Raw genomic sequence first — 72,089 nt, forward strand, 5'->3', positions numbered from 1 at the left:
GGTTGTGGTCACCAAGGTGGTTAAAAAGCTCCTCGGTGCCATGGCTCCAGGGGTGGATGAGATCCGCCCTGAGTTCCTAAAGGCTCTGGATGTTGTGGGGCTGTCCTGGTTGATACACTTCTGCAACATCGGATCGACATTGGGGACAGTGCCTCTGGATTGGCAACTGGGGTGGTGGTCCACCTTTTTAAGAAGGGGGACTGGACGGTGTGTTCCAACTATAGGGGTACACACTCCTCAGCCTCCCTGGTAAGGTCTATTCATGGGTTCTAGAGAGGAGGGTCTGTCAGGAAGTTGAATCTCACATTTAGGAGGAGCAATGTGGTTCTCACCATGGCCCAACCAGTCTACATGTGTTTTGTGGATTTGAAGAAGGCGTTCCACTGTGTCCCTCAGGGAGTCCTATCGGGGGGTGTTCCGGGAGTATGGGGTACCGGACTCCCTGATACGGGCTGTTCGGTCCCTGTACTACTGGTGTCAGAGTTTGGTCTGCATTGCTGCCAGTAAGTCAGATTCATTTCCAGTGAGAGTTGGATTCAGCCAAGGCTGCCCTTTGTCACTGATTCTGTTCATTACCTTTATGGACAGAATTTCTGGGCATAGCCAGGGTATTGAGGGGGTCCGGTTTGATGACATCAGTATCATGTTGCTGCTTTTTGCAGGTGACGTGGCTCTGCTTACTTCAACAAGGCGTGATCTCCAACTCTCGCAAGAACGGTTTGCAGCCGAATGTGAAGCGGCTGGATTAAAATCAGAACCTCAGAATATAAGGCCATAGTCCTCAGGTGGAAAAGGGTGGCGTGCCCTCTCCGGGTCAGGGAGCCTGCTCCAAATGGAGGAGTTCAAGTATCTTTGGGTCTTGTTCACGAGTGAGGGAAGAATGGAGCGGGATATTGACACGTAGATTGGTGCAGTGTTTGCAGTGATGCAGACTTTGTATTGGTCTGTCGTGGTGAAGAAGGAGCTGAGCCGAAAGGCAAAGCTCTCGATTTAACGGTCGATCTACGTTCCTACCCTCACTAAGAAAGTCCACGATGCACTGAACCTGCAATAAGTGCACCACAATATAGCGAGGGACGTCTGTAATAAAATTTCATATAAGTTGTAAATGTAGGTCAGTGTTTCTTATCGTGGTTCAGCCAGCAGAGAAGGCCTGACCTTTACACCACTTGGAAAACTCCATGCTGCGTGATTTCCAGCCAGCCTCAGTCTTTTATGAATCACGCATCTTTGTGCGCGGGGGTTGCACACAAAGTTCCAGGTCACGCATCGCGGGTGTGTCAGAAGTCTAGATGTGAGAAACTGGAAGGTGGCCAAGCCAGGCGCGTTTAAAAAATTAAAAAAAAAAAAAAACTTACCAGCCCATACAAATGGGAGAATATGGTCCCGAAAGCTAAATTGCATATAGTCCCCTTTCTGGCAGAGCTAGTGACATTTATAGAATAACAATACACCCTCATAAGTAAATGTCATCGTGTTGTACAAATCAGAGAATGTGGTACTCAATGTGTGTCGGCTGTGTCTGTGAACCTCAGCAGAGGCCTGACCACAATTGAACATTGTCCCCCCCAATTTTTTTTTTTTTTAAATGTACCGGCATTACCAGATAACTAGCAACCCTTAATTGGTCAGTGACTGTTTTTTTTTTTTTATTGTCAATGTCTTTATGTCTCCAAAGTGTTCTCTGTCAAGTGACTGTCTGTTGTCGTACTAGAGCGGCTCCAATTACCGGAGACAAATTCCTTGTGTGTTTTTTGGACATACTGGGCAAATAAAGATGATTCTGATTCTGACCAGCAGCAGTTGTCATTATGTGGCAGTGATGGCACAGTTTCACAATGTGAGTAATTCTGCAGGAAAGTTTGGTCTGAGTAGAACATTACAGTACGTTAGGTGACATGATTCACTGTCACTTTGTGCTGTTTATCAATCGTTATCAATGACTTGTCTGACGAGAGAACATTTTCATTACTGTGGTAGGTACCCCAACAGAACAGTACCCAAAATACTGTACTGTATATCGTAGCCAAGGTGGCATTTTATTTGAGCCCCGGAGGTATGAGTAAGGAAAATGTTTTGTATTAATATGTATCTTTCAAAAAGAAAGTTGATTTTTAATACATTTGAAGTTAAGTATGAAAAAGAAAACAGTTGATTGAGGGCGAGGTCACCCGTCCGGCGTCATTTCCTTTTAAGGCCACAATACTTTGCATATAATGCAAACATTTGTTGGGCCGTTCACATACACGTGACCTAAACACGTTTTTCCATTTATACACAGAAGTAATGTAAATATTTGTTTGTCCATTCACATCTACAACTGATGTAAACATTTTTCTGTTCATTCGTACACACAAGTAATGGAAACATTAGGGCTCTGATTCTCCCTCGAAATCCCCATTCGCTATTCGTATTGACAGTAAAGAATGACTTCCAAATTAAAATGAAATTGATACTCCTTGAACTATTCGGAAATAGAAGTCCAACAAATGTAAAATCCAATTTGAATATTTGAAAACTACCTATTGAACAGGAAAGAGAGCATGCCGGCACGTTTTTGCTGCCGCGTCTCACTATGGAAAAGTTTTTCTTTTTAGTTTAAAATGGCTTTCTTTGACCAGGATCCTTTGCTGTCCCGTGGCCGAAGGTAGGTTGGACTTGTGCCTGTCGGTTTCATAAATCCAAGGCTGCGGCCTTTCTAGCTACCAAGCCTAACTGGCTCTCGTCATCTTTCGCGACGTGTGTGATCAACATTCTCCCATTCATTCTGCCGACGTCAACCTCGGCGATGGCTCCTTTTCGGCTTCGGTTGCGGTGCTGCCATGAATATCTGAGCAGCTCCTTGGTGCTAGGCTAGTTAGTGGAGCGTCCTTCTGTGGAGATTTTGGTGTAAGGCTCCAAGCTACAACTGCGTACATGCACAGAAACTGCACAGTAAGTCCATTTTGAACCAAGGCTAACAATTGTGCAATATTTTGTATTTTTTTACAACCCCAATTCCAATAAAGTTTGCATTTATTCACATCCACATGTAAGGTATACGTCAGTATGTCCATTCAATTGCACACATAATGCAACCATCAGATAGAGAGTACAAAAGCTGACAGATGGGGACCTCATTGTGGACTTCAGCCTGGATTCAGGTATCCAAAATCAGTTATTTTGGTGCTATTTGACAATGAAAATGCAACCAATTTAGTTCAATTCTGAAGTGTACCATAACTATGCAATAGATCTTGTGTATTGGTGGTTGCTAGGTTGACGAGAAGCTGGTCTTTTCACCCAATGTTGTTGCTCCCAATGCCCTTTGGCGCATAAGAACTGGACATGTGCCTATCCTAATTGCAATTTGCAGTATTTGTTGCTGCACCTAAATGAAAACTATTGAATACAATTTTGGACGGACAATAACAAAGCTGTCAAAAGGATTATTAATATACTCTACACAGACTTCTGTCACATTCTCGATAACACAGTCTGCATGTGCATTCCTGTCTTGTAAAACCGTAGGAGAGGTGAGTATTGTCCTCAGGGCTTTGCTGGGATTAGGTGTGTTCCCACAATATTTGCATGACTTTGACAGTTCAGTCAAATACATGGAGAGACAGGGATAAATAGAGACAGGGCTGAGAGCTAATCATATGTTAGCCGAGCCTTCCTTTTACAAATAAACTGTTATAGTGGAACAGTGTGGTTAAGTACTGCATTAAGTAGTTTATTGGCTCTAGTTTACAGGGTCTACTGCGATGTTGGTGTACTGTACAGTGAATAAACTGTAATATTAAAAGTGACCAGCAGAGGGACGTGTTTGGACATTCATTCATTCATTTAATGTGCCGTTTATCCTCACTAGGGTCGCGGGCGTGCTGGAGGCTATCCTAGCTATCTTTGGGCGAGAGTCGGGGTACACTCTGAACCGGTTGCCAGCAAATCGCAGGGCACATATAAACACACAACCATTCACACTCATATTCACACCTACGGGCAATTTAGAGTCTCCATTTAACTACCATGCATGTTTTTGTAATGCGAGAGGAAACCGGAGTACCTGGAGAAAACCCACGCAGGCATGGGGAGAACATGCAAACTCCACACAGGCGGGGGCGGGGATTGAACCCTGGTCCTCAGAACTGTGAGGCAAACGCTCTAACCAGTCGACCACCGTGCCGCCCGCTGGCTGACTATAGTAACAAAATATTTTATCTAATTCCCAATTCCAATGAAGTTGGGATATTGTGTTAAACATAAATAAAAACAGAATACAATGATTTGCAAATCATGTTCGACCTATATTTAATTGAATACACTACAAAGACAAGACATTTAATGTTCAAACTAATAAAACTGATTGTTTTTAGCAAATAATCATTAACTTAGAATTTTATGGCTGCAACACGTTCCAAAAAAGACTGCAAAAAAGACTGAGAAAGTTGAGGAACGCTCATCAAGCACCTGTTTGGAACATCCCACAGGTGAACAGGCTAATTGGGAACAGGTGGGTGCCATGATTGGGTAAAAAAGGAGCTTCCCTGAATCGCTCAGTCATTCACAAGCAAAGATGGGGCGAGGTTCACCTCTTTGTGAACAAGTGCGTGAGAAAATAGTCCAACAGTTTAAGGACAATCTTCCTCAACGTACAATTGCAAGGAGTTTAGGGTTTTCATCATCTACGGTCCATAATATCATCAAAAGGTTCAGAGAATCTGGAGAAATCACTGCATGTAAGCGGCAAGGCCGAAAACCAACATTGAATGCCCGTGACCTTCGATCCCTCAGGCAGCACTGCATCTAAAACCGACATGTGTAAAGGATATCACTGCATGGGCTCAGGAACACGTCAGAAAACCAATGTCAGTAAATACAGTTCGGCGCTACATCCGTAAGTGCAACTTGAAACTCTACTAGGCAAAGCAAAAGCCATTTATCAACAACACCCAGAAACGCCGCCGGCTTCTCTGGGCCCAAGCTCATCTAAGATGGACCGACGCAAAGTGGAAAAGTGTTCTGTGGTCCGACGAGTCCACATTTCAAATAGTCTTTGGAAATTGTGGATGTCGTGTCCTCTGGGCCAAAGAGGTCAAGAACCATCCGGACTGTTATGGATGCAAAGTTCAAACGCCAGCATCTGTGATGGTATGGGGCTGTGTTAGTGCCAATGGCATGGGTAACTTACACATCTGTGAAGGCACCATTCATGCTGAAAGGTACATACAGGTTTTGGAGAAACATATGCGGCCATCCAAGCAACGTCTTTTTCATGGACGCCACTTCTTATTTCAGCAAGACAATGCCAAACTACATTCTGCACGTGTTACAACAGCGTGGCTTTGTAGTAAAAGAGTACTAGACTGACCTGCCTGCAGTCCAGACCTGTCTCCCATTGAAAATGTGTGGCACATTATGAAGCGTAAAATACGCTTTTGTTGCTTTTGTTGCGTCTTAACTATTTTTGTTTTATTATCTTGCACCAGGAGTGAACGTGTTATCCAGGCACATGACCTCTTGAGCTTTCAGTTTGTTGTGCAAGCCAGTTGATGTGCCAATGGTCACATGGGAGGTGGAAAATCCCTCTGTAAACCCATAGTGTCAAAACTAAACACTAGGGTCCATCACAGCCTCAATACTTACACGCAATATCAGACTTGATGAATTCAAGCATTTTAAATGTGAACCTAAGTATAATGTAAACTTAGAAATCACAAGATTTAAAACTAATTGATAGGCTTTCTAAAACATATCTACTTATATACCTCATTTAATTGTGAAGGAATTTTCTAACTTTCACTATACTTACAGTATGTGTAATACACACTATTGAATGGGGGGGAATTGCACATAATACACGAGAAATTACGGTATTATTACTTTCCGCGACTAGTCCTTTGTCAATAGCATGCCCCGAAAGCATTGGATTGGGAATGCGTCCATAAACGCAGAATAAATTGTGCAAAAGAAAAAGTGAGGAGTGAGAAAGGACTAAATGATTAATTGTAATTGTAACCTAACAGTCCTCACACAGCCTAAAATGACTGAAACCAAAAGTGACAGGGCCCCATATTGAATGCACGACAAACTGCAAAGCCTCTGCTTTTTGCTAATGTGTCCTGTGGGTCTCGGGCTTCCCCCAATTCCTCACCAGGCTCTGATGTATGATGTTGGCATGGCAGGAAGACAAGGCAACTGAATGGCTACCCAGGCAGACTTGTCAAGGGTGGGAGGTCAGGAACAAAGGAGGAGACTCATAGGAGGGAGGGGATAGAAAAACAGGGAGTGTGATAACAGTGCAGGGAACACCGCTGGAACTCCGACAGTGTGTTTCTGTGCAGCCGGCTGCACGTTACGTTGGAACAACACCTGGATTATGACGTGCTGTACATCGTGTTGACATGGTAATGTAATTTGACGACAAGAATCTGTACCGAATGTAACTTGTGATGTAAGGTGCCAAGAAAGGACTTATGTCCTTCCTTTCTTCTGTCCTTGTTCTCTTTTTGGAAATAGTTCCACTTCTGTCAGGCAATAGCAGTGTGCGGTCACTTTTGCTGTTTGTTCAGCTGCTTGAGTCTTGAGTATCGGTGTTTGACAGAGACAATACTCCTATGGAATGGTATTTACTTGTTGGGTTGAGGCATACGCATTGAAAAACCATGTGCCTGTTAGTGTGGACTCTACCCCTCCCATTAAGTCTGTCAGCTTCCCTGTTCTGTTTACCTGGGAGTGAACTTGAATGTGTGTGTGACCATGACACAGAGATAATTAGATTTATGATAAAAGGATGGACTTTTGGTAGAAGAGGCTGATTTCTCCTGAAGGTTTTCCATCCTCTTCTGATGGATTCTGTACTTTTGTCATTTTTCTTCCCGTTGTGCTGTCGCTTTGTTATCTGTAAACACAGGTATCTGAGGCATGCCCAGGCACTGCCCAGGTGTTGGTATGCATCAGCTATTGCGCTGTCAAGTGCAAAGTCCGATTGTCTTTTTCTGCTTTATATTGTGTGCAGAACATTGTCTAGAAAAATGCAACAAAATCATTTCCCCAGACCCATTTCTATACCATGTGGATGTTTTAAGATCAATAATAGTGAGATGGCGTGCGGTCAGCCTTTCACCATAGATTGATTTCTAGGACAGATAAAGTCAAATATACTGTTTGATCATAATTCAATGACTACAAGACTCGACCTGTCTAATATAGCTAATAACTATTTAGAGCAAATTGAAGTTCTACGAATGATATTTGGCGAGCCCCTCAGCAGTAGCGGTAGTTTTTACGGAACAGTTTATTGGCAAGTAATACTAATGGCATATTTTAACAACTTTGAGGCGGATGTGCCAACCAGTCATCCAGCGTGCTGCTACGTAGCCAAACCTGTCAAACAATATCAAAATGACATATTTCACATACACAGAGCTGCTTTTTAAACGCACACCTACACTATTAAAACAGTTCCCAAGGAAAAACAAACAACACCAATCATATAAATATCTAGTAAAGAGGCACAAACAATTTGAAAACAACACTGGCATCTCAGCTCCTATATTTCAAGTAACACTGAACAGGCAAATGAAATGACTTTGTTTACCTTTGCATAACTTCTTGGCAGCTGCATTGAAGTGTTACGAGGAGTTTCAGTCGTGTTCGAGGAAGAACACGCCCCGCTCCAGGACAGAGCACTGCAATGTGATTGGCTTATCAGTACTGCGTTAAGACGTGAAAAGATGTATGTGACAAAAAAACTCCACCCCGTAGCGACCCCCCCGACTTGGAGGTGAACTGCAGTACATTTTCAAAACTGCACGCGTGGACGCATGGCACACATAATTATTATTTTTTTAACAGCAATTGATTGTGGGTCCGCATGAGACCTTGAATCGGTCCGGACCCGAACCACGGACCTCCATTTGAAGATATTCAGTATAGGATTTGATCAAATTTGAATCTTTGCATTAATTCCTTGTTCATTTCAGGATTCAGGACAATATTTAATTGTTCTAATAGTGGAGGTAAAGCATCAGTCAATGCTCGGTGCAGTGGACGGATTTCGTGTGCGTGCGCTCACAACAATAACAAAATCTTCTTTTATTATCAAATCCGAAATACGGTACTATACTGTTAAAATTTAGTTTGTCTGTACAGCTCAGAAGTCTACCTTAAACTTGAACTTGAGATAAGCAGTGTCGCTAGTTTTACATGTTCCTTATGTCACAGAAACACCATGTGCATGACACCGCACACACACACACACACACACACACACACACACACACACACACATGCTGGAAGTTAGTTTAACAAGTCATTCAATTAAAAAAAAAAAAAAAAAAAAGTCCATGGCGCAAACAAAACAAACATCCATCCGTCCTTCCATCTCGAAGAGGAAAAATCCGCAAACAGAAAAACTGAGGAAAAACATGCTGGAATGCAAGGTTTCAGCTGCAAAACGTAATCCTGTTATACATGAAGGTTTTTTAATGTCTTAAAAATATGATAGACACCTCACATAACAATAATTCCCCAAAAAACTGTCATGCTCTTGTAATGTGTGGTATCAGGGGTAAAACCTGTCAATTTGGGGTCCTGTTCCGAAGACCGAAGTGTCAATAAATATCACTTTCTGTTTGTGATCCGTGTGTGCCGCAGGCCGCAGGTGGGAACCTCTTAGTAGGCAGTGTGCTGCAGATGCCCGCCGGCTCTGATGTGCAGGACGCAATGAAGCGCAGGGTCTCCAACTCGGAGGATCGGTCACGCCTCCCTGCTGCCCTCTCCTGTCTAAAGAGTTCAACAGAAACAGGTGAACCCGGAAACTGATCGCTTACACCGTATGGGGCAATGGCCCTCAATAGCCGAGCCCTGGGCTGCATTCGGCCCACTGGCCAGCTATTGATGGCCCCTGGATTGTTAAAGCTCAGAGGACAAAAGATGTAAAAAAATGGAGCCAGCGGCCGCTCTCTTTTTCTGTTCCGCAGCTGCTCCTTGGCCGCTCGTCGTCGTCACCGTCAGGTTCCGACCTCCTGATCGGCAAAACCAAACAAACGATGCAAATATCAACTTTAAGATCACTTTGCCAGCTGTAGGAGTTTATATTACAAGAAAATGACGTGTTCCAAGTTCACTGCTGAAAGAAAATTTGGCAATTCATGTAACTTTTGTGTAGGCACAATATGTACAGTACTAACTTGTTGATGTCTTTGACTCTGACTGATTAGGTGGAGACATGAGGCCTAATTCCCAACAGCACACTGATGGCCTCCCTGCTGTCACTCATTCCAGCAACCAGCAGCCCACAGTCAGCCAAGGCCGTTCCATCTCCATATCCGCGATTCCGTGTTGGAGTGACAACCAACCTTACGTACCGACTGAGGAAATGCTCGACGCCTTTTCGCCGGACCCGAGCACTCCCTACAGAATCCGAGCTTCTAAGATACAAACAGCCAAAACGGCCCGTACGCCTCCGCCGCATTCCCGTAAGCTGCTGCAGCTCCTGCCCATCTCCATCGGACCGGCACGCAGCAAGAGTCACGAGTCACAAGTGGTGAACCGCACTGAGGAGCCTGCTAACCACAAGTGGGTTAGAACGTTGCTCTCGGAACAATACTGCCAACATTCTTGTGTAATTTCTGTCACAAAAAGGCACAGTTCAAATTTCAATTCGATATTTGAAACATAAATGACATCCAGCTTAGTATTGACACACCCATCTAAAAAAATTAAGATTCAAGAAGCAAAGTTAACAAAAGACAAAATTGGCGTCACTGCCAAAGTATACGTACTTGGTTTATCCGCGGGAAAAAAGTATATTTGGGATAGTTCTAGTTTCATATAGATTGATTAGTAAACTGTTTATTTGAGTAGCCTATTAACTTTAACACCAAATCATCTTTGAGGTGCAATAGTGCACAAGTTGTTTGCATACACGTTCTGGTTTGTACAACCCCAATTCCATTGAAGTTGGGACGTTGCGTTAAACATAAATAAAAACCGGATTCAATGATTTGCAAATCATGTTCAACCTTTATTTAATTGAATACACTACAAAGACAAGATATTTCATGTTCAAACTGATAAACTTGATTGTTTTTAGCAAATAATCATGAACTTTAACTTTAACAAAATTTTATGGCTGCAACACATTCCAAAAAAGCTGGGACAGTGTTTTATTAATATGACTGATGACTGAACAACAACCATCATTAATTTGTTCATGGGTATGTTTTGTTTAATGATAATGATTTTCTGAAATGCTTGACCGTTTAATTTGAACCCGAATAAAATAAAATGTGTTTTGCCTGGTCCATCATGTTTTCTTTCAAGAATAATACCCATCTTACAAATTCTGCCTGGGTAATGAAACACAACTGTGTGTTTTCTAATTTACAAAATAAAAGTAGGGCTGTGAATTTCAAAATAAGAGCAAGTAAATTAAAAAAAAAAGTATTACATGTTCAAATAAAGTGCTTAACTTCAGAATAATTGTTTGAAAAAAAATACACATAATTCTTCATGTTTTGATCATATGGGTAGAAGCAAAATCGTGCATTGTAAAAATGCATTATACATAGGTAGAGTTTTCCAGAATTTTGAGGTCAACTGTGTGGGTGCGCATTATACACGGGAAATTATGGTATGTATGCAGTGATCCTCTTCCTTAACTTCCTAATAAAATTAGCTCAGACTTGAAAGACCATAAAATTCAAAACAACCCTACTTTTCATTATTAGATTTCTGTTGACGTAAGTAGTTTGTGAGCTCTTTTGACAGCTACACTGTGTCTTTGAAGGGCCAACAAGAAGAACAAGGCTGTGGCTGCTATTCATCTCAATGGGAACAGTCTTGAGGATTCCAACTTGCGTTCACCCCTGCTGTCTGCTCGCACACACGGCCCTGTGCCTGCATCAGCCCCATACACAATGACTGCTGCCCCAACATCCCTGGACAGTGAGTCCCACAGTTATGACATAAAGCATCCACTCGTATGGCATGTCTCATTTCAATGTGTAATTCACACAGTGCATGTTGGTGTGTTTCACAGACCTTAGCGTACACAGGAGTTCACCTCAGACACTGAGGCGAGATATTGGCTTGGCTGTTACACACAGGTTAGTACATGCCACCAGGGCGTAGCCTGGAATACCACACTGCATTGAAGGCATTGAGAGGAGACTTTGTGTATTACTTCATTTTAGTCAGTTGATATAATAATATAATTTGGAGAGAGGCCAGATGCTTCCTGAGTACCTGTGTGGGCAACACCATTTGTGCTACCCATAACCCATCACTTACAGTGCCGTGAAAAAGTATGCGCCCCCTTCTCAAATTTGTTTTGCATCGTTTCCCTTCATCAAACAAATGTAAATATCAGACAAAGATAACCCAATTAAACATAAAATGCCATTTTTCAATGGTTATTTTATTTATTAAGAAAAAAAAACACTCAAAGCTGAATTCATTTTCACTAACCACACCCTAGCCAGATTAACTCCAGACCTGTTCAGACAAGAAATCACTTAAATAGAACCTGTCTGACAAAATCATTTCAACCAAAAGATCCCAATAAGCTGCAACAAAATGCCACGACCCAAAGAAATTCAAGAACAGATGGGAAATAAAGTAATTTACAGCTATCAGTCTGGAAAGGGTTACAAAGTAAGTGCTAAAGCTTTAGGACTCCAGCGAACCACCTTGAGAGCCGTTATTCACAAATGGAAAAAACATGGAATAGTGGGGAACTTTCCAAGGATTGGCGGGCCTACAAAAATTATGCCAAGAGCACAGCGACGACTCATCCAGGAGGTCATAAAGGAAACCAGGACAACATCTATGACTGAGATGAAAGTGGAACCTTTTGGAAGCTGTGTGTCTTGTTACATCTGGTTTAAATGTAACAGCTTCAGAAAAAGAACACCAAACCAACAGTCAAAAATGGTGTGTGGTATTGTGATGGTCTGGGGCTGCGTTTGAAATTCAGGACCCGGACGACTTGCTGTGATTGATGGAACCATGAATTCTGCTCTTTAGCAGAAAATCCTGAAGGAGAATGTTCGGCCATCAGTTCGTGACCTCAAGCTGAAGTGCACTTGGGTTCTGCAGCAGGACAACAATCCAAAACACACCAGGAAGTCAACATCTGAATGGCTTCAAATAACGGTTTTGGCGTGGCCTAGTCACTTGAATACAACTGAAATGCTGTGGCATGACCTTAAAAAGGAAAACCCACTATTGTTGCTGAATTCAAACAATTCTGCAAGGAAGAGGGGCAAAATATCACCAGACATGTGAAAGACTCAATGCCACAAAGCCAGGTAGCTTTGAACAGTTTTTTTCCCTTAATAAATAAAATCGCCATTTAAAAACTACATTTAATGTTTACTTGAGTTACCTTTGTCTGATATTTACATTTGTTTGATCTTAAACATTAAAGTGGGGAAACAATGCAAAAAAACAACAACAAATAATTTGAGAAGGGGGCCAATACTTTATTATGGCACTGTATGTCTCCTTGTCTGTTAATCATAATAATAATAATAATAATAATAATAATCCATCCATCGCGGGCGTGCTGGAGCCTATCCCAGCTATCTTCGGGTAGGAGGCGGGGTACACCCTGAACTGGTTGCCAGCCAATTGCAAAGCACATAGAAAAAAAAACCCATTTGAACCCACATTCGCACCTACGGGCAATTTAGAGTCCTCAGTTAACCTAGCATGCATGTTTTTGGGATGTGGGAGGAAACCGAGATATAGTAGGAGTGCTGTATGGTGGGAGTGACTCAACTCACTTCACAACCAACAGCAGTTTGTCTGATAGAATAATTAAATATTCTTTAAAAATGTTGCATCAAGATGTTTATTATTACTCATAGTTGGAATTTTACTGTCACGCTAAACACAAAACAAAGATCATTACACATTGTGTATTTAAAGCAACAACAGAGAAGAAAATGGAAAACAGGAAAATAGGGACCGGTAGTGGACTGAACGTTCAAACCATCATGTCATCAACCCGCAGTAATGCAAGTAATCGCAGCATTAATGGGGAGTCTGCTACCTGGTTCCTAGGATTGGTCGCGTGACGTTCACACAGTAAGCGGGAGAAACGTTCATTTAGATCCACCCCGGCTGACTACGGGGCCTACGGTGGGGTGTCGGCGCCTCCCGCCTTGGACGGGCCCGCCTCCTTTGCCCTGTTCTGGTCGCCGGGTGGTGACGGAGAGGGGGCTGGGGGGATTAGCTGTAGTTCGGGGAGGGACTGCTTTTCTCTGGGGTCTTCCAATTAGTCGGGCTGGGCCGGGCCCGCAGGAGTCTAGCCTCTTACTTCACACACTCTGCACAATTTTATTACTCACACTGTACATATTTCGCAAATTGGGCACATTCGCATCTCATTCAGTGTCCACAGAGGGGGCTGGCGCGAGGGATGATGAGGCAGACGCCAGGCTGGGTCGTGGCACATCTGTGCTGACCTCCGGTACGATCGTGCCCCTTCTCTACCCGGCCCGTCCACCAGTTTGAATGCACCAAACACCCACCAGTGGAGGCAGGGCAGTGTCGGGGAGGACACTCGGCTAGGTGTTCCTGCACTCTGGCCTGCCATGCCTTTCCCCCACTGATTTTTAGTGCACCACATACGTTCACACATCCTTGGGGAGCTGGTTGCTCTGGGTAGGGGTGACGGGATACGGGTCATAACTGGCCCGTGTCCGTCCCGCCTCATCCCTACCAATCTCCCCAGTTTTAATGCACGACGAGTGGCGAGCACATCTGAGCCGGGTTCAAATCTGGCCTCGCCTGTGTGGAGTTTGCTTGTTCTCCCCGTGCCAGCGTGGCTTTTCTCCGGGCACTCCGGTTTCCTCCCACTTCCCAAAAACATGCATGGTAGGTTAATTGAAGACTCTAAATGGCCCGTAGGTGTGACTGTGCGTGTGAATGGTTGTTTGTTTTATATGTGCCCTGAGATTGGCTGGTCCAGCCTCTCGCCCGAAGATAACTGGGACAGGCTCCAGACCCTACTGAGGATAAGCGGTATGGAATATGAGAAGGAAGCATTGTAAAGTTGATAATTAGATCTTCTATTTTTCTATTTCACTGTTAGTGTATTTAAGAGTCAAACTCTAATAACTGTTCTTACCTAATTATCATTATTACAATGCAGAGGTGGGACCAAGTCATTGCTTTGCAAGTCACAAGTGAGTCCCAAGTCTTTGCCCACAAGTCTCGAGTTTGTCAACTTGTTATAAAGGTACAATTTTATCCAACTGTGATATCTCAGCTGGAACACTCGGGGTCACTTTGGAAAATATTATGTCAAAAAGAGGCAAAGAAAAGGACAAGAAGAAGAATGTAGTGTCATATCAAATAAATGCTGTGTGCTGATCGATATAGGTAAATAAAGTGAATAAAAAAAATACAGTACAAGACTGATTCTTGAGAACACTCCACTGACTAAACCCGACTAATGTACACGAAGCCCAGACAGCCGTGAAACTCTTTGCATGAACGCTCACAAAGCTAGCCGCTAATGCTAACGAAAAAAAGCAATTCCCCAATGCAATGTAGGTTTTTATGTTGTTGCAATAATTAACGTCCTTATTGTTCCAATAAATGTCGCTGTCGTTTCTGTGTATGTTAACAGTGGCTCTTGGAATGTATACCTTATTTAGCTGTCACATTGTTTATTTATATTGTATTGGTTTTTTTTGGTTTGTTTTATTTTTATTTTTTTAAATGAAACCATTGCTTTAGGTAGTGTGTGAACGAATGATCTCTTAGTCAATTCCTCTACCAGAGCGTGCCCATTAGGGCGTTAACTGTTAAAAGATAATAACAACTAACTTCACATTTCGAATAATGGTGTGAGACATTTTGACCTAACAAGCAGTCATTAAGAACTTCAGCATTATGGAGTCACTTATTTTGTGGTTGATCTCCCAGATGCTTGGCCAGGGCCAGATCAAACGGAAGCTAGATACACCTCTTCGTATTATTTGATTGGATTACTTTGTGGTTTAAAACCAGTGGGATAATGGTTCATCGATGCAATGGTGTTTCAACCTTATTTGGTGGCTAATAACACTTACTGTCTGTTTGTGTAACATTTCTGTGTTTATTCTGAGATAAACACAAGCATGCTCGGTTGACAAACAGATTTAACCAGCAGACATTTGAATGTGGTGGAAAACAATCACTAGTGACATTGGTGTGTTGGTAACACTGGGAGCATTCATGCACAGACTTCAATTTGGTGAAGACTGTCACTAGTGATTTCGCAGTTTGCAGTAACGCTCAACTGCCAGTGGGTGTCGCTCAATTATGCCAGAGGGCCTTGCCTGCATTTCAAAGGAGCAAATGGTTCTTTGGAATTTATTTTGGCATGCTTTGACCAACGGATTTTCCAAACTTTTGGTCAGTATCTTGGTGCTGCGCACCAGGTGGGGTCTTTTGATGACGCAGGTTTCTCGGGGAACTGTTACTTAGTTTCAGGTCACCTGTGAGATAAATTATGCACCCTTGCGCAGCGGGGCGACTTGGAAGAATACAGTTTCTGAAGTTTTTGGTGGGGCTGCTGGGGACATCTGGTCGACGGCGTGTCCGTCTTTTCAATTCAGCGGGTTCCAGTCCAAGTGAAGTCACAAGTCATTGCTGTTCAAGTCCAAGTCGAGTTGCAAGTCTTTTAACATATTGTCGAGTCTAAAGTTGTCAAATTCATGACTCGAGTCTGACTCAAGTCCAATTCATGTGATTCGAGTCCGCACCGCTTTTAGAATGTCGTACGTTATTACATTAATCATATTTACCACACAGCAGGGGTGTCAAACTCATTGTCCAGGGGCCACATACAGCCTAATTTGATCTCGGAGGGGTCAGATCACTAAAATCATACCGTACTTAATATATTAATGAATTACATTTTTCCATTTGTTTAATGCAAGACAAAATACTGTAAGTACATTAGGAAAATCTTTGGATTTAATGACTTTTTGGAGAAAATCTTGTTCAGTTTGTCATCTGGATGTGTGCATACTAACTGATAACAGTGATTGTATTTTAAGGCACAAAACTTTTGTCACAGGTGCTTGGAACTGATGAATATAGTATTGTACTTTGCAATTAAATCAATTTATGAAGACCAATAAATGATTACCACTCCATTTTATACACGAGCATAATATCGTAATTCTCAAAATTATCCTTAGTCCCCACCACCACAATATCTTCTTTTTTTTTTTTTTACTTTGAAATTCATCGTATGGGCTGGATTGTTCCCCCTAGTGGGCTGGTTTTGGCCCGTTTGTCATATGTTTGACACCACCAATTTACAGTATGCACTATATTAAAATATGAACAGTTATTATTTGCATTTCAAGATGAGGGCAGCAGAGTGGTTTGGACTTCTGCATCAGAGGAAAACATTTCAAACCTCTCCAAAGGTCATAATTCCAGATCGCTTGCTACTTTTCCCTTGTTACATTTTGGCCTTAATCTCATAAGATTATGACTTTTTTTTCCCCAAAAAAACTTTTACTTCACTGGAAAATCTGGTAAGAATACGACTTCATTATCGACCCGAATACACCTGCAAGCGTTCAACCAAATGACATTGTCCACATTTAGCGCATACAGATGAGATGCCGTATATAATATCTTTAGTTTATAACTCAAGTGTGAAAGCCATGTCAGCCTAATAATTGACTGCTGATCTAGAAGGCAGTATTGGCAATGGATGAGTGTTTTTGAAGATCCAATGTCAGCCCTCATTCTTTCCTTTTCTGTTCTCTCAGGTTTTCGACGAAATCGTGGCTCTCCCAGACATGCCAAGTGTGTGGCAAGAACATGATCTTTGGCGTCAAGTGTAAACACTGCAAGTAAGACACTCCAAATTCAATCTTCTTCTGCATGATGATTGTATCACTTCTTTGCATTTTTCTCTCAACAGATTAAAGTGTCACAACAAATGCACCAAAGATGCTCCCTCTTGTCGGATATCATTTCTCACATGTAAGCGATGCTCATGATCAGGGAAAGACATTAATATTGCTACTTGAACTTCTAATTTGCGAATATGAAAAACATGTTCCATACGTCACAATGTAAGACAGACATCTTCTGCAACCTCATAGATAGAGGGTTTTAGCCAGGGAACGATAAGCTATTGAAATATCATTGAATATCACATATTTTAAGATGGAGGTAAAAACATATCCTTGGTAGCCAGTGGCGGTTTCTGGCATGTGTGTTATGTGCGGCCGCATAGGGCGGCACCGCTGCGGGAATAAAATGAAAAAAATAAAATAAAAAATACAATTTCGACGTGAAAGTTTTTTCTGTTGTCTAATGGCATGACATACCAATCGTTGGCGTTTGGATGGGGAAGTTAGGTGCCGCTGTGGAGTCACCAAAGCGGGACTCGCATAGGATGCCATTCAACCTAGGACAGCCACTGCCAGTAGTAAAGGAGGCGAGATCAGCATTGAATTACAAAGCCTGCTGTGCGTTCGCAATGTTCATGTTTTGATTTGATTTGTAGTGCCAAAGATGCGAAGGGCAGAATCGGTACCATCGGATATCAATAATCGTATTGATCACAAAGCAAAGATTCCACTGCAGTTTGGCACGTTACCAAAGGCAATAACCAAAAGGGTATGTACAACCTTTGATGCAGTAGAATTTCTGATCTGATCTCTCTCTCTCTCTCTCTCTCTCTCTCTTTCTCTCTCTCTCTCTCTCTCTCTCTCTCTTTCTCTCTCTCTCTCTCTCTCTATATATATATATACTAGAGCTGTCAATCATTAAAAGAATCATGATTAATTGCATGATTTCCATAGTTAACTCGCGATTAATCGCCAATTGATCACATATTTTGCATCTTTTCTAAATGTACAATAAAATGAAATTTTGCAAGTTTTTAATACTCTTAACATGAGTGGACAACTATGCTTACCTTATGCAAATATATTTGTCATTGCAACATTTGGAATTCAAGCCCAACAAAAAACAAGATGGGCACGTACTGTAAAACTGTTACTGTACTGTACAGTGTTCCCACACTTTATCGTGTTTTTTTTAAAAAAATTTTTATATATCACACATAATTGACCATATTTTAAGTGTATGCTGTAATTTTTTTGTGGTAAAATAAATGCTCGCCTAAAGCATCAAAAAAACAAAAAAATTATAATAATAAATCATATAACACATTACGTAATTTGTTGTACGTGTACATCCCTCCCCCCCAAAAAAAAGTTGATAGAGAGCAAAATGAAAACAAATCTTTCACATTGTATAAAAGTATCCTGTTAAACTAGGGGTTGTGAAATAGGTGTCCTTTCATTCTAATATGATATGTAATGTCTAATGTTACACATTTATATCATGATGGCCATCTTATTGCTAACACAGAATGAAAAATCCCATTGACGGGCTAAAAAAAATTTGGATTGAAGTCCCGGGAGTCTTTCCCTTGAAAAAAAAAAACAAATATTCCCACACAAGCGCTATTGGAACACATACATACAGACAGATAATCTAACAATACTCACAGGCAGAGGCTATATCCTTCCTACTCTGTGAGAAATGAGTTACAGTAATGTAGTTTAAGCGTGATTTCTTCTTCTGGTCATTTAACTAATGTACTGTAGCTGTGTTATCTGCATGCGTGCACCACACTGCCCCTAAGAGACTGAAGCGCACCAAACAAACCACACAGTAGAAGACCAGTGAAGGGTCGTGCGTTAATCAAGTGTTCAAAAAAAGCGTGGCGTGAAAGGGTACTTAACGTACGTTAAGACGTTCGACGGCCCTAATACATACGGTATATATCCACATTTCACACAGGAACGTCCTGTCCAGCTTGACTCCAGCAGTAACCCATCGTCAGCCACCTCCTCCTCACCATCCTCTCCAGCACATTCTCAGCAAAGCAACCCACCCAGTGTCAGCACCACACCCCCACTCAACACATCTCCGCAGGCTTCCAAGGACGACAACTTCCGCTTCCCAGGTAACCTGAATATCGTTTGCCACAAACCAATTTGTTTTTATATGGATGAACTATCACTTGAACTCATTGATTCTCTCTTGTCCATACTGCATACCTTTCTCACATGCCACCATGAAATCCATATCCCTGTTAATTGTCTTGTCTTTAATTCCTGGCTGTCGTTCTCAACTAATACTGTAAATGCACTTTATTAGCCGTCAATTTGAACTTACCGCACTGACGTTACCATAAGGAAGTTTTTTTAACTACTGTTTACATGCATGGCATAATTGACTGAAGATACAGTACAATTGAGTAACGTTTTGGGGAACTAAAGAGGTATTCTGAAGTTTCTGGTTACCCCCCCTTCAACAGATGTTCCTGATTCGAAGAATAATGATAGTCAACAGTCTGACAGCTCCAACGACTCCGGGTAAAACACTACAACCAAATTTGAACACTTCCTCAATCCACTGTCTAGATTGTATTTTTTCCCCCCACCGTTTAGAGTATCACAGACAGCCATTACTGAGACGCAGCTAAAAGCAGCCGAGGAAGACCAGGTGTGTACAGCAATTCCATTTAACAGTTTGTACCTATAAGTTACAGAACATTTAACTTACACACATTTTAAACCATACTTAGGTTGTTCACAGTCAGTGCACGATATTATGTAACAATGAAGGCAGAGTGTTCACAACATATTGGAGTCCAAAAGTAGTTTACGTGCTGCATGTTGAGGTGGTGTGTACAAACGGGTCACAAAGTCCCACAAAGTGAACACTCAATGACAAAAAGGAGCTATATTAAATACAAAAGAAAGTGTTGTGGTCCTGTTTTGCAATTACATATATCTGATTTTACTTCTCTTTCATAGTTGACAAATTATTCACTAGACAGTTCCTGTATCTAATAAAATATATGTTGTTCTTTGATTAGAAGGCAGAGGAGGATCTTCCTGCTGGACATGACCAAGGAAAGAGCTTCTCCAATGAGGACTTTGATGAAGACGGGCTGGAAGATCTGCCCTCTTCCACCTGTCGTCGTCGGACCGTAGGGCGCTGGAGGGGAGGCAACAACCGAAAGGCCAGTCAGACCAGCGTCTACCTGCAGGAATGGGATATCCCGTATGAGGAGCTGCAGCTTGGAGAGCTTGTAGGAAAGGTGAAGATGGAGATGCTCCTTATTTTAATTGTAAAAAGTGGCATGTAGAGATGCAAAGTAAAAAGGGATTTTTTTTGGGGGGGGGGGCGTTTGTAAACGGTATTATTTTTTCAGTATAATGTTGCATGTGCACTTGATTTTAGCTGGTAAAACAAGTTGCTTTAGTTGTAGCATTTTAAAAACGAAACACAGAGGACACCTAACATTCTTTTAGTTTATGACAATGGACGAGTGCAGCAACCCACTGGAATAGTTGGAAATGTGACAGTGTGTGCCCAGATACAGAGCAGTTAACTTCACAGTCAAAATGGTGAGACTTTAACGACTGGGAAGAAGATAAATGACAAACAGCGACGGGGGATAGGAAAACAAACGTGCTAACGCAGAACTTGTGGTTGGAAGCAGAAGGCTGCGCAAACAGATAAAGGAACAGGCAAACATGATATGTCACAATCTGTCGTAGGAAGCAGAAGGCTGGGCAAACAGACACAGGAACAGGCCAACATGATGTGTCAGAACTTGTGGTCGGAGGCAGGCAGAAGGCTAAGCAAACAGCCACAGGAACAGGCCAACATGATGTGTCAGAACTTGTGGTCGGAGGCAGGCAGAAGGCTAAGCAAACAGCCACAGGTACAGGCCAACATGATGTGTCAGGACTCGTGGTCAGAGGCAGAAAGTGGATAGTATTTACGGGGTAGTCATGTAGCGTCTTGTAATGGGTGTCGAACAGTCTGACAATGAGTGCGTCATCAACAAAGCTTTAAATAGGTGGGTGTGGCTGACTGGCAGAGGTGGGCGTGGTTGACAGACTGTGGTAGTTTAGTTAAATGTTAGCCATGAGGGCTCCAGTTCAAAGGATGAAGGACATCTTTATTTCCCGCGGGGGAGTAATTTGTAAACTTGAATAGTACCCAGTGGAGCACAGACCTCTGCCAAGATAGAACTGTCAACAAAAGGAGAAAAAATGGAGCGTATTTGGGTTTGTTTGTGCCAACACGTTATGACAAGCGGCAGTTTCTGCATTCAGCAGCATGCACACTGACAACAGTGAGGCAGTGGTTGCCAATGAATGGTCTTTCTGTGAAGACACAAAAATGCAAAAGACAGTGAGAAAGAAAAAAAGTTTGACCTTAACACACCTTAAATCAACACAAACAACAAGCCAAACTCAATAACATAATCTTGACCAAAGGATGACAAATTGTGTTTGTCTGTATATTATAAAGGGTGGCACGGTGGTCGGCTGGATAGCAGGTCTGCCTCAAAGTTCAGAGGACCCGGGTTCAAATCGGGCCTCACCTGTGTGGAGTTACCATGTTCTCCCTGTGCCTGCGTGGGTTTTCTCCGGGCACTCCGGTTTCCTCCCACATCCCAAAAACATGCGTGGTAGGTTAATTGAAGACTCTAAACTTCCCATAGGTGTGAATGGCAGTGTGAATGGTTGTTTGTTTATATGTGCCCTGATATTGGCTGGCGACCAGTTCAGGGTGTACCCCGCGTCTCACCCAGAGACAGCTGGGATAGGCTCCAGCACGGCCGCGACCCTAGTGAGGCAAAGCGGTACATAGGGAAGATGAATGAATGAATGTATATCATGGGATTATTCTGGTTCATTGAGAATTATGCGAGAATATATATATTATAGAAGAAAATAACAATGAGAAAATATATCACCATTTGTATTGTGGGGTCAGGGGGAAAGGTTTGAATGTACTGTAACTCCAACAGCAAAAAGAAAAAAACACGTTCTCTATCCATGCAACAAAATGTCATGGGCTCTTGCTCAGCATGAGACCATGAAGCGCAATGTTGCATGAAAATTGGATGCACAGTTTTTGCACAATCCTGTTAATATCCAGCCCACACAGCCAGAGCTTCAATGGCCATTCTTCGTCCTCTTTTCGGTGACCACCTCATTTCCAGGTCTGCTGACTCTACTTGGCCCCTCGGTCCCCTGATTTGTCCTTGTGTGATTATTTTTTGTGGAAACACCTCAAGGTACATGTGGATGCACATAGACCCCGTATACTGGACGAGTTGAAGGAAGCTCCAGTGGGTACGGGAAGTATTCAGACCCCCTTAAATTTTTCACTCTGTTATATTGCAGCCATTTGCTAAAATCATTTAAGTTCATTTTTTCCCTCATTAATGTACACACAACACCCCATATTGACAGAAAAAAAACGGAATTGTTGAAATTTTTGCAGATTTATTAAAAAAGAAAAAATGAAATATCACACAGCCATAAGTATTCAGACCCTTTGCTGTAACACTCATATATTTAACTCGGGTGCTGTCCATTTCTTCTGATCATCCTTGAGATGGTTCTACACCTTCATTGGAGTCCAGCTGTGTTTGATTATATTGATTGGACTTGATCAGGAAAGCCACACACCTGTCTATATAAGACCTTACAGCTCACAGTGCATGTCAGAGCAAATGAGAATCATGAGGTCAAAGGAACTGCCTGAAGAGACAGAATTGTGGCAAGGCACAGATCTAGCCATGGTTCCAAAAAACATTCTACGGCACTTAAGGTTCCTAAGAGTACAGTGCCCTCCATAATCCTTAAATGGACGACGTTTGGGACGACCAGAACCCTTCCTAGAGCTGGCCGTACGGCCAAACTGAGCAACCAGGGGAGAAGAGCTTTGGAGCGAGAGGTAAAGAAGAACCCAAAGATCACTGTGGCTGAGCTTCACCGATGCAGTCCAAGACACATGAAAGTCCGCATGGAGTTTGCTAAGAAACACCTGAGGGACTCCAAAATGGTGAGAAATACGATTCTCTGGTCTGATGAAACTTTTTGGCCTTAATTCTAAGCGGTATGTGTGGAGAAAACCAGGCACTGCTCATCACCTGTCCAATACAGTCCCAACAGTGAAGCATGGTGGTGGGGGTGTTTTTCAGCTGCAGGGACAGGATGACTGTTTTCAATCGAAGTAAAGATGAATGCGGCCAAGTACATTGATATCCTGGACGAAAACCTTCTCCAGAGTGCTCAGGACCTCCGACTGGGCCGAAGGTTCACCTTCCAACAAGACAATGACCCTAAGCACACAGCTAAAATAATGGAGTGGCTTCAGAACAACTCCGTGACTGTTCTTGAATGGCCTAACCAGAGCCCTGATTTAAACCCAATTGAGCATCTCTGGAGAGACCTGAAAATGGCTGTCCACCAACGTTCACCATCCAACCTGATAGAACTGCAGAGGATCTGCAAGGAGGAATGGCAGACGATCCCTAAATCCAGGTGTGAAAAACTTGCATCATTCCCAAAATGACTCGTCTGTATTATTTCAAAAGGGTGCCTCGAGTAAATACTGAGCAAAGGGTCTGAATACTTATGGCTGTGTGATATTTCAGTTTTTCTTTTTTAATAAATCTGCAAAAATTTCAACAAATCAATTTTTTTTCTGTCAATATGGGGTGCTGTGTGTACAACCACCTCATCTGGCTCCTCTCGATGTGGAGGAGCAGCGGCTCTACTCTGAGATCCTCCCGGATGACCGAGCTCCTCATCCTATCTCTAAGGGAGAGCCCGGACACCCTGCGGAGGAAACTCATTTCGGCCGGTTGTATCCTGGATCATGTTCTTTCGGTCACGACCCACAGCTCGTGACCATAGGTGAGGGTAGGAACGTAGATCGACCGGTAAATTGAGAGCTTCGCCTTTCGGCTTAGCTCCTTCTTTACCACAATGGACCGATACAAAGTCCGCATCACTGCAGATGCTGCACCGATCCGCCTGTCGATCTCCCGTTCCGTTCTTCCCTCACTCGTGAACAAGACCCCAAGATACTTGAACTCCTCCACTTGGGGCAGGATCTCATCCCCGACCTGGAGATGGCACGTCACCCTTTTCCGACTGAGGACCATGGTCTCAGATTTGGAGGTGCTGATTCTCATCCCAGCTGCTTCACACTCGGCTGCGAACTGCTCCAGTGAAAGTTGGAGGTCACGGCTTGATGAAGCCAACAGAACCACATCATCTGCATAAAGCAGAGATGCAATACTGAGGCCACCAAACCGGACCCCCTCTATGCTTCGGCTGTGCCTTGAAATTCTGTCCATAAAAGTTATGTACAGAATCGGTGACAAAGGACAGCCTTGGCGGAGTCCAACCCTCACCGAAAACGAGTCCAACTTACTGCCGGATATGCGGACCAAACTCTGACTCTGGTCGTACAGGGACCGAAGAGCCCGTATCAATGGGTTCGGTACTCCATACTCCCGAAGCACCACCCACAGTACTCCCCGAGGGACACGGTTGAACGCCTTCTCCAAGTCCACAAAACACATGTAGACTGGTTGGTCGAACTCCCATGTACCCTCGAGGACCCTGCCAAGGGTGTAGAGCTGGTCCACTGTTCCACGGGCAGGACGAAAACCACACTGCTCCTCTTGAATCAGAGCTTCGACTTCCTGACGGACCTTCCTCTCCAGCACCCCTGAATAGCCCTTACCAGGGAGGCTGAGGAGTGTGATCCCTTTGTAGTTGGAACACACCCTCCGGGACCACCACCCCAGTCTGCCAATCCAGAGGCACTGTCCCCGATGTCCACCACGATGTTGCAGAGGCGTGTTAACCAGGACAGCCCGACAACATCCAGAGCCGTGAGGAACTCAGGGCGAATCTCATCCACCCCCGGGTCCTTGCCACCGAGGAGCTTGGTGCCAAGTGCACGTGTGGACACCCTTATGCTTGAACATGGTGTTTGTTATGGACAATCCGTGATGAGCACAGAAGTCCAATAACAGAACACCGCTCGGGGTCTGATCGGGGGGCCCGTTCCTCCCAATCACGCCCTTCCAGGTCTTACTGTCATTGCCCACGTGAGCATTGGAGTCCCCCAGCAGGACGATGGAGTCCCCAGCGGGAACGCTCTCCAGCACCCCCTCTAAGGACTCCAAAAATGGTGGGTACTCTGAACTGCTGTTTGATGCATAGGCACAAACAACAGTCGGGACCAGTCACCCCACCCGAAGGCGTAGGGAGGCTACCCTCTCGTCCACCGGGGTGAACCCCAACGTACAGGCGCCGAGCTGGGGAGCAATAAGTATACCCACACCTGCTTGGCGCCTCTGGGCAACTCCAGAGTGGAAGAGAGTCCAACCCCTCTCGAGAGGGTGGTACCAGAGCCCAAGCTGTGCGTGGAGGCGAGCCCACTATCTAGTCAGAACTTCTCAACCTTGCGGTTCACGTCCCTCGAGCCAGCTTCTGTAGCCGGGGATCGGATCGCCAAGGTCCCCGCCTACGGCCACCGCCCAGCTCGCACTGCACCCGACCCATATGGCCCCTCCCACAGGTGCTGAGCCTATGGGAAGGGGGACCCACGTTACCCTTTCGGGCTGTGCCCGGCCGGGCCGCATGGGTGCAGGCCCGGCCACCAAGCGCTCACCTTCGAGCCCCACCTCCAGGCCTGGCTCCAGAGGGGAGCCCCGGTGACCCGCGTCCGGGCAAGGGAAACCTGCGTCCATGTTTTGTCGTCATCATAAGGGGTCTTTGAGCCGTTCTTTGTCTGGTCCCTCACCTAGGACCTGTTTGCCATGGGTGACCCTGCCAGGGGCATAAAGCCCCAGACAACTTAGCTACTAGGATCATTGGGACACACAAACCCCTCCAACACGATAAGGTGACGGCTCCAGGAGGAGCTCCAATATAACAAAGAGTGAAAATTTTAAGGGGTTCTCAATACTTTGCGTACCCAGTGTATTCGCGTTGGAAGAGCAACATGGCAGGCCAATGGCCACTTTCCATCAACGCTTTCGGAAATGCATCAATGAAAACGGACACCACATGATGAATGTTGTTTTCCACACTTTATTGTATCAAATGCTATTTGAATACGAACATACTGATGTCAACAAAAATTGTTTGCAGTTTCCATTTATTTTGTGATTTTTTTCAAAAACGTCTGTTCTTTCTGCCCCACCCTGAACCAACTAATGGCAATCAAAACGATAGCGCTCACGCTCATGTAAGTGCGAAATTAAAAAAAAAAAAAGTAATGTAACCATCATTTTGACACTGTAAGATAGGATTTTCTGATGTGGGTCTTTACAAGGTGTAGAATAGACACCTCTGATCTGTGTAAAACTCCGAACATGAATTTGAACTTTCAACTCCAGGGTCGTTGGGGGAAGGTGTTCAGGGGTCGCTGGCACGGCGAGGTAGCCATTCGCCTTGTGGAAGTAGACGGCAATAACCAGGAGCACCTGAAGCTTTTTAAGAAGGAGGTGATGAACTACAGGCAAACTAGACATGAAAATGTTATCCTGTTCATGGGCGCCTGCATGGCCCCACCTCATCTTGCTATTGTCACCAGGTAGAGTTCAGTGATGTATCACTTGTAATTTACTCCAATTAAGAAGTTATCATTTCTGAATGGAACAATTCAGTGACAATACTGCTTGTTTGCTTTACAGTTTCTGTAAAGGGGTGCCTTTATACTCTTTTGTAAGAGAAAGGGGTCATTTGTTGGATATCAATAACACCAGACAGATTGCACAAGAAATTGTAAAGGTAAGAAAAATCAACACGGAATGCTGAGCATTGTTTTGTACATTTTGAAACATCTTTATTGTATGGCAGCTAAACGTATAAGATTGTCTTTTGGTATTATTTGTATATTTATCTCTCCCGAAGGGAATGGGCTATCTGCATGCCAAAGGCATCGTTCATAAAGATCTAAAGTCTAAGAATATGTTCTATGACTCCAACAGAGTAGTTATAACAGATTTTGGTCTATTTGGGATGTCTGGTGTGGTACAAGAAGGCAGGTAAGTAAAATATTGATGAAACTCTTGAGACCAATGTATTGTATATGTGCCCATGTTATTGTTTATATTCATTGTTATAATTTTGTGTAATTAGAAGAAAGAGTGTGCTGAAGATACCCCAAGGGTGGATCAACTACCTGTCACCAGAGATTGTTCGCGTGATGAGCCCAGAAGTTGCTGAGGACCAGCTGCCTTTCTCGAAAGCTGCTGATGTTTATGCTTTTGGGTATTGATAGTGGTTACTTTGATGATAATTTTACATAAAAAGAAAGAGGGCCATGTTACTAAATCAAATAGTCTTTTAAAATCCACACAATAGTTATTCTACGCTTAAAACAAACATTAAAATTGATTTGGACCCTTTCTACAGCTTAGACATTTCAAATTCATGTTTGTATTATTCACATTATTGTTTTTTTTTTTTTATTTTTTATTTTATACTTGATATTGTCTTCTTTTCAGTACAATCTGGTATGAGCTGCATTTCAGAGACTGGGCAATCACCAACCAGCCTGTGGAAGCGCAAATCTGGTTAGTGGGTAGCAATGAGGGCATAAAGAAGGTGCTGGCAGATGCCAACCTGGGCAAGGAAGTTACGGTATGTCTATAATATAAGAAACCTGATATTGTTTAAAAATTGTATTTTAGTGGTGATTTCCTACAGAGTATTTGGGGTAAGCTGTGGAGAAAAAACTTGACATGCTTGGAAAAAAAACTGAAATTTTGGTATCAGCATGCCAATTTTAGTTTTAATCAGCATTAAAATCTAACTTACAATAATTTTGTTTTCAAATTGTTCCCCAGTGATCAGCATTACCTTAGGACAGGGGTCAGCAACGCGTGGCTCCAGAGCTTCTTTCAGCCTTCCACTGTGGCTTTCTGTGACCTTAGAATCAGAATCATCATCAGCTTTATGGGCCAAGTATGTTAGAAGACACAAGGAATTTGTCTGCGGTTGTTGGAACCACTCTAGTATAACAGCAAACACCCACTATGACGAAATATACACTTAGGATGTAAAAAAATGTGGAGAGTCATTGAGCCATGAAAGTGTACCACTAATGTGGTGGTACTGATATAATGACAATTGTGCAAATAATGCCTAACCCTAGTCCTCAAGCAATTTAGAACAATTTATAATGACCAATAGTGCAATGATCAGGTACAGTGACGATTGTGCAAATGGTGCAGAGAATTCTCAAACACGAGTGGCCAATAGTAATCAACAACAGAATGAAAATAGTGCAGTGTGATAAAACAGCAAGTATACGAATAATGTAGGAGTGTCCCAAAGTGCAAATTTGCCAACACATTACAATAAAATTGTAAGTTAAGTGTTTGCGAAGTTAATGGCAAGAGGGAAGAAGCTGTTGGATGGTCTGCTGGTTTTAGGTTGCAAGGTTTGATAGCGCCTACTTGAGGGAATGAGCTGGAATAGGTGGTGACTCGGATGTGGAAGGTCCCAAAGAATTTTGTGTGCCCTTGTTTTAGTCCTGGCAGCGGGCAAGTTGTGGGCAAGAGTGGTTAGGTGGGTACCTATAATTTTTTTCATCAGCCTGTCCGTTGCAGTCTTATTTTGTCCTTCTTTGTGGCAGCACCAAACCAGTTTGTGATGGATGAACACAGAACTGATTCAATGACTGCTGTGTAGAACAGCTGCTGTGGCGGGCTGTGCTTCTTCAGAACTCGTAGGAAGTACATCATTTGCTGGGATGTTTTGGGGATGCAGTTGCTGGTCTTCCGTGTCAGGTCCTGAGAAACTGTAATTCCCAGGAACTTGAAGGTCTCAACGGTTGACACAGGGCAGTTGGACAGCACGAGGGGCAACTGTGGCGAAGGATGCTTTCTGAAGTCCTCAATCATCTTTACTGTCTTGAGCGTGTTCATCTCGAGGTTGTGTTGGCAACACCAAAGCTCCAGCCGCTCCACTTCCTGTCGATATGCAGACTTGTCACAGTCTTTGATGAGGCTGATGACTGTGATGTAATCTACAAACTTCACGAATTTGACAGCCGAGTGCATCCACGCAGACTTTCAAGCAGGAGGGAGACAATATTCGGCCCTGCCACTTTGTTGATCTTTGGTTGTTTAAAGACCCGTTTCATATCTTGGTCATGACTAATCAATGCAAGAAAGGTAGGGGGCTCAGAGGTGTGATGGTGGTCGGTGGTGCGGCTGGGTGGGTGCGGGTGTGAAAATGTCCTTTTCAAATCTGCAGTAGAAGCTATTCAAGCCATCAGGCAGTCCTTTGTTCTCTGCTTGGGAGGATGATCGCTTGTAGTTGGTTAGTGATTGTAATCCTCGCCAGACTGACTTAGCGTCATTAGTCAACTTTTATGCATAATTTCTCTTTGTGGTGTTGATTTCTTTTGTCAGCTGGTTTCTGGTCCCCACTCCGATAGGCGTCCTTCTTATCTTGGCAGAGTTGGCGAAGTTTGGCAGTGAACCACGGCTTATTGTTATTGAAAGTGCGAAATGCCTTAGTCGGTACACACATCTTCACAGAAGCTGATGTAGGATGTAATCGTGTCCACATACTCATTCAAGCTCCCAGTTAAGTTTCTTAGCTTGATTAGTCCACTTCACTGTTTTCAACACAGGCTTCGCACATTTACGTTTGTGCCTGCGTGTTGGGATTAAGTTAATTAAATAATGATCAGACGAGCCAAAAGCTGCATGGGGAATAGCACAGTACAAGGCCTTCAGCGTGATATAGCAGTGGGATAGAATTGTGTGGTTTCTCCTTGCCCTTCATCCTAGCAGAGACTCTTCTGCCACAGAACACACATGACACATTCTTTGACCCGTTCCAACCTGCTTCCACCCGTTTCTTCACTTCCTTATCACACTCCCCATTGCTCTGGACTGTTGACTCCGGTTTCCTCCCACATCCCAAAAACATGCGTGGTAGGTTGATTGAAGACTCTAAATTGCCCATAGGTGTGAATGTGAGTGCGAATGGTTGTTTGTTTATATGTGCCCTGCGATTGGCTGGCAAACAGTTCAGGGTGTACCTGGCCTCCTGCCCAAAGATAGCTGGGATAGGCTCCAGCACTCCGGCGACCCTAGTGAGGATAAACGGTTCAGAAAATGGATGGTTGGATGGGTACTCTTTCGAGGCATGAAACCATACAGTTTCGCAAATACTCACTTATGTCTGGAGTCTAGCCTCCACTACTCTTTCCCATAACTTCATTGTGTGGCTCTTCAACTTTATTCCTCTATAGTTCCCACAGCTCTGCACATCATCCTTGTTCGTAAAAATGGGCACCAGCACACTTTTCCTCCATTCCTCAGGCATCTTGTCACACACTAGAATTCTATTGAACAAGCTGGTCAAAAACTCCACAGCCACCTCTCCTAGATGCTTCCATACCTCCACAGGAATGTCATCAGGACCAACTGCCTTTCCATTTTTCATCCTCTTTAATGCCTTTCTAACTTCCCCCTTACTAATCATTGCCACTTCCTGGTCCACCACACTTGCCTCTTTACTCTTTACTCTCTTATTTTCCTCATTCAACAACACTTCAAAGCATTCTTTCCATCTATCTAGCACACTGCTGGCACCAGTCAACACATTTCCATCTCTATCCTTAATCACCCTAACCTGCTGCACATCCTTCCCATCTCTATCCCTCTGTCTGGCAAGCCTGTATAGATCGTTTTCTCCTTCTTTCGTGTCCAACCTGCCATACATGTCATCATATGCCTCTTGTTTGGCCTTTGCCACCTCTACCTTTGCCCTGTGTCGCATCTCAATGTATTCCTTTCGCCTCTCCTCGGTCCTCTCAGTGTCCCACTTTTTCTTAACTAACCTCTTTCCTTGTATGATTTCTTGTACTGTATGGTTCCACCACCAAGTCTCCTTCTCTCTTTTCCTGTCAGAAGATACACCAAGTACTCTCCTGTCTGTCTCTCTGATCACCTTGGCTGCAGTGGTCCAGTCTTCTGGAAGCTCCTCCTGTGCACCGAGAGCCTGTCTCTGTTCTTCCCGGAAACCCCCATAACACTCTTCCTTTCTCAGCTTCCACCATATGGTTCTCTGCTCTGCCTTTGTCTTCCTAATTTTCCTCCCCACCACCAGAGTCATCTTACAAACCACCATCCTATGCTGTCTAGCCACACTCTCCCTACCACTACCTTACAGTTGGTAACCTCCTTCAGATTACATCATCTGCACAAGATGTAATCCATCGGCGTGCTTCTACCTCCGCTCTTGTAGGTCACCTTATGTTCGTGCCTCTTCTGGAAAAAAGTGTTCACTACAGCTATTTGCATCCTTGTTGCAAAGTCTACCACCATCTGTCCCTCCAAGTTCCTTTCCTGGATGCCGTACTTACCCATCACTTCTTCATCACCCCTATTACCTTCACAAACATGTCCATTACAATCTGCACCAATCACGACTCTCTCTCTGTCTGGGATGCTCAGAACTACTTCGTCTAGCTCCTTCCAGAATTTCTCTTTCACCTCTAGGTCACATCCTACCTGTGGGGCATAATCACATTATACATAACACCCTCAATTTCCAATTTCAGCCTCAGCACTCGATCTGATACTCTTTTACATTAAATTCTAGGCTCTGTGCTTTCCTCTTCTCTTTCTGCTGAAGAACCCGCTTTCCACCTCGTCTTCTTCTTCGACCCACAGTAGCTGAATTTCCAACGGCGCCCCGCAGGTTGACGGCGCCGGTGGCGGACGTTGTTAACCCGGGCCATGACTGATCCGGTATGGAATTCTTTGGATGAACGCTCATATTTGTTTGGCAAAGTTTTAAGCCGGATGCCCTTCCTGACGCAACCCTCTGCATTTATCCGGGCTTGGGACCGCTGCATTGTAACCCAACAATTCAATAAGACACACATTTAACAAACTACTGGTAAAATAAACACACATGGCTAAAAAGGATTAACGTAATTAGTACCACATGCAATATAATGACGATGGAACACAAAAGCAGACGGCATTTTTGCTTCGCTACATGTAGATAATTTAAGTTTGGCTTTGACTCCATAAATATGAGGTGAACATTGACTCTTCTTATCTGAAAGTCGCACACTAGTTTCTTACACGTACAAAAAAAAGAAAAAAAGATGTTATCCTCACTCTAGATGTCAAAAGGGTCTTGTGGCTGCTGATGGTGTTTTTTTTTTTTTTTTTTTTTTTTTCTGTGGGAGACAGTCCAAATGGCTCTTTGAGTATTTAAGGTTGCTGACCCCTGTTTTATAATCCTGCCCCTAAGTGGATATTATTGCCTCTGCAGCTAAAATGAAGATCATATAAATCTATTCCAAATTGTTTCCCCAATTCGGATACAGTTAATGATAATTGTCATGTCATGGTCGTTGCCTAATGTTGATGCAAACGGTCATAGATGAGTGGGAAACGTTTAACTTATCCATCAATGTGAAACCAATAAAGGCGGCATGTATCAATGTTTTGCCACAACAGGAGATCCTTTCTGCCTGCTGGTCTTTTGAAAGAGAGGACAGGCCGACCTTCACCCAGCTGGCTGGTATGTTGGACAGGCTACCGAAACTGAACCGTCGGCTGTCCCACCCTGGACACTTCTAGAAGTCTCCTGAGTATGTATCATAGAAAGTGGGACTCCAAGCAACAACCGACAGCTTCACTCCCACTGATACAGTACAGAAAAAGGGATTATGAAACAGAAGGAAAAGTCACTTTTTTTTTGTAAAGAAAAAAAATGATTTTGTAAATGAGAACTTTGACAAAGCTGTCTTGCAATATGTTGTTCATATACAAGAAGTGACTTTTTACTGCCGCGTTTGTAACTTTAAGAAGTGAGATGCAATTCTTCCTTTTATGGTGTGGTATGATTTTTCACTGCTTATTTCTTTTCATTTTGTGATGTCCGACTTCTAAATAATACCGGTATTTCTCTTCATTCTGTATGTTCTGTTAAATGCTACTCTTACAGTGTCTGGGGTAGACCGTGGAATCATCATCATCATCATCCTCCTCCTCTCTGACAATGAACACGGTCGTAATATAGATACAATACTATTACAATATTAAACAGTGCGTCCTTATGGAGAGCTGGATAACATTCCCCTTGAGCTTTAAGATGAGTCAAGAAACGATAATATAATTAATGTGATGATAATGATTAATGTGCTGTATTATGGGGTATTATTATTATTATTATTGATAGAATAATAAAAGGACAACCAGAAAATGTGAGGCATCGTAACACTGTAACAAGTGGTAGCAACAGTAGCAGTTCATGGTAGTAGAAGTTAAAGAAATAAAAAAAACATTGGTACATATAAAGGCCTCAAAAATAAATGCCTGACTTCAAATAAATGCTTGATCACTTCTGCAGATGATCAAATAAACAACTCCAGTGGCGAATGTCGAAAATCCACTCCGGTCAGTTTGCTGACAGTCTGCCGTGCGAGAGAAGGCAGAAAGGTGTTTAAAGACTCAAATACCAAACCAAGGATATTATAGTATGTATCATTTAAAAAACGGAATTAAAAGTGTGAGAGTGACATAAATGTCACACGGTCTGCCATTCAAAATCCTATCTTTTATATGTGTGAAGCTGGTCAGTAGTTCCTACTTGAACCTTTAATTGCTTCCACCTTGGACTTCCCCACTGGAAATTCACGATGAATGTCACCACTGGACACTCCCTCCTCTATTGAAAACCTTCATAGCGCAGAGGCTGCTGAATTCAACGTATTGGCCTGAGCTTCTCTTCTTAACATGTATTGCTTTGGTAGGGCAAATAATATTAAATTTGATGGTTTACATGGTTAACATAATGTATATGTACGAATGTATATACAGAAAAGCTGAGCTGTTGTTTAATTGTATTTATTATTCCATTTAGATTTTCAAAATACCTTAAAAAGGACATACTGTATTATGTCAATTTGATGTTTTATTATCATCATCATTATTCTATCTTCTTTTTTTGATTATTAAATCCCACAGCTATGGGGGATGGGGCGGGGGGCACACAAACGATCCGGGGTGAGGATAGATACATGAGGTCCGTGGACATACAGTATTTGTCACCAGCTCATACTATATTTAATAAGGGTACCCGCTCGCATTGTCTGTTGCCACACCGGCCAAGAGCAGTGACAACGCAGGCTTCGCTGCGATTATGCATTGCCATCTTGCGCACAGAGATGTCTCCATGTGAAACTGCAAGCGCTCCACATTTAAAGGGAATAAGAGGAGGACATGATCGGAGTCATACACACTGTGTCGCATAATGTAGATTGAAAGGCTGACCTTTGACACTAATTGCACTTGTGGTAGGACAGCACTAACACACACAGACACACACAGACATCTCATGCAGTCCTGACGTTCACATGGAAGTCAGCAAAATGTTACTGGTAGTAATACTAATCATATGATAAGTATAGAAAGTGTGCTTTCAAGTTCCCTATTCAGTGACCCTATTAAAATGTCTTTGTCCCCAAGGATTTATTTTCCACTTTACAGTGGGAGATACTTTCACATCCCTGAGTTCGCAAAATGTTAATTTCATTGCCATTTTTGTGACATGTATTCCCCCAAAAAGTCCCAGTCGCAAAGAGAAGACTATGACAAGAGATTATAAAGAATATTAATAAATGATTTAAAGGCAATAGATGTCACATGTTGGCGGCAGGCGGCGGCGTGGACAGGTGGCAGGCATTGGACAGAACAGGCGTCTGGCTTGGTGGCAGGAATGATGTGGGTCAGGAACACAGGGGAGTACTGGGAACAAGGAGACAAGAGTTAACAAGGGAAGCGAGGAACATTATAGCTTACTTGACATAACGTGGGCCATGGTACCGCTAAGAGAGGCTGCAATACTTTGGCAAGGATTTCCGGAAACAGGCAGGCTTATATACACCGGTGGTGATGAAGCTGATTGAAGACAGGTGCTGAAAACAGAGAGGGGAAGGGGGCGAGAGAGGACACAAAGCACCCTCCCGGCTCCAATAATGGAACTGCAGGGCAGTATATGACAGTACCCCCCTCTCAACGGACGCCTCCCGGTCTTTGTTGAACACCGGAGAGAGATCATGGTACTCTTCAGGGACTCGGGAGTGGTCAATGGGCGTGGAAGAGGGTGGTGATTTATCAGGTATAGCTGAGAGCAGGCAGTGTGAGTGGCAGTGAGGGCTCCATCCGGTGATGGCTAAGTGTGTCCAGTCGATGGTGGAGTTGTGTTTTTGAGCCAGGGAATTCCGAGCACTAATGGGATATCAGGGGAAGGGATCACAAAAAGTGAGATGTTCTCACGATGATTACCCGAAATGAGCAAGGTGAATGGCACTGTTTAGTGGGTAACGGGGGAGATGATTCGGCCATCCAGGGCTGTGACTTTCTTCGGGAACGCAAGTGGTTGGAGAGGGATTTGGAGCTGATGAATTATTGCTTCATGAATGAAGTTGTCATCGACACCGGAATCTATAAGGGCAGTAATGGGGGTGTTCTGAGCAGAAACTATAATGCAAGCGGGAACGGTCATGCGAGAGGGAAAGCTTGAGGGAATGGAGGTTCGGCTCACCACGACGCTCTCGGGTCGCGGTGAGCCTGGTCTTTTGATCGGAGGGGGCATGAGGAAATAAAGTGACCGGATTGACCGCAGTAGATACACAGCCGCTGGATGACTCGATGCTGACACTCCTGTGGGTCTAGACACATTTTACCAATTTGCGGGGCTCTGTGGTAGCTACGGGAAGTGACGGAATTGTGGGAGACGGTGCGGGAGGGGGTGAGAAGCCGACGGCGTGGTGCTCTGAGTGGGAGGATTCTTACATACGCGGACCCTCCTCTCTCGTACTCGCTCTCGCAGTCTGTTATCAAGCCGGTTGGAAAAGCCGATGAGATCCTCAAGAGAGGAGGGCTCGTCCCGGACCGCTAGCTCATCCTTAAATTGGTCGGAGAGGCCATTTGAAAAAATCTCCCCAAGCGCCGCGTGGTCCCACCCACATTCACTTGCCAATATCTGGCACTCAATGGAATATTCTGCTGCTGATTTAGCACCCTGCGTGAGCGTGAGGAGGTGACGGGTGGCTTTTTTGCCCTGAACTGGGTGATCAAATACTTTGCGGAGTTCAGCGGAAAAAGAATCGAATGAATGAAGTACCGGAGAGGAGTTTTTCCATAAGGACGTGGACCACCTTTCTGCTTTGCCGCTGAGGAGGTTAGTGACTTGGATCGTTAGGTGGGATAACTGTATGATTGGAGATTGAATACATCTGAGCAATGATGTTCGCTACCATCTTTTTTCAGGCTGATACCACTAGTAGTTTTTTTTTTTTTTTTAACTTTTATTGTCAAACATTACAATATCATAACAATATAAAATTGTCCTGAGATTGGGCATTCATTCACAATTTGGTGTTTTTTGTTTTTAACACGTATAATACAAAAAGAAGTCCTATTGAATAAGGTCCAAAACTGGTCTCCATCATTCAAAGATGGGGGCCTTTAGTTGTAGTTGTGAAGTCAGTTGTTTTATTGAGGGCATTTGTTTGAACCTTTGTATCCATTGGTCAATTGTAGGTAGTCTTTGTTTCAACCAACAAATTGTTATAATTCTTATGCAGACATCAGAAGGAGATGTAACAAAAATCATTGATCGCAGGATAAACCATCAGGAAAGATGTCCAGTAAACAAAGGAAAAGGTTCATGGGCAGGTACACTTGGAGTAGATTGTGTATTGTTCCTTTCACACCAGTCCAAAAGTGTTGTATACTGGGGCAGTCCCAAAATAGGTGGGTTTGATCACACACACATCCAGAGTTTCTCCAGCATGTCCCCAACCCCACTTTTAGATAACGAACAGTTTAATGGAGTTCTAAAAAAATCTAATTTTAGCCTTTCAATCAAACTCCTTCCACGGTTGACTCCCCACCTCCCTATGAGAGCCAGAGCAAATATCTTCCCAGGTATCATCATCCAGTATCACATTTAGTTCCATTTCCCATTGATGAAATATGTTGTGTGTTGTCTGACATGTTTTTTATACATCAGAGACACTAGTTTTTTTCATTACACCATTTTCAATCAAATGAATAAAATGTTTTCTGTATTTGTAAGTTATTTTCTGATATGACTCCACTCCTCATGTTTTGTTATGTAATTTCTTGTTTGTAAATACCTATAGTGGTCACTTGAGGGTAGATTAAATTTGCTTCTTAGTTGGGTAAATGTTTTGATTTGACATTGATTTGATTGACATTTCTTCCAAACAGCTGATTCAGAGTAATGACTTTGCTTTTGGCCCATCTATCAAAGCCCCAGTCTACCAGAGATGGGAGGAACTCAATATTTCCACTTAAGGCTATGGCTCGAGATAGGAGTATTGAGTATTTTATTTAATTTCTTTAAATGGTTGCATGCTTATTTTGTCTTATATTGTCAAATACCTGTTATTTGATTGGTGAAGGCTCACATGTATGCATTTCACCTATGTAATAGGGTCAAGACACAGTTATCAGTTCACAGAGAGCACATGGCAGATGTAACAACTGGTTAGGGGTTCACCGGGAGAGCATGAGCTCGTTGTTTAGATGCCAGTACATTCTAAGTAAGACCAACAAGTTCACTGGGAGGGCATGAGCTCATCGCTGAGATAAGACAATAGAATTGTGACCTGTCGACGGCGGGGTCTCAGAGCGGGCTGCTGCAGTTTGAGGACTGAAGTGGATGTGTATGACTCATTTGTGACTTTTTGTGTGATAAAACCTGCTTGTGAACATAAACAAAGGATTGATAAGTGGATGTGAACTGCCTAGCCTCTCAGCCCCAAAAGGATTAGGTCATCCCTATTCTGGCCAATCAGGAGAAAGGGGCTGGCTTAAGTCGAGTACATAAGATCCTGTATACCAACTGCTCGTTAGTGTATCGACCACGGGTGATGTGCTCATTTGTTTGTCCGAAGCTATGAAAATAAACAACTTGTGACTGGCAAAGCTCATGTCTTCAGATTTTTACCTGGCCATTAAAAAACTTAGAAATATTTTTTATCAAGAATACTTAGCCTGCAACCCACTTCTGCCTGGACGCTCGGAACAGGAGGTGGCGGCCGTACAGCGTGCGCCGCAGGAACGGGAGCCTGCTGCGGCTGCCAGGGTGCAGGAACAGTAAGTAGCCGGCTGCCAGGGTACAGGAACAGTAGCCTGCTGCCAGGGTACAGGAACAGTAGCCTGCTGCCAGGGTGCAGGAACAGTAGCCTGCTGCAGCTGCCGGGGCACAGGAACGGGGTCTCCAGTCCCTTTTTCAGCCAGCCGCCATAGAGGCTTGGTAGCACAGGAAGGTGAACTACAAAAACACGCCTGGTACGATACAAGGTCACGATCGATGACCTGACAGGACGGGCATGGAAGTAGCTGTGGAAATGGGTAAAACAATTGTGGCTTTGAAACGGCGGTGGAATGACGTGAGTGAAACTTGACCTTTACATAGGCGCCTCCGTTGGCCACCACGTGGAGGTCCTTAATAGATGGCCAAACGGGTGTCCAAATAAAGGTCAGCTGGATACGACTTGGACGTGGAGCGATTGGAAAATGGAAATCTTGACAAAAATTTACTGGAAGAAATTTTAATCTGAAAAAAGATAAACTGAATCCGGGCCGTCTTCACAATTGGACAAATCTGAATCTAAAAAAACGTGTGGAGGTAAAATGGTAGGGCAGTGTGAATGACGGGGATGACTGGAAGACATAGGTGAAAAGGACAGAGAGGAAAGAACAAAAGGGCTTACTTGGGGGTGGTCGGCCGGCTGAGGGTGAAGACAAGGAAAAGGACTGGTGGCATGCAGGATAATGCCATGTTTTTCCTGCTGGGACCTTCTGTGGTTGCTGCATTCTGTCAGGATTGTGGGTTTGTGGTGGAGCTTGGTCAGAAGGTGTAGGACCCAAGTACAGGGAACCAGAGAGGCAAAGTAGGAGCGCAAAAATCTCAAAATGATATTTAATTTTAAAAACAATAAAGTAGTGATGGGCACATGATACCGAGGCTTTGGAGCTTGTGTCACTCTTCCTGAAGCGGAGTGTTTCGGACGTGTGGGTTCGATTTGATCATTTCCTTCCAGAAATTAAAAGAGGGGGCGGGGTTAATTGAAAAATTTGCTCCCAGAAATTAATTGTCAAAAAAAAAAAAAAGGAGGGTGGGTGCATTGCACTCACTCAGAGAGTGTACTGGGGAAAAAAGTTACATTACATCAGTTGCAATGATTAAAATGTGTTAAACTAACATATTATTTATAAGTACTTCCCCCCCCTCCAATTTGCTTATAAGGAGAGACAAGGAGGGTAGGATGCCTTGGCTTACCCTCCTGAACACAGTGACAAGACACCTTGATTCTTCTAACTCATTTGTTAGGATTTTATTTATGGACTTCTCATCAGCGTTTAATACAGTGAAGACAAGCGAGTTCTGCACAGGATCCAAGAACTAAAAGCCAACACTGGTTTTATGAATGAAAACTTTCTTAAAGAACAGACCCCAGCATGTGAGGGTAAATGGTTTTAAATTTAACACCATTGTTTTAAATATAGGTGTTCACATGGTTATGTTTTGTCACCCATCCGATTCTCCTTCTCCACAAATGAAATGACACTAACAAAATACACAGCTGACATGGCCTTGGTGGCCTTTCTGACAGAAGAACATTCCCTGTTGAAATACACAAGCAGTATGTGGACACCATGGTACTTTGGTTTCAGGAGAACTCACTGGAACTGAATGTTAATAAAACCAAAGACCAACGCCATAAACCATCAAAAACAAGACACAGACATTTGCTTTGCCATGCCGACGCTAAGTGAATCACAGCTGCCTGACGCTTCAAAGCGGAGACCCAAGGATGCTGAGTTCGCCCCCGGACGCTAAGTTAACTAACTGCCCGCCAGTCAAAGGAGCGCACCAACAAAGGCACCTCCACTCTGATGAGTATCGCCACTTGGGAGTTGGAACAGGCAACAGCGACACCCACGGGCGACGGAACGACACTACAGACATGTCCATTTACTACTGCTTATCCGAGGTCGGGTCGCAGGGGCAGTAGCTTTAGCAGGGACGCCCAGACTTCCCTCTCCCCAGTCACTTCATCCAGCTCTTCCGGGGGGATCCCGAGGCGTTCCCAGGCCTGCCGAAGGATGTAGTATCTCAAGCGTGTCCTGGGTCGTCCCCGGGGTCTCCTCCCGGTGGGACGTGACCGGAACACCTCACCAGGGAGGCATCCGAGAGGCATCCGAATCAGAAACCCCAGCCACCTCATCTGGCTCCTCTCGATGTGGGGGAGATGCTTCTCACCCTATCTCTAAGGGAGAGCCCGGACACCCTGCGGAGGAAACTCATTTCGGCCGCTTGTATCCGGGATCTTGTTCTTTCGGTCACGACCCGCAGCTCGTGACCATAGGTGAGGGTAGGAACGTAGATCGACTGGTAAATCGAGAGCTTCGTCTTTCGGCTTAGCTCCTTCTGCACCACAACGGATCAATACAAAGTCTGCATCACTGCAGATGCTGCACATATCCGCCTGTCGATCTCCCGTTCCATTCTTCCCTCACTCGTGAACAAGACCCCAAGATACTTGAACTCCTTTTTCAGGATTCCACCAGACGTTCCCAGCAGACCCACACAAACGTCGGACCGGCATCTTCCCCCACCATCGGAGCCAACTCACCACCAGGTGGTGATCAGTTGAGTGTCCAAGACATGCGGCCGTAAGTCCGATTACACGACCACAAAGTCGATCATCGAACTGCGACCTAGGTTGTCCTGGTGCAAATGCAAGACATGGATGTAAATACCATTCTCATTTGTGTTGTTGTTGTTGTTGTTCAATGGACAGACACACAAATGCGTATGTCCATAGATTGTGTATTTCCTGGGTCATTCACGCTGTTAAGAATCTGGCTAAAGTCATATTTACAGATGAAAGACAATGTCCATAATAAAATGTAAATGTTCCCATTTTTCATTTCAGGTTCAATGTCAATCTTAACTATCATGCTGGCATTGCTCTGCATTATAATCCACGTTTCAATGAGAATATTGTGGTTCGAAACACCAAGCAGGGGGAGCAGTGGGGCTCAGAGGAGCGAGGTGGCCCAACGCCCTTCCACAAGGGACAGCCTTTCACGGTATGTTACTTGTCCATCGGTTTTCTATCGTTTGTAGTACAACGTATATATATGTCATGTAAAGCCGCATTATAGTGCAGTCCACACCGAGCATTAAAATATCCCAATTTGGACTGTCTTGCGTAAATCATTTGTATATAACATCAATGACGTTTGATTGAAAACAACAGTTAACAACACTGCAAAAATTCAAATTCTTACCAAGAATATTTATCTTCTTTCTCGTCAAAACTAATCTGATTACAGTCAAAATAATCACCACCTAAAAACAGCGGCTGTGAGATGGGCGCGCATCGAGTCACAGATCAACAGGGACGGTGACGCGTGGAAAAAAGCCATCCAATCTGTTTACGTACACCTCACTCAGCCACGCTCTCATTTTCTCCTCGTCCATACAGCCCTGCTGTCCTCAGTCACGTCCCCCTTTCCTCTATATAAGCAGCGTGTCGGCAGGAAATGCTCCCAGTCAGTCAAGCGGAACCCTCATCAAAGTCACACGACAACATTTACAGATTTTGGCACACATAAGGCGCCACGTCCACTTTGGAGAAAATTTGAGACTTTTATGTACGCCTTATGGTTGTGAACATTTTGTAAGTGGTTTCACTGTGAATCAGTTTTGAAAGTTGAGTCTCTCATATACAGTCGTTTTCCGAAATTAAACAATGATCATTTGTATGAACAGTACAATCATTATTCATTGTGAGAAAGAAAAAGTATTGATTTGATTCACTTCCTCCTTTCCAAGAAAGATAACAGCAAAAATATGATGCCGATAGACATAAAGCCACTCGGATTTCAAACATCTTCATTTCACGGAAGTTTCTGTAAAAGTTTCAATTGCTTGTGATTAACAATCCACTAGTTATTAAAACAAGGTCAAATCATCTCAAATCATGGTTGAGTTGTCAGCGGTTCCACTGTGAATTAAAATTTGAGATTCTCTTTTGTAGTCTCATACAGTTTCCTAGCGTTCTTTGTCTAATTATTATTATTATTATGTAGACAGAAGGTTTTATACTGTAACGTATCTATATAAGAGTGATCTTAATTCAGGGCCTGTATCTCAAATTATTGTCAACCCTTCCAATGTTTACACCAGGTCCAATATGTGACATTCAAACAAACACACCAAAAAACCTGACACTTTCTTTCATTCATTGTTTTGGGGTTTATTCTCATAAAACAAGAAACCAATGAGGAAGCAGACTCCAAGTATCACAGCCTCTATCTTAACATCCAGGTCCAATGGAAATGAGATCACAAAGTCACCTGTGAGATCGAATTTCATTCAAAAATGGCGGCGCAAGACGTTTTGACTACATTGCCTGTAAAGTATTGCGCTAAACGTCATCATACTGGCTAATCAGAACTACTGAATCATTTTTTAGCAAAAAAAAACAACAAAAAAAACAATGTACACACTAACAGTGTTTTTTCTAGCTATATTTTTTCATAAAATGTTGAAGAAAATTCTTGAATATTTTCTTATGTGCGTGCGCGCATGCATGCGTACTTGTACTAACAATTTTTTCATGAAAATGTTTCCTAAAATTGAATATTTTCTTTGTCAGAACCCCAACCAGGAATCTAGCTGCACAAACATACGTGCCACAGCGTGCACGAATCATCGGACCGCATCCTTTGCAGAACCCCGAGGCAGCTTTTGACCATACAAGGTCATGTCAAAGCAGAGTGAATACGGTGGATTTACAACACTGACGAATCGACGCCTTCATTCGAACTGTGGACTTGCTAAAATCTATGTGGACATCATAGATTCTTTTTTCAGCGGTAATGTTATTTTCTTTAAATACAGCAGTATAACGTATTGTATTGTATATCGTATATTCCACAGGAGAACCGACTGCCTGCATGAAGATTTGACCATGAACATGCTGTGATCATCACATCCTCTGAGTTCTGGAGACCTGCAACCAGCTCTCCCAGGAGCTGAAAACTTAGTACTGTCTTTTTTGATATTCTTATTCGCATTTTAGCGTATGTACGTTATAGCGGTTTCTCTTTTATACTCCTAATATCCAGTTTTGATATTCAACATAATACTATTCAACGTTTTATGTTGTATTCAAAATAGAAAACTCGGGGGGGGGGGGGGGGGGGGGGGGGGATTCAGAATTAGATAATAATCTCCTGCTAGATAATGTACCGACACAAAATACAGATGATGTTAACAATCACATAACAATACAAAATGAAACCTTACAGTTACCTAATGAAAATGGTCGACAAAACGATGGCCAAGATCATGTACCGATATAATCTACTACAGTGTCGAAACGAACACAAGTCGGAGGTAGCCAAAACTCGATCAGCAAAAGTGACACATACAAAAAATGCAAAAACATCGATGACGTATCATTAAATGTCAAATACGCAGCAACATAACGGCTACAGGACCCTGGACTTTACACTGACACAGACAGCTTGGTTTATGTGGTTAAGGGAGGTGAAAACGCTCTGAAGTTCGGGGACTATTTAGGGGATCGGATTGATGAATTGTCTGGTGACAGCATTCAAGAGTTTGTTTCAGCGCGTCCAAAAAGTTAGGCTTATCAGACCAGAAATAAAACAATTGTGATGAAGTTCAAAGGTATCACGCAAAGTCATGAATGTTCTCATTATGTCAATTTCGATAGCATCAAAGACTTGGTTGAATGTTACATTGACACGAGAGAGCCATGAAAACTCCTCAGCACGCCATCGTCCGTGATACAAAAAGGCTACCAGCTGAGGAGCACAACATTCCAGAGAAAGTTACGAGTCGTGTACGACAAAAGACAGCTTCTGCCGGATGAAAAAAAGTCTGCCGTTTGGCTATTAGAGAAGTTTTTTGTTTTGTTTGTATGAAATGGAATTAACCCCGATTGACTTTGACCCGAGGTTACAGAATCCTTTTTCCTGTCTGATATCAGGACCCAGCGGATGTGGGAAAACATATTTTGTAAAAAGCGTATTGGAAAATTGTAATCATGTATAAAAAAAAATGAACCCGACAACATTGTATGGATTTATACTTCTTTTCAATCCATGTACAACAAACTTAAAAAATTAAATAAAAAGAGTTGGAGATCACTGCTTGATGAAGCTAACAGAACCACATCATCTGCAAAAAACACAGACGCAATACTGAGGCCACCAAACCGGACCCCCTCTACGCCTCGGCTTCGCCTAGAAATTCCGTTCATAAAAGTTATGAACAAAATCGGTGACAAAGGGCAGCCTTGGCGGAGTCCAACCTTCACCAGAAACGAGTCCGACCTACTGCCGGCAACTCTGACACTGATCGTAAAGGGACCGAACAGCCCGTATCATGGGGGTGCACCCTCGAGGACCCTGCCGAGGGTGTCGAGCTGGTCCACTGTTCCACGGCCAGGACGAAAACCACACTGCTCCTCCCGAATCTGAGTTTCGCCTTCCCCACGATCCCTCCTCTCCAGCACCCCTGAATAGACCTTACCAGGGAGGCTGAGGAGTGTGATCCCCCTGTAGGCCAAAAAGGCCCAATAAGACTCCATCTTCAGCTTGACGGCATCCCTCACCGCTAGTGTCCACCAACGGGTTCGGGGATTGCCGCCACGACAGGCCCTTACGGGCACAGCTCCCTTCGGCTGCCTCAGCAGTGGAGGCGCGGAACATGGTCCACTCGGACTCAATGTCCCCCGAGACGTGGGTGAAGTTCTGCCGGAGGTGGGAGTTGAAACTCCGTCTGACAGGGGATTCTGCCAGACGTTCCCAGCAGACCCTCACAATATGTTTGGGCCTGCCAGGTCAGACCGACATCTTCCCCACCATTGGAACCAACTCACCGCCAAGTGGTGATCAGTTGACAGCTCCACCCCTCTCTTCATCCGAGTGTCCAAGACATGTGGCCGCAAGTCCGATGACAGGACCACAAAGTCGATCATTGAACTGCGACCTTGGGTGTCCTGGTGCCAAGTGCACGTGTGGACACCCGTATGCTAGAACATGGTGTTCATTATGGACAATCCGTGGTGAGCACAGAAGTCCAATATCAGAACACCACGAGGATTCTGATCAGGGGGGGCCAATCCTCTCAATCAGGCCCTTCCAGGTCTCACTGTCATTGGCCACGTGAGCATTGAAGTCCCCGAGCAGAACGATGGAGTCCCCAGCGCTAGCAATCTCCAGCACCGGAACTGAACTGCTGTTTGGTGCATCGGCACAAACAACAGTCAGGACCCGTCCCCCCACCCGAAGGCGAAGGGAGGCTACCCTCTCGTCCACTGGGGTGAACCCCAACGTACAGGTGCTGAGCTGGGGGGCAATAAGTATACCCACACCTGCTCAGCGCTTCTCAGCGTGGGAAACTCCAGAGTGTAAGAGAATCCAACCCCTCTCAAGAGGACTGGTACCAGCGCCCAAGCCATGTGTGGAGACGAGCCCGACGATATCTAGTCGGAACTTCTCGACCTCATGCACCAGCTCAGGCTCCTTCTCTGCCAGAGAGCTGACATTCCACGTCCCTAGAGCCAGTTTCTGTAGCCGGGGATCGGATCACCAAGCCCCAGACAACTTAGCTCCTAGGATCCTTGGGACACACAAACCCCTCCACCACAATAAGGTGACGGCTCAAGGTGGGGTATATCTGAAATGTCTTTCAAAAAAATATATCCGCTTGCAGAGGTCCTATCACATGGAACGGGTTGGAACCTTGAAATAACTGCGATCTGTGGACCAGTCCTTTATTAACATCATCGCCTGTAAGCTCGAGCGAATCCATTTGTCCGGCTGTATCATTGTAAAACATTATTTGCCAAGTATGTCCAAAACACACAAGGAATTTGTCTCCGGTAGTTGGAGCCACTCTAGTACAACAGACAGTCAATTTACAGAACACTTTGGAGACAGAGACATTGACAAAAAACAATTGTGCAAAAAGATGCAGAGTCCTCTAGCACTTAGAGCAGTTCGAATGACTAATATTGCAATAGACCGGTGCAATGACCATTCTGCAAGGGGCGCTGAGACTTCAAAGAGTGTATGCGGTTTAAAGTGACGAGTAGTGCGATAATCTGGGACAATGTTGGTTGTGCAAATGTTACAAATACTCTTCAATCAGTGTGCAAATGGAGCAGATGCTACTCTGGCATGAGTGGCCAGTATATGCAAATAGTGCAGCATGGCGAGACAACTACAGTGAGTGCACGAGCAATACATAATTGGCCCCACAGAAATGTGACAACGATCTCAAGTCAAAAAAATTGCCAGCTTGTTGTAATGGATTTATAGGTTAGGTGTTTAAGAAGTTGATCGCAAGAGGGAAGAAGCTGTTGGAATGTCTACTAGTTCTAGTTTGCATTGATCAGTAGCGCCTACCTGAGGGAAGGAGCTGGAAGAGCTGGTGACCGGGGTGCGGAGGGTCCGAGAGGATATTGCACGCCTTTGTCTTAGTTCTGGCAGCGTGCAAGTCCTCAATGGTGGGTAGGGGGGTACCGACAATCCTTTCAGCAGTTTTGATTGTCCGTTGCAGTCGGAGTTTGTCCTTTTTTGTAGCAGTACCAAACCAGACTGTGATGGAAGAACACAGGACTGATTCGACTACCGCTGTGTAGAACTGTCTCAGCAGCTCCGGTGGCAGGCCGTGCTTTCTCAGAAGCCGCAGGAAGTACATCCTCTGCTGGGCCCTTTTGAGGACGGAGTTGATGTTAGTCGCCCACTTCAGGTCCTGAGAGATTGTAATTCCCAGGAACTTGAAGGTCTCGACGGTTGACACAAGGCGGCTGGACAACGTGAGGGGCAGCTGTGGCGAAGGATGCCTCCTGAAGTCCACGATCATCTCTACAGTCTTGAGCGTATTCAGCTCCAGGTTGTGTCGGCCGCTCCACTTCCTGTCGATATGCAGACTCGTCACCGTCCTTGATGAGTCCGATGACAGTGGTGTCATCTGCAAACTTCAGGAGTTTGACAGTCGGGTTCGCTGAGGTGCAGTCGTTCGTTTAGAGAGAGAAGAGCAGCGGAGAGAGGACACAACCTTGGGGCACCCCAGTGCTGATGCTGCGTGTGGATGAGGTGGCCTCCCCCAGCCTGACCTGCTGTGTCCTGCCCATCAGAAAGCTGTAAATCCACTGGCAGATGGCAGGTGAGACGCTGAGCTGGAGAAGCTTGGATGAAAGGAGTTCAGGGATGATGGTGTTGAACGCTGAGCTGAAGGTAGAGGATACCTTCTGCAGTAGAAGGTATTGAAGTCGTTGGCTAGTGTGCTATTGTTCTCAGCTTGGGGGGATCGTCGCTTGTAATTAGTCAGCGATTGGAATGCATGCCAGACTGATTTAGAGTCGTTTGCGCTAAACTGTTTTTCCAACTTTGCTGCATAGTTTCTTTTTGCAATGTTAATTTCTTTAGTCAGCTGGTTTCTAGCTTGATTATACAGGGCCCTGTCCCCGCTCTGATATGCGTCCTCCTTAGCTTGGCGAAGCTGCTTAAGTTTAGCAGTGAACCACGGCTTGTTGTTGTTGAATGTGCGAAAAGATTTTGTTGGTACACAAACCTCTTCACAGAAACTGATATAGGATATGACAGTGTCCGTATATTCATCCAGGCTGCCAGCTGAATTTTCAAAGACACTCCAGTCTGTGCAGTCTAAACAGCTTTGAAGTTCCATCTTGGCTTCATTTGTCCACTTTTTCACTGTTTTCACTGTAGGCTTCGCGCATTTAAGTTCTTGCCTGTACGTCGGTATTAAGTGAATTAAGCAGTGATCAGACGAGCCCAGGGCTGCACGAGGAATAGCACGGTATGCGTTTTTTACCGTAGTGTAGCAGTGGTCTAAAGTATTATTTTCCCTGGTAGGACAGTCGATGTGCTGCTTGTATTTAGGGAGTTCGTGGTTGAGTTTAGCTTTGTTAAAGTCCCCGAGAATAATGAGGGGTGAGTCCGGGTGTTTTTTTTCAATTTCGTTGACTTGTTCGGTGAGCGTTAGCAGTGCGGTGTTCGTGTTAGCTTGAGGCGGGATGTAGGCTGCAGTCAGGATGAATGATGCGAACTCACGTGGCGAGTAGAATGGTTTACAGTTTAAAAATAGCGACTCCAAATGCGGGCTGCAGTGTGTGCTGAGCACCGTGACGTCCGTACACCATTTTTCGTTGATATAGAGGCATATCCCGCCGCCCTTTGTCAGTACATTTATTTTGATTTGTTTTGACAATTGTGCAAAAAGATGCAGAGTCCTCTAGCACTTCGAATGACTAATATTGCAATAGTCCGGTGCAATGACCATTGTGCAAAGGGCGCCGAAACTTCAAGGAGTGTATGCAGTTGAAAGTGACAAGAGGCGCGATCATCTGGGACAATGTCGATTGTGCAAATGTTGCAGATACTCCTCAATCAGTGTGCAAGTTGTGCAGATGCTACTCTGCCATCAGTGGCCAGTATTGGTCAACAACAGATATGCAAATAGTGCAGCGTGGCGAGACTACTACTATTACTTGTGCACAGTAATGTATAACTGGCCCCACAGAAATGTGACAACAAACTCAAGACAAAAAAATGGCCATAATAATAATTATCATCATCACCATTCACGTGGTATTTAGCAACTACGCATTTTTGTTGACACCATAAATGTCATATTGCTCTTTGAATCTCAGTTCCCATTCAGCACACATATTCATTGCCGAGTATGTACTGTATTGTCTTTGCAAATAAAGTTTCCTTGTTGCATAAGATATTCCTGACAAAATGGTTCCTATTGTTTGGAAGCCAATAGATACTCCCCAATCACCGTGTGCTTCCATCAAATGGGTCTTTGTCTCTGCTGTTCACCAAACAACAGGTTGTTTGCTTGTTTTTCACGTCAGATGCGTTGCGATGACATCGATATCCCATAGCCACAGTTTGTTGTTGTCGTCTTTAACACAGGTGAAGAAGAGTCACATTAGCTCACTGTCAAATGACAGCCAGGGGAAGTTCTTCCCTCGTGAGAAATAGTCATGTTACAGTCGTTCAAATGGGAAATAAAATCAATTTCAATGGTATTGTGCTCGTTTCAGTAGCCTATAATAGCCACAGTGGTCTTAGTGTTGTTGTGCGATTATGTCTTTAAAAAAAAAAAAAATAGATGTACTGTCTTCACAGCTCAAGCTAACACAGGCGTGCTACATGAATTCGCCAATTATTTTATGTCATGTTCGCACCAAATTCAAGTAGTAAATCTATCATGTAAACCGTAATACACTGGAATACTTCTGACATTTTAGAAGTGCACTTTGACATAACAGAGAATGTGCGTCTACTGTACGTTGGTCAACACTTGTACGGTGCAGTTGCCTCCAAGTGTCCAGCAGGTGTCGGCCGTCCGCCGCACTAGGCGGTGTCCTGGGAGCAGCCACCGATGGAAAGACGTTAGTTACAAGGCAGAGGCTGCACCCTGGAACGTGTTACGAGTGCTGCTCAATTCGCTGAAGCGAACAGTGAGTATTCTTCCTGTCATATTTACGAATTGCGCGCAGCGAGCAAATATTTGGGTGGGCAGCAGTGTGGAGCCAAGGCGGACTGGATCATTCCAATGGGTTCCAGGATTTTCTTTACCCAAAAAAAAAAAAAAAAAAAAAAAAAACAACAACCGAGGGCAGAAACTAAGGTTGTGACTAACATCAATGACGCTAGCAGGCTATTGGGTTTGTTCCCTCGAAGCTAAACAAAACCGTCACCACGGTACCGCCTTTGGCTCGAGGAGGTTTTTGGTTTGCGGTGACTTGGAAAATGGACCTAATTTGCCTTCGACGGCACCTCTGCCTACCTAGCGGCAGCTCAGCTAGCTAGCGTAGCCGAAAGCTACACCTATACAGCGCTGTCATTCCTTTTTTTTGTTCCCGAGGTCGCACAATGCACACGGGAGTGAGCGAAAACGTCGCTTTTCGTGCACACTTGTGTGTGCCAGGTGTCGAAGCTCAGCGCGAGCTGGGTTTAATGACGCGCTTATTAAAGAGAGACTCTTGCCCTCGTTGTATTATGCGTGGTTGCCGTGTGTGGAGTAAAGCGTTCAAGCCGTTCAACAAGAAGCTCCTTGAGCGTGACGGCTGTTTCAATATCGCATACACGAAAGCGAAATATCGCCCCGGTGACTGAGCACGCATTAGGAATAGCAATGCTGTGCGCTTGTCATGGTCGATATTCATCCCTACTTCCGCTCGCTTGCGTGTGACAGGACGGCTCCGTCGCTCGCAGAACAATCTCAGCCGGGTTTTTGTCAGTTCATGGCGAGACAGAAGCGGAGCCAAGAATGTGCCCCCCATGGGCCACTTACATGTTGAATGGCTGCTTTAATTCAGGAGCTCTCGAGTGCATTCCTCATTCAGTTTTGGATTTCAGTCAGACAAAATAAAGAGATTTTGTTGTTTGTTTGTTTTTTTTAAATACATGAATTAGCTGCAGCCCGGTTGGTAGAGCGGGTCGTCCGGCTAGCGAGGGGTCGTCGGTTCGAATCCCGGTTCCGACTGTCTGCGTGTCAGTGTCCTTCGGGCAAGAGACTGCACCCGAATTTGGTCCCAGGCCTGGCACGTCCATTGGTGTGTGAATGTAAAGTGCTTCGAGCACTGTGACGATGTAGGTAAAGCGCTATATACAGTGGTGTGAAAAAGTGTTTGCCCCCCTTTCCTGATTTTTTTATTTATTTTTGCATGTTTGTCACACTTTTAAATGAAGTTTCTTATTATTAACGGGGGAAATCCAAACCTACATGTGCCTGTGTGAAAATATGATTGCCCCCCAACCCAATAACTCGTTGGGCCACCCTGAGCAGCAACAACTGCAATCAAGCATTTGCGATAACTTGCACTGAATCTCTTAGAGGCTATAGAGGAATATTGGCCCGCTCATCTTTGCAGAATTGTTGTAATTAAGCCACTGGAAGGACCGGAGGGTGTGTTCCAACTACAGGGGGATCACACTCCTCAGCCTCCCTGGTAAGGTCTATTCAGGGGTGCTGGAGAGGAGGGTCCGTCGGGAAGTTGAATCTCAGATTCAGGAGGAGCAGTGTGTTCGTCCTGGCCGTGGAACAGTGGACCAGCTCTACACACTTGGCAGGGTCCTCGAGGGTGCATGGGAGGTCGCCCAACCAGTCTAGATGTGTTTTGTGGACTTGGAGAAGGTGTTCGACCGTGTCACTCGGGGTGTCCTGTGGGGGGGTGCTTCGGGAGTAGGGGGTTCGGTAACCCCCTGATACGGGCTGTTCGGTCCCTGTACGACCGGAGTCAGAGTTTGGTCCGCATATCCGGCAGTAAGTTGGACTCGTTTCCGGGGAGGTTTGGACTCCACCAAGGCTGCCCTTTGTCACCGATTCTGTTCATAACTTTTATGGACAGAATTTCTAGGCGCAGCCGAGGCGTAGAGGGGGTCCGGTTTGGTGGCCTCAGTATTGCATCTCTGCTTTTTGCAGATGATGTGGTTCTGTTGGCTTCATCAAGCCGTGACCTCCAACTCTCACTGGAGCAGTTCGCAGCTGAGTGTGAAGCGGCTGGGATGAGAATCAGCACCTCCAAATCTGAAACCATGGTCCTCAGTCGGAAAAGGGTGGCGTGCCCTCTCCAGGTCGGGGATGAGATCCTGCCCCAAGTGGAGGAGTTCAAGTATCTTGGGGTCTTGTTCACGAGTGAGGGAAGAATGGAACGGGAGATCGACAGGCAGATCGGTGCTGCGTCTGCAGTGATGCGGACTTTGTATCGATCCGTTGTGGTAAAGAAGGAGCTAATTTTTTTTCAACAACAATAAAAGACTGATGGAGTGCAATCTCAGGTTTTCCTTCCCTGCAATGTCAATCATAAATCTTGAATTGATCCTGTTTTTTTTTTTTAAATAAATATAGAAGCTGGCACTACATTATGTAAGGTTATTTTTGTTGGAATTGATTTCAGTTGAACCATATTAATCACTGCACTTATTTATTCTGTAGAAGTCTCTTACCTCATTGCTTAGTGAAATTCAGTTGGTGACTCATTCATCCACACATTGTAATAAGAACTTTAGGATTGAAGGATGTGAGGATGTGACTCTTTTAAGTGATATTGGAAAAAAAACTGAAAAATTGATCGCCTTCATACTTGCCTTCATACTTCATACTATTCTATACAAAAATAGGCTAGATTAACTGACAACTAATATATTACTTCATAATCAAATGGTAATAGTGAATTTATGTTCTGATTAAGTACCTAACAGTAGAAGTGGGATAAATAATTGGTTCTTAGATGCATCTCGATAAAGATGTAAACAATTCAGAATCCTTTAATACTTAAAAAAATTTTTCCCCCAAGTATTGGCAACGGACGACCAGCTGTTAGAAACCTACAGTTGTTTATTTTCAAACTCAGCTTGGAGCAAGCATGAGTGACGTCATGTATGCTATGATCGTGACATCTCTGATCTCTGAATCTTGCACCTCTCTCATCTACTAATCAGCTAAGTTTCAAACAACATGTGCAACAAGAGGTAATTCAACACGGCACCTCCTATATGCCAATCTGAAGGCAGCAATGGTTTATTTTAATGGGAGATTTTGTCTGTTTATTTCCCATTGAATTATTATTTATGTTTCGTGTATATGTTGTTTGTTGTACAGCCGGCGTACATCACATTGTACAGTTTGTTGTATTTCTTTGTATTTGCTTTTTGTTCTCCTTTTTGTTTTACCCTGCTCTCTGCAGCCAGGTCGTCATTGCAAGAGACTATTCTAAATTGTCTTACCTGGATAAATGGTTGAATTAAAAAAAAAAAAAAAATTGTGGTAAATTCTGATAGTAAGTATAAACACAAGTTATTAAATCATAATCAGTGTTGATTTATTAAAACCGAAAAAATACAACCCCTTAATTATAATTATAAGTAGCAGGTCAAGCTGCGGTCCTCCTCCTGATCCCTAATCAAGTGGCCATCCCTTACGGATACTTGCTCCTTGAAGTCACCACCAAAGGAGGAAACAAAACGAGAATGTCATGCTAATGTTGTGTGCTTTGCTTAAAGACGTTAATGCTTCACTTTGTTGTTGACCGATATTGTGCTTGCAAAGGTATTTTTGTTTGTTGTTTTTTTTGTAAGCACTAATTCAAGGGTCGGTCGGCCCTTTCAGAGCCATTTTTACTCAGATTTTGAAAGATACACTGTGTTCAGTGTGCACAAAAAATGCCACTGCTTTTTAGCGACAGTGAATAACGACTTGTTTTCAACATTTCTTATGATATCGGTCTTTGCCAAATAAATAAAAAAAATTGTATTTAGCAATGTCCCCTTTCCTGAAGCTAGAATCTCACCTACTTTTAACCTCAGACTGTCACAGTTATATTTAATGTAAGAATGCCTCTTTCTTTCAGTTTTAAGATGAACTCATGAGACATTATTGATTTTCCTAACAGTCAGCGTATACCTAACCGTGACCACAAAATCGTGGTATTACTGAATTGTGGATTTTGTGAACTGTCCCACCCCTAATGTACAGTATCATAATCGATTGCTTAGCCATTCATACAATTTCACATTGACAATGTTGTGTTCTGTGATTCACAAGTTGTCTTTCTCTCCGTTTTTCTTCAGGGTATTTGTCCCGGCTGAGTAAAAGTATCTGATAGTGGTCTTCATTCTTAAAAAAAGAAAGTAGAGCCACTTTGCTGGGGAACTTTGTATAAAATTCATCAACATGTTCAATCTGATGAAAAAAGATAAGGAGAGGGACTCAGGAAGGAAGGAAAAGAAAGATAAAAAGGAGAGGATGTCTGCAGCAGAGCTGCGAAGCCTGGAGGAGATGAGCATGCGGCGAGGTTTCTTCAACTTGAAGAGAGAGGCAAAGCGTGAGTCCAAGAACAAACTGGAGATCTCCAACCCAATTCCGATCAAAGTGGCCAGCAGCTCAGAGCTCACGCTGACTGACATTGAATCAGACGGCTTGAGCAACAGAAGCAGTATGGTTCTGGATGAGCAGCTGAGCGCAGCTAGCTCCAATGATGACCTGAAGGGTGACGGCGGAGGACAGGATCATCGCAACTCTGTACGAGATCGCGTAGCTCACTTCGGCTCACTGGCTAAGCAGAACTCCTCGCAGATGGGTCAAATGATGAAGCGCTTTTCCTTTTCCCAAAGAAGCAGAGAAGAAAGCTCCTCAGAAGGCTCCACGCCTTCAGGACAGAACGCTGATTCTCCGCAAGTGGAGAGCAAAGTCTTCAACATGCTGCGCAAACACAGCCTCAACCAACAGACAGCAAAACCCACTGTCAGACAGTTCTCCATCCCTGAATTGGTTGACAAGACCTTCCCTGTGCAACTACAGCTGCCAGCTGTTGTTGCACCGAGTGCACCCGAGACACGCGAGCTGGTACTCCAACGTCGTAACACAGGGGATTTTGGATTTTCTTTGCGTCGCACTACCATGCTGGACCGCAGCCCAGACGGAGCAGTCTACAGGCGGGTAGTTCACTTTGCTGAACCTGGTGCAGGTACAAAGGATCTGGCGCTTGGTCTGGTGCCAGGAGACAGACTGGTGGAGATAAATGGGCGCAATGTAGAGAACAAGAGCCGGGACGAGATAGTTGAGATGATCCGCCAGTCTGGTGACACTGTGCGACTGAAAGTGCAGCCAATCCTGGAGCTGAGTGAGCTGAGTCGCTGTTGGCTGAGGAACACAGAGGAACTTCGAAGGGAGGTCAGACGTGAGCTGCACTCTTAATTTTACATCATAGATAACCTATTTTTGCGCAATGTGTTGATGTCAGTTTTACCTCGTAATGTGATACCTTCTGGAGATGGACCATCACTTAGCGAAACATTAAGCTCAGATTGCGATCCTGCATTCTGTCAAGTTGCATCACCCCAATTTCTGTCATAATAATAATCACAATGCACTTACACTTATGTAGCACTTTTCAAGGCAATTAAAGACGTTTTACAATTTCATGCATTATTCAGTCACCCCCTGGTGGTGGTAAGCTACTTGTGCAGTCTGACAGAAGAGAGGCTGCCATTCTGCTCCTACAGCCCCTCCGACCACCACCGAACATTCAACCGCATTCATTCGTAGACAATGTGGGTTAAGTGTCTTGCCCGGGGACACAACAACTACATGTGCTTGGGTGGGGTTTACGAACTGGAATCCCTCAGGTTTCAGGGCTTATGCTTACCCCCTTTCTGCCACACACCGCATGGTGTAATAGCGTACTGCTTTTTGCATCAACAGCTAGCTAAGATATTAATGAATTACAGCATTAAATTCATGATGGTGTATTTGAAGTATTTTGGCATGCTAAATGCAGTAATCATATATTTTGATTATTCATAATACTTTTTGTTTCAGACGCGTGCGTATAGACACGCACACACAGGCACGCACGCGCACACACACACACAAACGGAGTAGTGTCAGCCTAACTTGGGAAGCAGCATAATAAAATAGATCATTTTCCATTGGTGGAGGTAGATGTGAAAACAAATGCCCATCTTTAGCCGTGTCACAACCAGTTTAAAAAAGTGAACTTTAAGACAGGCCCTTGATTTCTCTCTGAATTCTGGCTGTTGACAGGACTCTTTGAAGAAATCATGAGCTCACAAAGATTAAAACAATCTTTCAACGACAGCAGACGGGACGTACGCCTATCCTTTTAACAATGATGAGTGTTGACAGGATATCCAAAAATAACTGCTGGACTGTCTCTCGAAAGAATGACGCTATTAGATGTGTTTACTTCTCCTACAAATAAAACATGAATTTAATCTGATTGGACTTCATCCAAAATATAAATACAGTACTGATTTGTATACCTTTAATGCTTGTTTTAGATTCTCATGAAAATGTAGAGCTCTACCTTGGCCTAAGCGCAACCCTTTTATAGGGTTACACCCTGAACTGATCTCCAGCCAATCGCAGGGCACATATAAACAAACTACTATCCGCACTTACATTCACACCTACGGGCAATTTAGAGTCTTCAATTAACCTACCTAGCACCACACGCAACTTAATTTCTGAGCTTATTTGTTCTACTTTCTTTGTATGTATGGATTACTTGGGTTGTTCCCAACATCTGGTGAAATTTTCAGCTCAATGGCACCGTTGGAAATATATTTAGTGAGATAAAGGGCGACGTGTTAAATATTTATTTCAGCCGATGTATATATAATATGTTGATGTATTCATTCAAAATTAAGAGAAATAATCAAATGTAATTAGTTATATTACTTTAGGAAAGTAATTTAAATACTATTACATTTTCAATAGGGTAACTTATTGTAACCAACGACATTTGCAAAGTAATCTTCCCAACACTGGTTAAGGCACAGCCCATCAGTCATCACGAGTATAACTTCCTTCACATATGCAAGTCCTGCAATTTTACACAATGACCATAATTAATGGAGCTGCAAAGAAAAGATGTACTGCTATTAAAAATGTCTGGTTATAGCAAACATGCCGGAGTGGCGCATGAGGGCGAATGGACGTTCAAGTTAAAAAAAGCCATCTTGTCTTAACTGGCTGACTGGAAACAAGGGGAAACGGGATTCTCCCTTTGAATCTGGTATTTGCGGAATCTGCTTTGGAACAAAAAGGCAACTTCCTGACCCTTTCCCTCTGGTATTCTGTAATGAGGAAGACAAATTAGTTTCTCAGGCTCAGGGCTAATGGAGAGAAAACTCCTGTTAAGAGTTTGAGCTGGAGTTGCAAAATTTTACAGGTCCTTGTTTTCTCATCTGATATTTCAAGTACAGTGTGAATAAAATTACTTGAAATACTTGATGTTCAAATTGTCGACTGTTCATAGTACAGTATTGAGCAAGTTTTTGCCAATCAGTATAGTACACACAGTATACACACTGTGATGACTTTACTGGTCAGTGCCTGCGTGCTGCTGCCTGACTTCATGGCAGGTTTTGGTCGAGGTTCCCTATTATTGGTTCAAGAAAAATGAGAAATACACTAGCACTGTTTTTGGACCAGCAGTCAAGGCGTGTGGTGACTCAGATGAACTGTGTTGAATGTTTTGAGTCTGTGCTTCAGTGTTTTAAACTGTGTGTGAGTTCACAGAGCATGCAGTCCAGTCAGGATAGACTAGGACTAGGTAAACATAGGAATGCACTACAATTGAATAAAATAATTAATAATTATGAAAAAAAACCTTAAAAATAACTTCAATAAAACAAAAAATATATTTAAATTGCAACACCACTGCTGAACTTAAATATAAGCACATCCCAGGATGCACATGTCATGGAAACAATGAGTCCCACCCCTGGGACAATGAGTCCCTTCACTTATCATCATGTCATACAGATACAGTAATCCTCCGCTAATTCACAGTTCTTGCTTTGTGGTTCTGCTATATTACAGATTTGTATTACAGTTGTTACTCTTTAACTTCCCACCCTTAAATTTCCCACTGAGAAGTGCAAACAAAAATGACTCTTCCTGTGCCATTTTTTTTTTTCGCCATTTGTTCTCTTTCTTTGTCAGTCATTTTATAATCTTTCTCTGTCTTTAACTCGACTTACAGGCTCTCTCTCTCCTTGTGTCTGTCCGGTCTGTGCGCAGTCAGGGATTTCAGTAATTACTGCCTGCAATACAGATTGTATTGTTTGAACGCGTGGCCGAAGTCGCATGTGATTGGTCGGTACAGTTCATCACTACCATAAAGCCTGTAATATATTGCGCCGCTTAAAATAGAAGCACCCAGTCTTGAATCCTAACTTTTCTTTTTGGGCCATGGTGTGGGTCTGTTTGGGACTGCTTATGGGTCCGGAAGCAAGCTGCGAGTTAGTGACCTCTGTTTTAAACAATGTCAGAACAATCGAGCGAGTCAGAGCAAGATGTTTAGCTCTGTAGCACACTAGTTAGCTAGTTTGATGCAGTGCCACCTGAGGGGTTGAAGGTCACGGGCATTCAATGTTGGTTTTTGGCCTTGCCGCTTACATGCAGTGATTCTTTGAACCTTTTGATGATGATATGGACCGTAGGTGATGAAATCCCTAAATTGCTTGCAATTGTACGTTGAGGAACATTGCCGTTAAACTGTTGGACTATTTTTTCACGCACTTGTTCACAAAGAGGTGAACCTTGCCCCATTTTTGCTTGTGAATCACAATCATCAGCAATTCAGGCAAGCTCCTTTTCTACCCAATCATGGCACCCACCTGTTCCCAATGAGCCTGTTCACCTGTGGGATGTTCCAAACAGGTGTTTGATGAGCATTCCTCAACTTTCTCAGTCTTTTTTGCAGCCTGTCCCAGCTTTTTTTGGAACGTGTTGCAGCCATAAAATTCTAAGTTAATGATTATTTGCTAGAAACAATCAAGTTTATCAGTTTCAACATTAAATATCTTGTCTTTGTAGTGTATTCAAGTAAAAAATTGTTGAACATGATTAGCAAATCATTGTATTCTGTTTTTATTTATGTTTAACACAACATCCCAACTTCATTGGAATTGGGGTTGTACTTCAGCAACACACACACACACACAAAGCTGAAAATGTTTTTTTTTTTTCTTTGAGGAACAGTTTTGCTCGTCATTTCTTCATTGGAGGAACAACTTTCTAATTTTGAGGAGCAATTTTTTTGCAGCTTAATCGCACAGGGACCCGAAGCAAGGATTTAATAAAACAATAAAAAATATGACAGTATAATGGGGGAGTTGAATGTAGGGCTGCAGCTAATGAATATTTTAGTATTCGAGTATCCTACTGAAAATTCTATCAAGCAATAGATTATTTGGATAAACTCTATTTTTGCTTGGTTAAAGAGAAATTTTGAATATAAAAGAGAAATAAGACCTTTCACTTAATAACCTCCGACTAATTGGTTTCTTTTTTTTTTTAAATATATGACCAACAGTTTTTATTTCTAAATTCACATTGTGCATTAAAGATAAGGAATTAACTTTTTTTTTTTTACATTAACAGGCTTTGATTAAATGATGTTGGACAGTTTTCTGTGGCACCTCTGGTTGGGAATTACTGGAATAATAAATGACAAAATGATTACGGGTATATAGACTGAACAAAAATATAAACTTTTGTTTTTGCTCCATTTTTCGTGAGATGGACTCCCAAGATCTAAAACTTTTTCTACATATACAGAAGGCCATTTCCCTCAAATATTGTTCACAAATCTGTCTAAATCTGTGTGAGTGAGCATTTCTCCTTTGTCGAGATAATCCATCCCGCCTCACAGGTGTGGCATATCAAGATGCTGATTCGACAGCATGATTATTGCACGGGTGTGCCATAGGCTGGCCACAATAAAAGGCCACACAGAAATGTGCAGTTTTATCAAACAGCACAACGCCATAGTTGTCGGAAGGTCTGAGGCAGCGTGCAATTGGCATGCTGACTGCAGGAATGCCCACCAGAGCTGTTGCCCATGAATTGAATGTTCATTTCTTTACCATAAGCCGTCTCCAAAGGCGTTTCAGACAATTTGGCAGTACATCCAACCGGCCTCACAACCGCAGACCATGTGTAACCACACCAGCCCAGGACCTCCATATCCATCATGTTCACCTCCAAGATCGTCTGAGACCAGCCACCCGGACAGCTGCTGCAACAATCGGTTTGCATAACCAAAGAATTTCTGCACAAACTGTCAGAAACCGTCTCAGGGAAGCTCATCTGCATGCTCGTCGTCCTCATCGGGGTCTCGACCTGACTGGAGTTTGTCGTCGTAACCGACTTGAGTGGGCGAATGCTCACATTCGATGGCGTCTGGCACGTTGGAGAGGTGTTCTCTTCACGGATGAATCCCGGTTTTCACTGTTCAGGGCAGATGGCAGACAGCATGTGTGGCGTCGTGTGGGTGAGCGGTTTGCTGATGTCAACGTTGTGGATCGAGTGGCCCATGGTGGTGGTGGGGTTATAGTATGGGCAGGCGTATGTTATGGGCAACAAACACAGGTGCATTTTATTGATGGCATTTTGAATGCACAGAGATACCGTGACGAGATGCTGAGGCCCATTGTTGTGCCATTCATCCACGACCATCACCTCATGTTGCAGCATGATAATGCATGGCCCCATGTTGCAAGGATCTGTATACAATTCCTGGAAGCTGAAAACATCCCAGGACATGTCACCCATTGAGCATGTTTGGGATGCTCTGGATCGGCGTGTACGACAGCGTGTTCCAGTTCCTGCCAATATCCTGCAACTTCGCGCAGCCATTGAAGAGGAGTGGACCAACATTCCACAGGCCACAATCAACAACCTGATCAACTCTATGCCAAGGAGATGTGTTGCACTGCGTGAGGCAAATGGTGGTCACACCCAAATTCTGACTGGTTTACAATAAAGCAAAACTGCACATTTCATAGTGGCCTTTTATTGTGGCCAGCCTAAGGCACACCTGTGCAATAATCATGCTGTCTAACAGCATCTTGATATGCTACACTTATCGAGAAAGTAGAAATGCTCACTAACACAGATTTAGACAGATTTGTGAACAATATTTGAGGGAAATGGCCATTTGTGTATGGAGAAAAAGTTTTAGATCTTGGAGTTCAGTTCATGAAAATTGGGAGCAAAAACAAAAATGTTTATATTATTGTTCAGTGTACTTATGTTCCCTCTTGATAAAATAAAATAAACTGACAGTCAGTCAGCTATTTAACGCTAAAATAAATTATTCTTTTGCAGCTGCTTTGATTTGTAGCCTTGTTTAAAATATTAAAATGCTCATAATAATCATAAATTGTTTCCTTCCACAGTTAGTGTTACATTTACACTGCTATTTAAAACCACGTTTCTGAATTAAATGAGTGACAAAATGCAGCTGCATAATTGGGGGCTGCGTGTTCTACAGTGGACCCCAGCTATTTTGGGGGGATAAGGACCAGGCCGGACCACTGTAACCCCCCCCCCCCCCCCCCCCCCCCCCCCGCCAAAAAAAAAGTGAGAAAAAAACCAACAACAAATTTGAACAAAAATATGCAAATAGGTGAATCCACGGATGGTGAACCGCGAGTATGTGGGAGTCCAACTGTTCTTTGCTTAAATTCAAACAGTATTAATTACAGTATCTGCCTCGTCAAATGCAACCAGTCAGGAGCAAGTTTGATGATAAATTTTTTTTACACTCGTTTGAGTTATTTAAAGGTAAGTCGTTGTCACATTTGCTAACCTGTTGCTCAGTGAGGTGTTTGTTCATATTGGAGGTGTTCCCTCCTCTAGCCTGAGTAGCTTCATAGCAAGCTTTGCAGACAGGCTTTGTTGGCTTGTCCTGACTGTCGGCAAAATGCTTTCAGATTTCACTCCGTGCTTCTTCTTTCTCCATGAGCTGCGGCCGGCCTGCAGAAGCGCAAGAGCTTATGGATATTTCTTTTCTCCTTGTCTTTTTCTTCATCTTGAACACTTTGGGGAGTAACCAAGGTGCCGCCCGCTTTCGACACAGAGGATGACGTGCACAGACTCGTGCCTGCAGCCGACTCTGTTACTGTCACTCTTACAGGGCCTGTACTGTAAACATGCAATATCGTTGTGTCGCAGCACTTTTTTAGTGACGATATACCGTACCCTAAATTAACCCGGTTAATGGAGACTTAAATTAACTAGTAAACATTATCTATGACCTAAAAATGTAGCCATGCTTCAAGACATAGTAATGACAAAAAATATGTGAACAATATCTGCATTCGTCCTTTTGTCCGACTTCAGTGGAGTCAGTCTTAACGTTTTGCATAGGAAACAAACTCTTACATGAGATCTGAAAGCCTGCATAATTATGAATGCATCCAGTTTTACCCTGAATGGCCCTGTTGCTGGCTCCTTTTCACATTTGGGATATTAGCGATAGCATCCGGAGCTAACAAGCGGAAGCTAAGTGCATGCTAGGTATGCTACAGCCCGACCACGCTTGGGAGAGTCGGAATATAGGAAGAAATATGCTGTATACAGGATAAAGACCTGTCTGAACAATGTACATGGCATGGAAACATATCAGACATTTGTGTTAAAGGATGCATATTTGGTTTAGCATGTTTACAGTTAGCATATAGCCATCCATGTTCAATAGTTGCTGCCCCGTTTTGTTTAGATGTCTTGTAATAGCATATCTTATTTTGACCACACGAATGAGAATAATTTGCTCGGGTTATTTTCGATTTACTGATGTATTATATCCTGGTACATTGTCCAGATCAGTGATTTCCAACCTTTATGGAGCCAAGGCACATATTTTACAATTGAAAAATCTCACGGCACACCAACAAACAAAAATGTCACAAAAAGTGGGTACATTCATTACTGTGTGTACTTCCTGCCATCTGATAGAAGAGCATTTATTTGTTCTGTCTGTCACTATGCCTCACTAGCATAAATAAGATATATTTATTGTAAATATAATTTTTTGAGCAATTAAGTAAATGAACAAGTCATTTAATTAGTGGGTAAGTATTCAGACCCCCTAAAATTGTTCACTCTTTATCTTGCAGCCATTTGCTAAAATCATTTAAGTGCATTTTTCCCTCATTAATGTAGACACAGCACCCCATATTGACAGAAAAAAAAAACGGAATTGTTGAAGTTTTTGCAGATTAATTGAAAAAGAAAAACTGAAATTTCACACAGCCATAAGCATTGGGACCCTTTGCTCAGCTCAGTATTTAGTCGAAGCACCCTTTTGAGGTAATACAGCCATGAGTCATTTTGGGAATGATGCAACAGGTTTTTCACACCTGGATTTGGGGATCCTCTGCCATTACTCCTTGCAGATCCTCTCCAGTTCTGTCAGGTTGGGTCTTGAACGTTAGTGGACAGCCATTTTCAGGTCTCTCCAAAGATGCTCAATTGGGTTTAAGTCGGGGTTCTGCCTGGGCCATTAAAGAACAGTCACAGAGTTGTTCTGAAGCCATTCCTTTATTATTTTAGCTGTGTGCTTAGGGTCATTGTCTTGTTGGAATGTGAACCTTCGGCCCAGTCTGAGGTCCTGAGCACTCTGGAGAAGGTTTTCGTCAGGATATCCCTGTACTTGGCCACATTCATCTTTCCTTCGATTGCAACCAGTCTCCCTGTCTCTGAAGCTGAAAAACACCAATACAGCTGAAAAACAGCCCTACAGCATGATGGTGGCACCACCATGCTTCACTGTTGGGACTGAATTGGACAGGTGATGAGCAGTGCCTGGTTTTCTCCACACATACCGCTTAGAATTAAGGCCAAAAAGTTCTATCTTGATCTCATCAGTCCAGACAATCTTATTTCTCACCATCTTGAAGTCCTTCAGGTGTTTTTTTTTTTTTTTTTTTTTTTTTTTTTTTTTTTTTTAAGCAAACTCCGTGCGCGCTTTCATGTGTCTTGCACTGATGAGAGGCTTCCTTCAGGCCACTCTGTCATAAAACCCCGACTGGTGGGACTGCAGTGATGGTTGACTTTCTAGAACTTTCTCCCATCTCCCGACTGCATCTCTGGAGCTCAGCCACAATGATCTTTGGGTTCTTCTTTACCTTTCTCACCAAGGCTCTTCTCCCCTGATTGCTCAGTTTGGCTGCATGGCCGGTTCTAGGAAGGGTTCTGGTCATCCCAAACGTTTGCCACTTAAGGGTTATGGAGGCTACTGTGCTCTTAGGAACCTTAAGTGCAGCAGAAATGTTTTTGTAAACCTGGCCAGATCTGTGCCTTGCCACAATTCTGTCTCTGAGCTCTTCAGGCAGTTCCTTTGACCTCATGATTCTCATTTGCTCCGACATGCACTGTGAGCTGGAAGGTCTTATATAGACAGGTGTGTGGCTTTCCTAATCAAGGACAATCCGTATAATCAAACACAGCTGGACTCCGATGAAGGTGTAGAACCATCTCAAGGATGATCAGAAGAAATGGACAGCACCCGAGTTAAATATAGGATAAAGGGTCTGAATACTTATGGCTGTGTGATATTCTAGTTTTTCATTTTTAATAAATCTGCAAAAATTTAAACAATTCCATTTTTTTCCTGTCAATATGGGGTGCTGTGTGTACTTTAAAGGTCAGATGACAAAGATGTTATGGGGTTAGTTAAAATTAATATTTGCATTGTTTATGTTATGTAATAAGCGCACGGTGGGCGACTGTTTAGAACGTCTGCCTCACAGTTCTGAGGACTGGGGTTCAATCCCCGGCCTCGCCTGTGTGGAGTTTGCATGTTCTCCCTGTGCTTGCGTGGGTTTTCTCCGGGCACTCCGGTTTCCTCCCACATCCCAAAAACATGCAGGGTAGGTTAATTGACAACTCTAAATTGCCCGTAGGTGTGACTGTGAGTGCGAATGGTTGTTTGTTTGTATGTGCCCTGCGATTGGCTGGCAACCAGTTCAGGGTGTACCCCGCCTCCTGCCTGATGATAGCTGGGATAGGCTCCAGCACGCCCGCGACCCTAGTGAGGAGAAGCGGCTCAGAAAATGGATGGATCGATGTTATGTAATACATGCATGTAATTTCCAGCAAGTTTTCAACCATATGACGCATAATGACTCCCCGAACATACCCGAAGCTCAAGACACCGGGGTGGAGTTACTCTATCCACGGCAAGGGCTACCAGAAGTGACGTTGCAATTGACAAACGCAGCGCGCTACACACTATACGCAATGGCGAGCAACGTGTTGGAATATGTGGAGGAGGATTTCGACATACAGGAGCACCCAACTGAACTTGCCATCGTCAAAGTGTACGTTTGAGCCGATCAGGAGGTCGGAACCTGACAGTGACGACGACGAGCAGTGGTTATCGTTTTTTTAAACTCGCTGATCGGTGATCGGCCCCAAAAATCCTGATCGTGTCAAGCCTAGTGGAACCAAGGGGAAAGCTGAGTACGTCATCACAGCATGTGAATAAAACGGACCAATCACGAGAGGTGATCTCCACGGCATTCTGCAGACGGCGACAATTTTTCCCGTGTGCGCGTCAAGTGCCGCATAGGAGCCGCGCGGCCCATGCGTTGGTCACGTAATGCAATGTGGCCGTGGGAGTATAAATAGGCCTTAATCACGCACACAACGCAACAGTTCACTCGGTTTCAGTGGCGGCACTCGGTGTGCGGCAGCCTTTAGATGCCATAATTGTGAAAGTGACAAGTCACCGCGCTGAAAGAAACGCCTACGTCTGTCGGCCAATCAGATGACAGTTACGTTACGGCCCTCCTCGGCCTGTGTTTTAGAACCAGGTTGGAGGAAGTTCTAAAAAGCAGTGCCATTGTCACCGCTTGGCCCCCAAAAAGTGGATTGGAGAAGTGACCAAAAAGCGCTGAGGTGGTTGGTGGTAGAACCGGTACAATGAAAAAGGGGCATAAGATGGGGGGAACAGACATTTTTTGAAAACATGATTCAGAGAGAGCAAATTATAGGTGCGAAAGCGTCCTTTGTCGCTCTCATCTGAGAAGTTGGAGTCATGGTTCGAGTTGCATGGTTGTGCCACCTTTCTGTCTCTGCGCTCTGCTGCATTATTTACAGAGATGCTGCTGGTCCACTGAATAATAGAGAAGGCTGTTGAAGGAAATGAGGCCTGTTGGAAGAAATCTGAGGTGTCTAAATTCATTCACTATTAATTGCTGACGCTCTAACCAGTCGCCCACCGTGCCGCCACTTGCCAAACAAACAAACAAAAAACATGACTACCAGAAATAGCACCTTTCACACCTTAGGATTATTTTGTCACTTTGTAACCTTTCAAATGTCAAAAAATGGATACAACCGATCTTTTTCACCTGATCTCAATCATCTGAAAGTTATGTAATCCACCCCAATTTTCGATCAGATGATTGGATCAGGACATCCCTCGTTTGAATGTAATTGGTAAATTCTGAATACGGCCACATCTGTAGTTATAAGAGGGTGTGCACCCTTGTGCAACAGCATTTTGTCAGCTATTTTTACTTCCCCTATCGAAAATATGTTTTTTTCAATTGAATGGGACAGGTTACAGGTCACATAAGTGGTGGAACATGGTGTCATCACTCGGGGTGTGTGACTTTTTATATGCGTTGTATGTTTGCAATCACTGAAAATAATAGATTTTACATCATAGGCAGAGCTTTAATGACCTTTTTGTCAGATTAATTACACTTAGACCAGCCATTTCAGTACAGGGCATTTCCCCCAAAAATTACATCATTTAAATTAGGAATATTGGGGTAACTACGTCACAGGCAAATGAAATTAGACAGACTTCATGTTCAAAAGATGTATTCATCAAATTGACTAGTATCCCAATAACACAGTTTTTCCCCATGCCCTGTTTAGAAGGGGAGTGGATGTTTGAGTGCATGGAGACTAGTGGCAATGAGTGCAATAGCACAGTTTCTCTGTCCCTGTTATTGTCTAATGCCAGAGCTTGTTTGGTTGCTCTGCGTGCTGACGACTACTGACGTAAAACCCACACTGTCAGCAATCCTCTTTCTCTCCACACTAGTCTCAATGACACAGCAGGACAGCAAATTTACACTCATAGTAGTGGACCAGGCTGTGTCCATAGCAATGTCTATATCTACTCTCTTGGTCAAGATTGTGGTAGCAAACAATTCCACTGGGAAAAAAAAACTCACTAGGTGAGATGAAATTATACTATATGTCTTCTTTTCCGCTTACAGCATTCTATTGGGACACAGGGAGGTGCCTCTTCCTCTGGTAATTATATACAGGTATAGGCTGTTGTCAGCCCTCCGAATCTCACACATATGTGACATAAGACATAATGTTATTGACCCAGTGTTAAGAGGTACTGTACTGCAATGTAATTTTTTTTTTTTTTTTTTTAAAACAGTCACGAGATGTACCGTTATTTCTCATGTCGTCTTACTGCAAGATTAGAGACGGTAGTGTAACAGTGGTGATACTGTGCCGTCCAATCACACCTGAGTTCGAACCTGTACCTTCGCCACACCACCTGTTGGAAGTTGAATGCGCTCACTGCGCCGACCGCTGAGCTAAAAACCTTAGGCTGCCAACTCAGCGACCAGTACCCTCTTTTGAAGAGGGTGCTGGTCGTAAACGTTCGTAAACCGAGGTAATGTTTCCCATTGAAATGAATGGAAATACAATCAATCCATTCCAGCCTCAAAACTAAGCTATACCTACCATTTTATTTTTTTTATCAGTGTGTGGTTAAAAATAAATATAGCACAATATAGAAATAAGTGAAAATACACTATTATAAAGAAATGACACACTTAATAAACATTATAACTGCTTATTGCTCATTAACTTTAAGGAGGGGAAAGAGGAGGAGGACTACAGCTCCTCATTGAAGAGTCTTATTTCATAATAGCACGGGGAAATTCGGATTCAGGTGTTTTTTCTTTTGTCTGCTTCTCTTTTGATTCATTAGTTGATTCTGGCACAGCAAACCGATCAAGGGAAAGTTGTCTTTTTTTGTGATATAAAACAAATCAATTACCGTTCCATTTGGCAAGATCTTTGTACCTTAGAATTATGTAATAGTGTCTGCATATTCATCCAAGCTGCCAGTTGAAGTTTCATAGACAAACAACAAAGCGCATGTATCAATGGAGAAGATTTTGGTAGTTAGTTATGATTGTATTATTGTTATTAGTTGCTGAGACTGTGGGCCCTTGAGAAAATTGTAACCCTCCATGTTCCAAAGCTACCAACCCATACCATTCACACCCACATTTACACCTTTGGACAATTTAGGATAGGACAATTAACCTTGCATGTGTGTTTTTGGAATGTGGGAGAAAACGTTGGGGAGAACATGGAAACTCCTCACAGGAAAGACTGAGTCAAGGTTCAAAGCCTGAATGAAATGCATGACTAAATCCCATAATAATTGAACAATAACGTTAATTTGCTTCTATTGAGAAAGAAAATAGAATGGAACATTTTGCAAATGTTTCTCATCATTGCAAAAACCCAACAGTTGTGTTTTGAATTGTCTCTTGAAATTAGTCACAGTCAACCCTTTACTGAGAGCTACTCCCTCCAACTCAACGTCAATGTATTTCTCTAGTTCATCTTGTTTAGCATTGAAAAAAATCGACGAGGAGGAGCTCCACACACCTCTGCCTGCATGCAAAGAGAGAGCGAGTGATTTAGGTGATTCAACCATATCAGTCTTTATTCACCCAAAGTTAAATTGCAACCAAAGTCATTTTCGTGTCGTTTCGAAATAGATTGTTTGAAGATTCGTGCTGGAAACCCGCAAAGACTGAGAACAATATAGTACTGAATCGTTGAGATATGGCTTGAAACTCTTTTTCACCTTCTAAATGTTCCTGATTTTGTGGGCGGGGCTAAAGACTAGTCCCGTGACATCACGGGGCTTGGGGGTATAGCCCTTTATATAAACGCCAAGCGCCCTTATTCCATGCAGTGGTCATTCGGTGGAATTGCAATTCCTTGTTCCTGAATAACTTTGCCCAGTTCTACCAGTACAGCGTGTAATTGGCCATGGAACTATGCCCACAACCCGACGTGTAATGTGTTTTGTGTCATTTGGGCAACATGTCTTGCCGTCTAGCACCCACACACTTTGTGTTGCGAGGCAGCAGAGGCTGCTCTCCAAAGGACCGCTATCCACCAGAGGGTTTATCACGCTTTCAGTTACATGACTTATGTTGGAACAATAGTTGTGTTATATAAGCCACAGACTCTTGTGGCAGCTGCATTTCCAAGTTCCACTTTTTACATTCTGTAAATATATTAATCGATTCAGAATTATTTACATCTGCAGCGCATTCATCTATGAATCTGTTCTTAAATTTAATAAGTGCCATGATGTGACCCATAACATCCCCGAGCGAATTATATACATTGACAAGAAAAAGTGCACCCTTTGAAATTATCTGAATTTCTGCATGCATAGATCATAAAATGTGATCTGATCTTCAACTAAGTCACAAGAGGCAAACATTTTTTGTACAGGAAGCAAATATATGTTTTCCACGTTTTTATTGAACACAACATGTAAACATCACAGTGCAGGATGGAAAAAGTATGTGACTATTTGGATTCAATAACTGGTTGACCCTCCTTTGACAACAATAACCTCAACCATTAGTAACCTCTCGTTGCAGATGAAATCTGCACAATGGTCAGGAGGAATTTTCGATCATTCCTCTTTACAAAACAGTTTCAGTTGAGCCATCATCTTAGGATGTCTGGTGTCAGTTGCTCTCTTGAGGTCGTGCCATAGCTACTCAATCGGGCTCAGATCAGGACTCTGACTTATGAAGGCGTCATTTAGTCTGCTGATTTACTGCTGTCCTTTGGGTCATTGTCCTGTTGCACCACACATTCTTTTTTTTTTAGTTTGGCAGACAGACTTGAGTTGCACTGCATAATGTCTTTATCCATCCATTTTCTGTACCGCTTATCCTCACTAAGGTAGCGGAGCGGTCGTGCTGGAGCCTATCCCCGCTATCTTCGGGCGAGATGCGGGGCAGACCCTGAACTGGTCGCAAGCCAATCGCAGGGCACATAGAAACAAACAACCATTCACAGGCACGGGGAGAACATGCAAACTCCACACAGGCGGGCCCGGGGTTTGAACCCCAGTCCTCAGAACTGTGAGGCAGATGTGCTAACCGCCCAAACTTTGGAATAAATCTTTCTGTAGATGATATAACTTCGTTGCTCAGCCGCCCCAAACCATGACGTCCCTCATATTTCACATCAGGGTTTTGATGTTGGTGTGGTTCGCCTTTTTTTTTGCCACACATTGTTGTTTGTTCCTTCCAAACTCAGTAAGAATTGTTTGTGAGTAGTGATGTGGAATGTTCCGATGCTCTTTTGCAGCAATTTAAAACCTTGTGACGGAATAGCAGTGTGTGTTCTTTTTTCACGATCCTGTCTGCTTTGTTCTTAGCAGCCATTTGCCGGAATTTGTAGGCAATTAAAAAAGCCTTTTTTTTCTTTGGGGGCTTCTGCAATTACTCAGGGATTTTCGTTTATTTTTGGAACGGTTTGGTCTCTCTCCCTGCTAGGTGTCTCACTACATCCAAAACGTTTTTATGAAGCAGGGCAACACCAACACCTCCAACCACGTCACGTTGTTTGCTCTCTATTTTGGCTGAATATTGACTCTAAGTTATTCTAGTTAAGTTAATAGCTTAGGAGTTCAAATAGATTTTTCTCGCTGCACTGTGAATTTTACATGGTGTGTTGCTTGAAATCAGCTAACCTGTGTTCTGTCTAAACCTTGTTGGTTCGAGAATATTTTGCATGGGCAGGACTAATCATGTATATTCTTATTTCCTAGTTTAAAGTACAAATGTAGTGTGAGTTGGTTTTCTTTGACACCCTCGTGACACCCTGTTCTTTGCTCTAAAGACATTGATGTTTTATGTACATACAGCAACAAGCACTCTGTCTGACCTACATATGCCAATCAGCTACAGAGCCGTGGCATGGCGGCGTCCACACACATGCACAGGCACACGCAATCACACGCACGCATACACCTCAGAAATGCATGACAATTTCATACCACGCTTAGCATGACCAAAATGATCATGGTTCGGTATTATCACGATTGCTAGATGATATTTAATCTAATACATTACAGATATATGCAGCCTAAGGATTGCAACAAATTTTGAGTACCTTTTTCACATTAGAAATAGTAAAACGGCAGCAACCAAAAGGAATTTTGACAAACACAAACATGCAAACACAAACAAACACCACCTGCGACTTAAGAACATGGTTAACTTCAGGATCATAGAAAAATGCTCCACCAGTGCTGGACGTTTAGAGTGTTGGATACGATGAGCATTCCCGGTTTTCATCCTAAGAATCTTGGCTAATATCAACATTCCCATTTTCCAACCTTGGTGACTGAATCAGGTTACAGTATTACTCTTGCCACAAGACATGTTTTCTTACTACATCTCCATTTGGGATATCCCTTGAAGATCCTGAGCTCTGGTTGTATGACTTTAAAAGTCATGGTCCCCATAAAATGTCATTTCCCCCATTTGTACACTCCCTCCAAAACAATTCTGCCGAAAAAACATGAAGCATTATTTTGAAGTACTGTAAAATATTTAAAAGCGATAAAAATAAAAGTATATTTGATACAAAATAATGAAATATGTACTTAAAGGTCCTGTATTTTCGCTATTTATACCTCCCTAGAGTGACTCTCTAACATGGACAGTATAAAAGTATGAATTTCATTTAAAAAAAACAAAACCTTGGTTTTGTTATACGAGTGTCCAGAAAAGGCCCTTCTGACAGCTACTTCTTTTTGACCCAGTTTTGTATCCGCTTTGTCCATATTTGGGTAAGACCGCCCCCTTTCGTCTGATTGGTCAGAGCGCACGTTATGTTAACAGAGCTGGCTCCTGAGCAGAAAGGAAAGGCGGAGATCTTCGCTGGTGACGTAGATAAGCTCGAGAAATTCAAATGACGTGATTTCAGGCCAGAAAAACATCTGCAAGTCAGGCACGCATTTACAATTTGAATTCATATTTCACAGGTTTACTGAGGCACCATAGAGGAAAATATTACATCCCAAATATGAGAGAGAGTTGGTTTGCTTAAATATTGCCCCTTTCAATAATCTTATATTAGACGTACCTAATGAAATCACATGGAAAAAAAATCATGTAATTAAAACACTTAAGGTCAGTGTTTTTGGTAAGAGAATTTTTTTGGGCGTACTCGCTTGACATTTAACATCATATTTTGTTTTGGAAAAACGTTTTGAGGTATTTTTGTTTTGCATGTTACGGTTCAGGTTCTGTCTTAATTTCAAACTAATTTCACATTCCAACATACTGTACATTCCTGTTTCAAACCTCTTTAACATGTTTTGTATGGATACGACTGACTGTAAAAGTACACTTAATGATCTGAAAGTGAGAATGATTTGTTTTGCATAAAAAGGTAGCGATGGTGGTGAATTGGTGTCGTCTGAAATCTTCTTGCTTGATCACAATGCAGATTATTATTGCAGGCTCACGCTGCTTTTATTGCCCTGCCCTTGGTAACAAACAGTTGGAAAGTGTATTTATTTTTTTTTTTTGCATGCTTCAATGTGTGGTATAAGAAATGTTATACACTAGGCTGTCCCATGTGACTTAACATAACCAAATACTTGTACCC

At 43.4% G+C, this 72,089-nt stretch overlaps 2 protein-coding genes and 1 long non-coding RNA gene across 7 annotated transcripts in view; all 3 read left to right on the forward strand.

Moving 5' to 3' along the window:
• The first annotated feature begins 6,234 nt into the window (after positions 1-6,234).
• LOC133482478 (kinase suppressor of Ras 1-like) lies at positions 6,235-32,831 on the forward strand. 2 transcript variants are annotated; one of them, XM_061782654.1, is made up of 18 exons: positions 6,235-6,389; positions 8,641-8,791; positions 9,207-9,564; positions 10,778-10,935; positions 11,030-11,096; positions 16,776-16,859; positions 16,931-16,992; positions 17,522-17,634; positions 18,829-18,994; positions 19,349-19,406; positions 19,482-19,536; positions 19,913-20,137; positions 26,270-26,466; positions 26,567-26,663; positions 26,787-26,920; positions 27,015-27,146; positions 27,383-27,518; positions 32,375-32,831. In XM_061782654.1, exons 1-18 carry the CDS (start codon positions 6,387-6,389, stop codon positions 32,495-32,497), a joined length of 2,319 nt encoding a protein of 772 aa, XP_061638638.1. In that variant the 5' UTR covers positions 6,235-6,386; the 3' UTR covers positions 32,498-32,831. The 2 variants fall into 2 exon arrangements, with proteins under 2 accessions (XP_061638638.1, XP_061638639.1); XM_061782655.1 differs by lacking the exon at positions 32,375-32,831 and having other exon boundaries at positions 26,864-26,920.
• A 5,284-nt stretch (positions 32,832-38,115) lies between these two features.
• Positions 38,116-43,179, forward strand: LOC133482480 (uncharacterized). Of its 3 annotated transcripts, none has more exons than XR_009789804.1 (3): positions 38,116-38,135; positions 40,900-41,056; positions 42,631-43,179. It is a non-coding gene; the product is annotated as an uncharacterized LOC133482480 (long non-coding RNA). The 3 variants fall into 3 exon arrangements; XR_009789802.1 differs by lacking the exon at positions 38,116-38,135 and adding an exon at positions 39,254-40,715; XR_009789803.1 differs by lacking the exon at positions 38,116-38,135 and adding an exon at positions 39,254-40,636.
• A 5,856-nt stretch (positions 43,180-49,035) lies between these two features.
• Positions 49,036-72,089, forward strand: part of myo18ab (myosin XVIIIA b) — a 146,875-nt gene continuing 123,821 nt past the window's right edge. For both annotated transcript variants that reach the window (XM_061781687.1, XM_061781688.1), the window contains exons 1-2: positions 49,036-49,509; positions 53,624-54,725. In XM_061781687.1, the coding sequence (XP_061637671.1) occupies positions 53,727-54,725 (999 nt within the window). In that variant the 5' untranslated portion in view covers positions 49,036-49,509; positions 53,624-53,726. The remainder of the gene's footprint in view (positions 49,510-53,623; positions 54,726-72,089) is intronic.

This window comes from Phyllopteryx taeniolatus, chromosome 8, assembly GCF_024500385.1.
Source record: "Phyllopteryx taeniolatus isolate TA_2022b chromosome 8, UOR_Ptae_1.2, whole genome shotgun sequence".
Taxonomy (NCBI): domain Eukaryota; kingdom Metazoa; phylum Chordata; class Actinopteri; order Syngnathiformes; family Syngnathidae; genus Phyllopteryx; species Phyllopteryx taeniolatus.

Coding starts and splice junctions, on each gene's coding strand:
- LOC133482478 (XM_061782654.1), top strand. Junction 9,565..10,777: donor GAGGAGCCTGCTAACCACAA/GTGGGTTAGAAC, acceptor GTGTCTTTGAAG/GGCCAACAAGAAGAACAAGG. Junction 27,147..27,382: donor GCTGATGTTTATGCTTTTGG/GTATTGATAGTG, acceptor TCTTCTTTTCAG/TACAATCTGGTATGAGCTGC.